Below are 72,089 nucleotides of genomic sequence, written 5' to 3'. Positions count from 1 at the left end.
TATTATATTAGCGGCGCGGTCCGGTCGGCAGATTAGGGGTTAATAAGTGTAGGTAGGTAGCGGCGACGTTGGGGACGGCATATTAGGGGTTAATAAATATAATATAGGGGTCGGCGGTGTTAGGGGCAGCAGATTAGGGGTTCATAGGGATAACGTAGGTGGCAGCGGCGTGCGGTTGGCAGATTAGGGGTTAAAAAAAATTAATAGAGTGGCGGCGATGTGGGGGGACCTCGGTTTAGGGGTACATAGGTAGTTTATGGGTGTTAGTGTACTTTAGAGCACAGTAGTTAAGAGCTTTATGAACCGGCGTTAGCCCAGAAAGCTCTTAACTACTGACTTTTTTCTGCAGCTGGAGTCTTGTCGTTAGATTTCTAACGCTCACTTCAGCCACAACTCTAAATACCGGCGTTAGAAAGATCCCATTGAAAAGATAGGATACGCAATTGACGTAAGGGGATCTGCGGTATGGAAAAGTCGCGGCTGGAAAGTGAGCGTTAGACCCTTTAATGACTGACTCTAAATACCGGCGGTAGCCCAAAACCAGCGTTAGGAGCCTCTAACGCTGGTTTTCACGGCTACCGCCCAACTCTAAATCTAGCCGTATATAAATCTATTAACCCCTAAATTACCATTCCCAAACGTCGCCAACACTAACTAAACCTATTAACCACCAAACAGCTGGCCCCCACATCACAGCAACCTAAATTAAAATATATTAAACCCTAAACCTAACACCCCCTAACTTTAACATAATTAAAATAGACCTAAATTAAAGTTACAATTATTAACTACCTATTTAAAAATAAATACAAACTTACCTGTGAAATAAAAATAAAACCTATGCTAGCTACAGTATAACTATTTACTAACTACCTAGTTAAAATAAATACAAACTTACCTGTGAAATAAAAATTAAACCTAAGCTTACACTAATAAAACCTAACATTATTAAAAAAATAAAAAACCTAACATTACTAAAAATTAAAACTACAATTAAAAATATATATATATACACCAAAATTACAAAAAATAAAAATCCACCATTACCAAAAATAACAAAATAACGAAATTATCCAAAAAAATTAAAAATTATTCCTATTCTAATACCCCGTTTAAAAAAAAAAAAAAAAAACCCAAAATAAAAAAAAAACTAATCTGTAATAAACTACCAAGGGCCCTTAAAAGGGCCTTGTGTAGGGCATTGCCCTAAAGTAAACAGCTCTTTTGTAAAAAATTAAAACAAACACCCCCTAACATTACAAACCCCCACCCCCGAAACCCACAAAAAAACCTAACTAAAAAAAACCTAGTCTACCCATTGCCCTAAGAAGGGCATTTGTATGGGCATTGCCTTTAAAAGGGCATTCAGCTCTTTTTCAGCCCATTAAAATAAAAAAGCCCTAATCTGAAGAAAAAAAAGCATGAAAAAAAACCTAACACCAACCCCAAAATCGGTACTCACAGTTGCTGAAGTCCGGTGAATGATCTTCATCCCAGCGGCGAAGCATCTTCATCCAGGTGGCTCCATGTTCATCCATCTCGGAAACCGGCATCTTCTTCATCCCTGCGGAGGCAGAGTGGTCGATGCGCGGAGGCTGAGGTCCAGGCAGATTTAAGCAGCTCTCCTTCCACACAGCCCATAGGATTTAAGCAGCTCTCATTCTTATTGGCTGATTCAAATCAGCCAATAGGAATGAGAGCAGCTTAAATCATATTGGCTGTTTAAATCAGCCAATAGGATTTAAGCAGCTCTCATTTCAATTGACTGATTTACATTTTTTAGCCAATAGGAATGCAAAGGTACCCCAATATAAAAGGGGTACCTTGCATTGAATCCTCAGTGTGCTCCGGACGATTGCATGAAGAGGACCTCCACTTTGGACCGATGGACCTCTGCCTGGACCTCCGACTGGTCCTCCGCCTCAGCCTAAATTTCTGCATATACAGTGTTGTGGACTTGTACTCTTTGCTAAATTATCCAGGGGCTTAAGCCGTGGCTCCAGTCCAGCATGCACTACCCAGAGGGAAGCTTCAGATGCTGAGCTATGTTTGTTATACACCTTTCTGATTACAGTACTGTACTATCTTTCTGAGGGTACTATGTATCAAAAAGTAATAAAATTATATAAAACTATCTTTATCTTACATGTATAAGCTGTATTATGACATGTAAATATTGTCTAAATGACATAAAATGTTGTTTACACTTGGTTCCATTCCCTCTCCAAAATGCCCCATTTTACAGATGCAAATATTCCAAAACCTAAACTATTCTGAAATCCAAAGCTTTTCCGCTCCCAAGCAGTTTGTATAAAGGGTTTTCTACCTGTAATGATGACAGATTTCTGAGTTCATTTTAAAGTAGATGTATGTATATTAATGTTTCTATTTTACTGGGAATATAAAAGTGCTCATACAAATAACATTATTTTATGAATATCTAATCAGCTTGTTACAGTACAATCAGAGAAACAAAGTGCTTGGGAAAGCATTTGGTATATTACACTTAATTAATTGCATTAATTAAGGTGCATTACAAAATACATTCTTAATAAGTTATTTATACAAGGATCAGCCATGCTCATATATTTTACATAATATATATAGCAGATATAATTAAATCAGGGCTCTTAGTGTATGCATTGTCTAATTAGTGTTAAAAATGTTTCCACAAAATATTTTAATGAATTTTTCTACAATATACACACTACGCCAGTCATATTTTCCTAATAATGATTATTACAAAAAAATCATGATAGAAATATTAGCTAGCCTTGTGCTTTTTAAGCAGAATACAGAAAACCTTGAGGGGGAAAAAAAGCATAACATTTATTGTAAACAATAGAGTTTTGCTGCTTTAATACAGTTTCTTAAATTCAATAATGCTGTAAAACCCTTCCCTATCTCTCTATTATCTGCAAAAAAAAAATTTGGAGGCTAGATATGAAATTATGTAGGAATTTAGTGAATAAGTAACCTAGAATAACATAGAAATAGGAAAGGCATTTACACTTTAATTAGTGAATCTCAAAAAGTGAAATTTTCGGGTATAATTATTTTGAATCAGAGATATATTAAATTCTGGGCCCTCCATCCTTGACACTTTTGGTCAAAATATATGATAACTCATGTATCCATTCTTTATTATAAAAAAATGCAGGGAAAATGAGAGCCAAACTATGCATTGTTGTTTAATATGTAATACATTTTAAGGGAAAGTTGATTCATAGCGCAGTCCCAAGGCAGAGGTGATGCCATTAAAAATAGTTAAGAAAGATGCAAGGTTATGCTAAATAATAGAAAAGTAGCTTATACATTATTTATGTAGGTAAGCAGAAGGCATACTAAATGGCGCTGATGACTTTGACTTCAGCAACATCTTACATTTCTTTGTTCAGTTGTTGCTTCTAAAAAAAACTTTTGACCTAAAGCTGCTGCTTGTAAACTGCCTTCACATAATCTCCGGCCCTGTTTTTCTTTTTTCACTACACTCACCTTCCTTGTCCCTGTTCAGTTGTGCTTATTGCATAAGCTGCCATTTCACAGTTATATCCCCTCTAGTTCTCAGTAACCCTTCTGTCTCAGTAACCCTTCTGTTTTGTTTTGTCCTTGTTATATAATCTGTCACACCTGAATTACTAGACAGTGTGTTCCCTCTCCTCGGCAGTTCTGATATGTCTGCCCCTCCCTGCTGTGCATTACATAAGCTGTCACATACAGGTGTTTCATGGGGCCCCTCCCTGCAATAGCCTCTCCACTCAGGTAAGCATCAAACCATCCCTTAGGAGAGACGCTGTGCCCTTGGGAATTCTTGAGCACTGGGGCCATCTGGAGCTGAGACAGTATGATCACAAATAGTTTTGCAGCTAATCATGCCATCAGTATTTCTTTTATAACTCATGATGACACCAATCGACTGCTTTACAAAGTCAGCACCACGGACAGCTACCACTATGAAATCAGTACTGTATGACTTATTTTGGATTAGAAGACGTTGTCATGCCTCTCTTTTATTTATAAGACCACATATGCACTCTACAAAATAACTCAGATATCTGACAGATAAAGCAGAAGCCTAAACCGTCATAAAAAAGGACTTCCAATCTACTGAATTAGTAAATGCTTTTTAAATTACTTTCCTTTGTATGGATTATGGCAGTAATCATTTTCCTATTCATTTTCTAGTGTAGTTTTAATTTCTACTGATTGTTCAGAGATTTTCAGATGATATGCCTGTACTTATATGGAGCAAATATTAATACCTAGGAAAGGTGCAATATAAACCTTGAGCATAATCTAAGGGAGATGGCTTTTTACGTGTCCCCCAAAGTATACCTCATTTAGAGTTTGTGTTTTGTATAAAAGTTTCACAGACAGTCTCTCAGAATTCAATAAATTAACAATGAGGGGATACTGCTGTACTTAGATTATCTTAATTGCTTCTGAAATAACATGAATGTTACAAATATTATAGCTGCCTTAGTTTATTCAACTGAAATGTGACACTGAATACTGGGACTCACAATGTTCAAACTAAAGTCACAATTCATTGCTCAAAACGCATGACTTTTCATTAGGGGTCATGGGTAAGGTTAAAGGAACATTACACTCAAAACTGAATGCCTCATAGCATGTTAAATTCACATAATAAACATATTGCAATGTACTTTCATGATTTATTTTGTTGCTTGTGTTGTAATATTTAAGAGGCTTTTCAAAGGTATGTCCCACAACAACAAAACCATGCACCGTTTTCTAATAGAATGACAGATTTAAGTGCTTTAAAAATGATGGGCCAGATTACAAGTGGCATGCTATTTAGTGCTATTGCTTGTGCACAAACAACGGGTTAGCACACGTATTACAAGTTGAAAGTAAAATGTTTGTGCACGAGCGAAAGCCAGCACACACTAACTTGAAGACTTTGGATATCGCGAGCACGTTAACTTCTTCACCCCATAGACTTTAACAGAGTGCACAAACTGGGAAAAAAAATAACACTTATTGCTTATGCATTAGACCAATTGTGCTAACCCAAAGGTAGTTATTCATAATTTGACATTCCAATGTTCTTCACATAGAACCAAATGCTCTATTTATATATATTTATATATATATATATATATATATATATATATATATATATATATATATACAGTGAATATATATATATATATATATGATGTATCTAAAATCTCTCTCTCTCTCTCTCTCTCTCTCTCTCTATATATATATATATATATATATATATATATGTGTGTGTGTGTGTGTGTGTGTGTGTGTGAGTGTGAGTGTGAATCCATAGAGGTATATATTATTATTATTAACAGGTATTTGTAGAGCGCCAACAGGTTCCGCATCACTATGAACATGGGTAGTATATAAAAAAAAACTATTACAGGAATCAAATGGGGAGAGAGGGTCCAACTGAGAGTTGCACTGTTGTAGTCAGCTCTTATGAAGGTAAACTACAAACAGTTGGGCTCATAGGCTTACATGCTATGGAGTTTTAGGGGATAGCATTGGAGATAGGAAGGTTAGTGTAGGTTGTAAGCGTCCCTGAATAATAGAGACTTCAGGGAGCACTTGAAGCTTTTAAAACTAGGGGAGATTCTTGTGGAGCGAGGCAGAGAGTTCCATAAGATGTGAGCCAGTCTTGAGAAATCTTGTAGAGGGGAATGTGAGTAGGTAACAAGAGAGGAGGAGAGGAGGAGATCATGACAGGAGCGTAGGGGACGGGAGGGAGAGTATCTGCAGTCAAGGTCTGATATGTAGGAGGGAGCAATGCAATTGAGGGCTTTGTGTGTCAGAGTGAGAATTTTGTGTTTAATCCTCGAGGCAAGAGGAAGCCAATGAAGGGATTGGCAGAGAGGAGCGGCAGATGAAGAGTGACGTGCAAGGAAGATAAGCCTGGCAGAGGCATTCATTATAGATTGTAAAGGAGCTAGGCGGCAGCTAGGGAGACCAGAGAGGATAGAGTTGCAGTAGTTGAGGTGGGAAAGGATGAGAGAGTGAATTAAAATATTTGTTGTGTCTTGTGTAAGGAAATGTCTAATTTTAGCGATTTTTTTAAGGTGGAAGTGGCAGGCTTTAGCAAAGATATGAGTCTAGTGTGACCCCAAGACATCGGGTATGTGAGGTTGGGGTAATGATGGAGTTGTCAACAGTTAGAGAGACAAGGGGTGTGGAGATTTTGGAAGAAGGGGGGAAAATAAGGAGCTCAGTTTTGGAGAGATTTAGCTTGAGGTAGTGAGAGGACATCCTAGATGAGATATGGGAGAGACAGTTAGTAACATGGGTTAGCAAGTAAGGATATAGTTCTGGTGCACAGATGTAGATTTGGGTATCATCGGCATACAAGCGATAATGAAACCTGTGGGACTTTATTTAGGAACCTAGTGAGGCCGTCTAGATTGAGAAGAGAAGGGGACCGAGGACAGAGCCTTGCGGTAACCCAACAGAAAGAGGTAATGGGGTAGAGGATACCCCAGAGAAGGCTAAGCTAAAGGTACGGTTAGACAGCTAGGAAGAGAACCAACAGAGAGCTGTGTCACAGATGCCGAAGGATTGGAGGGTATGGAGCAAAAGAAGGTGGTCGACAGTATCAAAGGCTGCAGACAGATCAAGGAGGATAAATAGAGAGAAGTGGCTATTTGAATTTGCTGTAAGTAGGTCAATGGTAACCTTAACAATTGCTGTCTCTGTTGAGTGAAAGGGGCGAAATCCAGATTGCAGTGGGTCAAGGAGGGAGTTTAATATAAGGAAATGGGATAGACATGCATATACTAGCTTTTCAAGAAGCTTTGAGGCAAGAGGTAGTAGGGAAATAGGGCAGTATTTGGATGGGGAGGTTGGATCGAGAGAAGGTTTTTTGATTATAGGTGTGACTAATGCATATTTAAGAGATGTGGGAACTATACCAGTGCTGAGGGAGAGGTTAAAGATGTGTGTGAGTATAGGGGTAAGGGTAGAAGAGAGGGAGGGGAGTAGTTGTGAGAGGATGGGGTCGAGGGGACAGCTAGTGAGGTGAGAGGATAGTATAAGGGCAGAAACGTCATCCTCTGTAACAGGGGCAAAATAGCTAAATTTATGGCTATGTGGTTTTGGATGATTGTGAGCTTTTGAGGGGGTGGGAGATCAGTAGTATGTTGAGAGCTGATTTCATTTCTGATGGAGTCAATTTTGTTGTTGAAGTAGCTGGCAAAATCTTGGGCTGGGAGAAAAGTTGTTGTGGGAGGTGGGGGTGGGCGAAGAAGAGTATTGAATGTGGAGAACAGACGTTTTGGGTTTGAAGAAAGAGTAGAGATAAGAGTAGAGAAGTAATGTTGCTTATATAGATTAAGGGCAGAATAGTAAGAGTTCAAGATGAACTTATAGTGAAGAAAGTCAGCAGAACTCCGAGATTTCCTCCAGTGTTGCTCAGCAGTACGGGAACATCTGAGTAGGTACCATGTCAGAGGAGTATGCCAGTGCTGAGGATAAGAGTTCCATAGTGCACAAGTAAACGGGGTGGTGGCTTTAGATGCAAGAGGAATAAGATTAAGATTACCAGAGTTTTGTTTTTGAAGTCTATTGAAGGGCACTCAAAGGTGTGCAGGGCAGGGACGTTGTGGGGAAAGAGGATTAGGGGAGATGTCGCCAGCAGCTAGTATGAGGGAGAGTGACATGAGATGAGATGCGGATTTGCAGTAATGAGACTGTTTTTGTGGTGAGTTGCAAAGGGGGGAGTGAGACTTTAGGAATGTGTGAAGTTCATAAATACAAAAGTAAGGTGAGGTTAAGAGAGATGGGCAAATGAGCAGTGCAGGTGGTGAGGGGTAAGGAGTAATTGAGTAAAGTAGTTTGAGTAAAATATCTTGGATATTAAGATATTGTGCATTTTTTACAGTTTGAGTAAAATATCTTGGATATTAAGATATTGTGCATTTTTTACAAAATGAACAGTGTATAAAACTCAGTATAAAAACAGAACTTGCCTTAGCCCTTGTCCAATCCTTGTTCAATTCTTGTATAATTTGTTGTGCCTCACTTATAAATTCACTTAAGAGATGTGAACAGATGATCTTACACTATTGCTATCAACCTACATTGCTAGCCCCTGCATTGCTTTCCCCATAGCAGTGTTAAATGTATAGGCCAGAGAATTCAGCTGAATGCAATAAATTAGGTAATGACCTGATCAAAGACAGTAACAAATTTTTTTATATATATATATATATATATATATATATATATATATATATATATATATATATAAATATCTATTTTTATTAATATTTAAATTTATAAAAAATGATTTTACTTTTTTCAGGTACTTGAGTGGAAAGGGCTCCATAGTATATGAATATGTATATACACATGTACATATGTGTTTATAAGTGTATATATATATATATATATATATATATATATATATATATATACACATATATAAAAACATAAATTCACATGTATACACATATATACATATGTATATATACATACAAACACATATTTAGATATGTATGTATATATCCATAATAGCACTTTCTATTCAAATACCTTGCCATATACCATACAGTATACATTTAACCCTTATAGAGCTGAAAATCACTGTGTAGCAATCATCCAAAGAGTTAACAAGTGTTTACCACATCTAAAATGCTAAACCTATGCTGGACATCTCAGTCCTTAACATTTTAATTGAGACATTCGCAGTGCTGTGACATTCTGATCACAGGGTTTTCAGCTGTGACTTTTTGAGTAGAGCATTTCGATAATAAATCATTGTTACTACTGATTACCTTTTAATGAGCTTTATTTGTTTGTGGCACCTCTATAACCTCTTAGATTCATAATTATTATTATTTTGTTAAATCTAATATGTTACTGTTTATCTGAGAAGTCAGAACTCTTTTAAAAATGTAAATACAGTGGAAAATCACATCTTCACCATTCAGACAAAACTAAGGTTTCCTAGTGTATTGTTCTCAGTGGAATATACTTATAGTAGTCCCAGTTTGCACCATGAACCAAATTTTTTAAAAATATATTTTTTTTTCCTTTCCTTTTCACTATTTTTAAGAAACTCACTATAGCAAATGCATGAAACAAGAAAAATTGAATATGTTTGTTATATTCAAAACAGATAAAATGTATAAACTGTTCGTTACTTTTTGAAAATGGTTTGAATCAATGAAAACTATACTGTAATTGAAATGATATTTACTTTGACATTATATTTTGCTGTAACAAAAGAAAATAGTACAGAACAGCTTGTAACTTGACAATTATGTGAATTTCTTAGTTAATAATTTTAGTTGATGGTTTCAATTTATTGACCAAAAACAATGTAAAAATGGGGAAATCTTTATTTTATCATACAGCATTGTATTACCATCTGCAATGTTTACATTGTGCTTGTTGTGATATTTTTTTTGTAATTATGAATTAATTGATTCCCTGAATAAATAAATATATAAATTAAATTTTTTTTAAAAAATGAACCAAATTAAAGGTATAGAAAGGTCAAAATTTAAATGTGCATGGGTGCATTTCAATGTAAAATAGAATAATTATTTCCATTAGCAAAAATGCTTCTAGTAAAAGCTATTACAGTTTTTTTCAGCATATGCACATATCCTGTAACACCATGCCTGCTCATAGAGTCAGCAGTGACTTTTAAGAAACAAATAAAGACTTACAGGCACAATATACAACACCGCCAGCTCTCTGAGCTAGAATACTGGTGCACAGGCCTTCACAGCATATGTGCGTATATCACTGGCTTAACAGTAATAAGATTCACTAGACGTATTTTTGCTAATGTAAGAATACTGCAAAAATGCTTCTATTTAAGATTGAAATGCACCCATGCACATTTCAATTTTGAGCTTTCTATCCCTTTAAAGGGACATGAAACACAAATTTTTTATTTCATGATTCAGATAGCGCATGCTGTTTTAATCAACTTTCTAATTTACTCTTATTATCAAGTTTTCTTTGATCTTTTGGCATCTTTTTTTGCAATGCAGAGACGTAAGCTCAGGATCATGTCCGTAGCAATCATGTCCGCCAGACATCGATAAATGCCGACAGCATACGCTGTCGGCATTTATCATTGCACAAGCAGTTCTGGTGAACTACTTGTGCAATGTTGCCCCCTTCAGATTCACGGCCAATCGGCCTCTAGTAGGGGGTGTTAATCAACCCGATCGTATGAAATCGGGCGGATTGATGTCCGCCGCCTCAAAGGCGGCAGACGAGTTAAGGAGCAGCGGTCTGAGGACCGCTGCTTCTTAACTCCTGTTTCCGGCGTGCCTGAAGGCTTGTGTGGAAACAGATATATTTGGCCCCAATGTGTTAATTTTAATGCAGATCCACTGATGTTTAACAATAGTCTATCTACCATTATAATAGACACTTATGATGTCAATGGCATTGGTTATAAATTAAACCTACATATTTTTATAACAGACATTCCATGATGCAATGTCTGTTTAAAAAGATGTTAAATTGTAGTGACGGCATAGAAACGTTGCGCCCATTGGAGCCTATTGAAGAGCGGTCTTGTGAGCCCAAGGCTTCCAGGTAATGAGGACGCAAGGTCGCACTCGCATTGCATCTCACTTGTAATACCAGCCCACATTTATGTGCACTGGTATTATTGAGTGAGGCAGCAACAACGCGCTCGCGTAAACGCAATATTGCACTCCACTCGTAATCTAGGCCAGAGCAGGGCAGAAACTCCAGTAAAATTTTCTAAATTTTGAAAACATTTTATTAAATAGTGACATAAATTTAAGTTCAAGCAGCCAGGTTTGAGCAAATTGAGCCAACTCTTTTCAGCCAACTTGTATAATCGTGTAGAAATTTGGCTTTTAATTGATAGACCCTATATTTTTAATTTTTTTGCGTGTGGTTCAATGGAGTATATTTCTAATGGAATACATATAGCCTGCCTTATTCTGGTATTCTATAAAGAACTGAAAAGTAAAAAGAATGTCCTTTCTATAACCCTCAGCAACTCCACCCCAACAGATGTGAGTCATTCATCACTGAACCCCATACTATAAGACTTTCAAGCACCACTACAGATCTAATTTGGGGCCATAGATTTCCATTAGCTCTAACTCCCCATTATGCTTCAACCATATAGAAATCAAATGATGAGCCCTATTCTTATAGATAATTCTCTATTGTTAGCTATTAGCAGCCCTTGAAGAAAGATTAATCTTTTTTACCAGGTTAGCTACGTGACAATGATCCAGTTCTTTTTTCTCCACTTATATGGCGTTTAACTCCTTATCTGCAAAATAGGGCTGTTTCACATTGATACGCAATACTCATGAGATCTTTTTTTGGTAGCTAAGGTGTTAAAACCCATACAATCAGGTAAATTGTGTAAAACTGCTATAATGGAGCATTGCTACTCGCTTGAGCTTAAAATAATTTGCAAGTTACAGGAAATTGGCAAGATGCCCTGTTGAAGGTCTCCACTTAGATGACAGACAGATAGATAGATAAACAGATATATAGATAGAGCTATACATATATATATATATATATATATATATATATATATACTTTTAAAAGGCATGTTCCCACCAAAAAAGTACAAGATTTATAGTACTATTATCTCTATAATTGACAAGAACAGCTATTTTCCATTATTTAAATTATTTTGTATCTAAACAAAACTAAATGATTTCAGCATTTATTTTTTAAATGATCATCTTCTACAGACTGCAATAAAACTGCTTCTCTAAACAAAGAGCAATTAATTATGAAATGTTGAGAAAAATAGTATAGTTATATCTCACATTGATGCACAATTCTTCATTCTAATAATTCACAGAAATTACATCAACAATAATTCACAGCTTTACATAAGTTCTAATAATAACATGACTTTCTTCAAAATGTCTGCAGCTTATTAGAATGCTGGTTTATTGATCACTTTATACCACAGAATGCAGACTAAGCTGTTCCAAAAAAAGACTGAAAGTTCAAATGCCAAATGATATTGTTATTTATTATATATACCTATATATACCTATTATATATATATATATATATATATATATATATATATATATATATATATATATATATAATTATATCTACCCAAGATGTAAAAAAAAATCAAAGAATTACTGAGGGCGATTAGCTAAAGGATGCTCATCAGTTCTTCTATTTGCCTGGTGGAATTATATAAAGCCACTTTTTACCCTGAAAGCAGGTTGTCTCGCTAAGGAGTGTATACTGCATTTTTGTATGGGTAGGAGATACATACATTACAAAAGTGCAAAAAGAAAATCAAAAATTAAAAATCAGACAAAATGAAATAATTGAACCATTCACATATAAAAAAATACCCAGGGAAAAATGGTATTGTTAAGGTGCATCAAAAATTGTAACAAAAGTGTTTACCAAAGATCATATTTTAGCAAAAACGTAAAATGTGTATTTCAATTACACAGGAAAATCATAATTTAAGTACACTGGATGTGCAAAAAAAAAAATATATATATAGAAATTCGTATTTATAAGTACAAAACGCAAAGGGCAAGATTAAAATTTGCGCGGCAAATCTCTTTTTCGTATTTGCGAAAACACTGCATGCGTTATGGCTTTTTCGCATTTGGGGTTGCGCAGGTATTACAAGTTGCAAAATAACTTATTTTGCGCTCGCGTTAAGACGTATAATCCAAAAAGCCAAATTACGTGCGCGTTCACGTATTCCCCCATATAAGTCAATGAAGAAGACAAAATAGAAAATAAAACACTAAAACCTAAATCTGTTGCACAAAGCCCATGACGTATTCTCCTCGAAAACTGTATATGAAAATGTGAATATTTCATAATGCGAGAATGTTTTCTTAACAGAAAATGTTCTATTTATTTATAAATAAATATTTCTCTATATATGTGATGATTTGTGGACAGATATATCTATTTATAGCCAGATATGTATATGTATATATATATATATATATATATATATATATATATATATGTCTAGATATCTCGAGATCTGTATGTGAATATCTCTTTGAAAATCACTGAGATGTTGTTTAATGTGCATAAGATTGTAATGTTAAATATTCTTATTATCTGTATAGTTAAACGTATCTCTATACATATAAATCCATGTTTCTCTATGTATCTGTTTGTATCTCTATGTAAAATCCCTTTTTTTCGGGGGGGGTTTGAACACCCGAGGTCTCCTATATTTTAGCCTTTATAACTTTTGTGTGCGATATTTTTTTAACATTTTTATTAGACAGTGTTAATATAAGTGTAACTGTACCTTGTAATGTATTTTTGAAGTGTTTAGTGAAACTGTTATGTTGCAGAAAACTTCTAACTACAGCTCTTGCATAAAAGGCGATTGCGCAAGACTTGTTATATCTGTGCAATGGAAATTGATTGCGAAAAGACCATATCGCGTGATTTGTAATCTTGCCCAAAGTGTAATTGTTGTTTTACTGTAAAATCGGCTGAACATGGGAGCTCCATGGGCACGTATAAAATTTTATCTCAAATCCAAGCGTAATTATCTAAACATTTCCGCCATACAGACCTTTCTGGTTTTTCTCGCAAACTAAAAGGTGGCGATGTTGTGACAAAATACCCAGGAAAAAATTGTATTGTTAAGGTGCATCAAACATTGTAACAAAATTTGTTTGTATTTGATAAAAAAAATTTAAATTTGTATGTAAATTAAACAGGAATAAATCATATCAAATAGGCTCAATGTAAATAAATTTAAGTACATTGGATGTGCAAAAAACAAATCGAAATCTTTACTTATAAGTACAACAAAATACAAAGCATAATTGTTGTTTTATTGTAAATTGGGCTGAAGATGGGTGTTCCATGGGGGCGTATGAAATTTTCTCTCAAATCCCAGCATAATTATCCAAACATTTTGGCCCTAGAGATCTCAGTTTTTTCTCGCAAACTAAAAAGTGGTGAGGTTGTGACAAAATACATAAAAAATCCTTAATACCCTAATAGAAAAACACATGCGTACAAAAATAGAAGTGATTGAAAGATGAAATATGCAGATTTGATTTATGCAGGATTTAATTTTTAAAGTGTGCCCCTGATTACTGCTAAATTTGCCCTTTAGGAGACATCTTGTCACTCACAGGAACTGCCCCCTTTTAAAGATAAATTCTCCAGGGCAGCCCCTGCGAGGTCCACGGGAAAAACCACGTCAGAACCAGCAAAGTTAAGATAATCGGTATCTACGTGTGAAAATAACTCCAATCTACCTAATGAGAATCAGCTGCATAGGGTAACATAGGAAATGTAGATGCTTTCTAGCTGGAACATTCTTAAAAATGAATCCAGGAGATTGTACTTTGAATGAAAACAAATATTTAAAAAGACATTCTAATGCTAAAATTACCAATTTATTGCAACATGCAGTATTTACATTACTGAGCACAGATAGATTTTATGGGCTAGATTACAAGTGAAGCAATACATTTTTATCACTTATGAGCGCGGTAAAAAATTAGCTCTCCCAGGTTAGCGCTGGTATTATAAGTTGAATGTAAAAAGAACAAGTCCTATAAGACAAAAAGAAAGAGGCGCTCTTGGTGCAGACAACCCTAAAAATGCATATAGTAACACTAGTGTTTGTGATAGAAACGGTACTCACAAGTGTAATTGCGCATACAGTGCAATACCTGGCAAGCCGGAGCTTCAGAGCCAATCGGCTGACTCAATCCTGGCCGGTCTGCTGTATGGGACCGCTACAAATCCTCAAATCGTCCAATGTGCCGGTATATATACCTGGAATACAAAAAAGGGGGATGCGCCCTTGGTGCAGAGTGAACCGATGCTATGGGACACAACAACGTGAAGCAATGGAATGATACTCACAAGGGGGGTTGCACAGCCAGTGCAATATCAAGCAAGCCGAAACTTCAGAGCCGTTCGGCTGACTCTCCAAAGGCAGATCAGCTGTTCCACAAGTGAGCCGAAAGGGTTCTCAAACTGGCAGCTGCTGTTCCACAATAAAGTAACCGCTTATAAGGAAACCAAGTTTTCTAGGTCTGTACTATTGAGCAGCTCAAAAAGGCAAGCGATGGGTCCCCAAACGTGTAAGGATGGAATGATTTGTTCATAGGCAAGGTAGAGCTAATAAAATCACTTTTATTAAAAACATTAAGAGTTTGCTTTGCAAAGCGTTTCTCGGCTATAGTGCCGTTTCATCAGGCTACAGATGTGCTCTACTCTATATATATATTTGGATGAGTCAGGGTTAATGTCTAAGGATGTGTATGCATATATATTCTTAATATTTTTACGCCTAGATTTAGAGTTCTAACGCTGGTTTTGGCTGCCCGCTGGTATTTAGAGTCAGTCAGGAAAGGGTCTAACGCTCACTTTCCAGCCACGACTGAATCAGCCAATCAGATTCACATTCAATCCGATTGGCTGATTGGATCAGCCAATCCGATTGAGCTCGCATTCTATTGGCTGATCAGAACAGCCAATAGAATGCGAGCTCAATCTGATTGGCTGATTGGATCAGCCAATCCGATTGAACTTGAATCTGATTGGCTGATTCAATCAGCCAATCAGATTTTTCCTACCTTAATTCCGATTGGCTGATAGAATCCTATCAGCCAATCGGAATTCGAGGGACGCCATCTTGGATGACGTCCCTTAAAGGAACCTTCATTCGTCGTCTAGTCATCGGGAGAAGAGGATGTTCCGCGCCGGAGGTCTTGAAGATGGAGCCGCTCCTCGTCGGATGGATGAAGATAGAAGATGCCGCTTGGATGAAGATGTAGGGAGATCTTCAGGGGCTTAGTGTTAGATTTTTTAAGGGGGGTATGGTTTAGATTAGGGGTATGTGGGTGGTGGGTTGTAATGTTGGGGGGGTATTGTATGTTTTTTTTACAGGCAAAAGAGCTGTTTTCTTTGGGGCATGCCCCGCAAAAGGCCCTTTTAAGGGCTGGTAAGGTAAAAGAGCTGTAAACTTTTTATTTTAGAATAGGGTAGGGCATTTTTTTATTTTAAGAAAAAACAAAGGAAGAGGCGCCAATGGTGCAGATCAATGGTGTTTCTTAAAGGAGGCCGATATTAGATGAACACAGGGTACTCACATGTGTAAAAGGCAATCGATTATGCTAGTAGGAGCAGGCTGGATTTTATCAGCAGTCCAGCTAGCTGTTCGTAAGGGCAGCTCTCTAACGACATCCAATAGGAGACAATCTGTAGAAAAAAGCAGTAGATAGAGGCGCCAATGGTGCAGATCAATGGTGATTCAGTAGCACTTATAACCAATGATATGCAGGGTACTCACATGTGTAAAAGGCAATCACTTATGCCTATAGGGACAGGCTGGATTTTAACAGCAATCCAGCAGGCTGATCCAAGGTACAAAGGCAATGTATTGGTGTAAAGAATTCACACCCTAGAAGTAGCATAGCAATATACCATGCAAAGCACTCAGAGTGGATTTACATAAAAACATATTTATTAAAAGGTATATAAAAGTTTACCACTCATCTCAGTGCCAAAGTAAGTATGGCTAGTGGAGAAACAGTGCGACGCGTTTCTCAGATAGACTGTTTCCTCAGGCATGTTTCTCAACAGTTCTTTACATCCTTATATAGGGCTATGCTACTAAAAGAACACCCATAACCCACCCCTAACAGTAATCACAGTTGGGACCAATCACAACCCATCGTTTGGACAACACCCCCCCTGCTGCAATCATAATGATATATAATAGTATTAAAAAACTCTGTTATAAATAAAATATAAGAGCCAACTCAATGTTTCTTTCATTATGTTTATGTGTCTCGATATTCAATGTATATATTGTAATTCCTATTGTGAAATACACAGTAATTGTTCTTGGCCGAAAAATGCAATAATCTAATTGGATGCTGTCACCATCCATCAAAAGTTCTAGGGCAAAACATATATTCGGCTCTCTGATAAGCCTGAACAGCCATCAATCAAATGTTACACGCGGCAAAAACTATCCGGGCTTTCTATCCACTCAGCTTCCAGCTCCCTGTGAGCTGGCTGCCAATGGGATTGTCGTTGTTGAGCCGCACCTCTAGTTATGCTTGAGTCGGGCTATTCGTCCGTAATGACCTTATTGGTCCAAAATCCGGATGTCAACAAATACCCTTATTGGTCCAAAATCCGGATGGCATTGACACCGCATTCGCAAAAATATCTAACATAGCACCTGCCAGTAAGATCGTGCTCCCCATCTGCAATCTAACTGCTAACAGATCTCAAACTGCCGGTTAATTAGTATTCTATACTTCCCATGGCAATGTTTCAGTACACTAAAATCACTATGTCAATCAGCCAATCAGATTGAAGTTCAATCCTATTGGCTGATCCAATCAGCCAATCAGATTGAGCTCGCATTCTATTGGCTGTTCCGATCAGCCAATAGAATGCAAGCTCAATCTGATTGGCTGATTGAATCAGCCAATCAGATTTTTCCTACCTTAATTCCGATTGGCTGATAGAATCCTATCAGCCAATCGGAATTCGAGGGGCGCCATCTTGGATGACGTCCCTTAAAGGAACCTTCATTCATCGTTAGTCCATCGGGGAAGGAGGATGTTCCGCGTCGGCGGGATGAAGATGGATCCGGAAGACAGAAGATAAAAGATGCCATTTGGAAGAAGACATCGCCCGGATGGAAGACCTCTTCTTTGCCGCTTGGATCAAGACTTCTACCTGATGGAGGAACACATCGCCGGGATTGGATATAGACTTCGGCTCGGCTGAGTGAAGACGACTCAAGGTAGGGAGATCTTCACGGGGTTAGTGATAGTTTTTTTTAAGGGGAGTTTGGGTGGGTTAGAATAGGGGTATGTGGGGGGTGGGTTGTAATGTTGGGGGGTATTGTATTTTCTTTTACAGGTAAAAGAGCTGATTACTTTGGGGCAATGCCCTGTAAAAAGCCATTTTAAGGGTTGGTAATAGAGCTGATTACTTTTGTAATTAAGAATAGGGTAGGGAATTTTTTTATTTTGGGGGGCTTTTTTATTTTATTAGGGGCCTTAGATTAGGTGTAATTAGATTAAAATTTGTGTAATATTTTTTTATTTTATGTAATTTAGTATTTGTTTTTTTGTAATATAGTTTAGTTTATTTAATTGTATTTTAGTTTAGCTAATTGTAGGTAATTTATTTAATTAATTTAATGATAGTAGTGTTAGGTTTAATTGTAACTTAGGTTAGGATTTATTTTACAGGTAATTTTGTAATTATTTTAACTAGGTAGCTATTAAATAGTTAATAACTATTTAATAGCTATTGTACCTAGTTAAAATAAATACAAAGTTGCCTGTAAAATAAATATAAATCCTAAAATAGCTACAATGTAATTATTAGTTATATTGTAGCTATATTAGGGTTTATTTTCTAGGTAATTATTTAGTTTTAAATAGGATTAATTTATTTAATAATAGGAATATTATTTTGTTTAATTTAAATTATATTTATGTTAGGGGGTGTTAGAGTTAGGGTTAGACTTAGGTTTAGGGGTTAATAACTTTATTATAGTAGCGGCGACATTGTGGGCGGGAGATTAGGGGTTAATAATTGTAGGTAGGTGGCGGCGATGTTAGGGAGGGCAGATTAGGGGTTAATAATATTTATTATAGTGTTTGCGAGGCGGGAGTGTGGCGGTTTAGGGGTTAATACATTTATTATAGTGGCGGCGAGGTCCGGTCAGCAGATTAGGGGTTAATACTTGTAGTTAGGTTGCGGCGACGTTGGGGGGGGCAGATTAGGGGTTAATAAATATAATGTAGGGTTCGGCGATGTTAGGGACAGCAGATTAGGGGTTCATAGGGATAATGTAGGTGGCGGCGGTGTCCGGTCGGCAGATTAGGGGTTAATAATAAAATGCAGTTGTCAGCGATAGCGGGGGCGGCAGATTAGGGGTTAATAAGTGTAAGGTTAGGGGTGTTTAGACTCGGGGTTCATGTTAGGGTGTTAGGTGTAGACTTAGGCATAGATTTAGAGTTGGGCGGTAGCCGTGAAAACCAGCGTTAGAGGCTCCTAACGCTGGTTTTGGGCTACCGCCGGTATTTAGAGTCAGTCAGGAAAGGGTCTAACGCTCACTTTCCAGCCGCGACTTTTCCATACCGCAGATCCCCTTACGTCATTCGCGTATCCTATCTTTTCAATGGGATCTTTCTAACGCCGGTATTTAGAGTCGTGGCTGAAGTGAGCGTTAGAAATCTAACGACAAAACTCCAGCCGCAGAAAAAAGTCAGTAGTTAAGAGCTTTCTGGGCTAACGCCGGTTCATAAAGCTCTTAACTACTGTGCTCTAAAGTACACTAACACCCATAAACTACCTATGTACCCCTAAACCGAGGTCCCCCCACATCGCCGCCACTCGATTAAATTTTTTTAACCCCTAATCTGCCGACCGCCACCTACGTTATCCTTATGTACCCCTAATCTGCTGCCCCTAACACCGCCGACCCCTATATTATATTTATTAACCCCTAACCTGCCCCCCACAACGTCGCAGCCAGCTACCTACAATAATTAACCCCTAATCTGCCGACCGCAAAGCGCCGCCACCTACGTTATCCTTATGTACCCCTAATCTGCTGCCCCTAACACCGCCGACCCCTATATTATATTTATTAACCCCTAATCTGCCCCCCTCAACGTCGCCTCCACCTGCCTACACTTATTAACCCCTAATCTGCCGAGCGGACCGCACCGCTACTATAATAAAGTTATTAACCCCTAATCCGACTCACTCCCGCATCAATAACCCTATAATAAATAGTATTAACCCCTAATCTGCCCTCCCTAACATCGCCGACACCTAACTTCAATTATTAACCCCTAATCTGCCGACCGAATCTCGCTGCTACTGTAATAAAAGGATTAACCCCTAAAGCTAAGTCTAACCCTAACACTAACACCCCCTTAAGTTAAATATAATTTAAATCTAACAAAATAAATTAACTCTTATTAAATAAATTATTCCTATTTAAAGCTAAATACTTACCTGTAAAATAAACCCTAATATAGCTACAATATAAATTATAATTATATTATAGCTATTTTAGGATTTATATTTATTTTACAGGCAACTTTGTAATTATTTTAACCAGGTACAATAGCTATTAAATAGTTAAGAACTATTTAATAGCTAAAATAGTTAAAATAATTACAAAATTACCTGTAAAATAAATCCTAACCTAAGTTACAATTAAACCTAACACTACACTATCAATAAATTAATGACATAAAATACCTACAATTATCTACAATTAAACCTAACACTACACTATCAATAAATTAATTAAATGCAATATCTACAAATAAATACAATGAAATAAACTAACTAAAGTACAAAAAATAAAAAAGAACTAAGTTACAAAAAATAAAAAAATATTTACAAACATTAGAAAAATATTACAACAATTTTAAACTAATTACACCTACTCTAAGCCCCCTAATAAAATAACAAAGACCCCCAAAATAAAACAATGCCCTACCCTATTCTAAATTACAAAAGTTCAAAGCTCTTTTACCTTACCAGCCCTGAAAAGGGCCCTTTGCGGGGCATGCCCCAAAGAATTCAGCTCTTTTGCCTGTAAAAAAAAAACATACAATACCCCCCCAACATTACAACCCACCACCCACATACCCCTAATCTAACCCAAACCCCCCTTAAATAAACCTAACACTAAGCCCCTGAAGATCTTCCTACCTTGTCTTCACCTCACCGGGTTCACCGATCGGTCCAGAAGAGGGTCCGAAGACTTGATCCAAGCCCAAGCGGGGGGCTGAAGAGTGACGTCCATCCTCGGGCTGAAGTCTGGATCCAAGCGGCGGCTGAAGAAATCCATCATCGGGCTGAAGTCTTGATCCAAGCGGGCGCTGAAGAAGTCCATCATCGGGATGAAGTCTTCTATGAAGCAGCATCTTCAATCTTCTTTCTTCCGGAGCCATCATCTTCCAGCCGACGCGGAACATCCTCTTCTACCGACGCCTACTTGCCGAATGACGGTTCCTTTAAATGACGTCATCCAAGATGGCGTCCGTCGAATTCCGATTGGCTGATAGGATTCTATCAGCCAATCAGAATTTTCCTACCTTAATTCCGATTGGCTGATAGAATCCTATCAGCCAATCGGAATTCAGGTAGGAAAATTCTGATTGGCTGATGGAATCAGCCAATCAGATTCAAGTTCAATCCGATTGGCTGATCCAATCAGCCAATCAGATTGAGCTCGCATTCTATTGGCTGTTCCGATCAGCCAATAGAATGCGAGTTCAATCTGATTGGCTGATCGGATCAGCCAATCGGATTGAACTTGATTCTGATTGGCTGATTCCATCAGCCAATCAGAATTTTCCTACCTTAATTCCGATTGGCTGATAGAATCCTATCAGCCAATCGGAATTCGAGGGACGCCATCTTGGATGAAGTCCCTTAAAGGAACCTTCATTCTTCAGTTGGACGTCGAACGAAGAGGATGGATCCGCGCCGGAGGTCTTCAAGATCAGCCGCTCGTCATCCGATGGAACAACATAGAAGATGCGGCTTGGATGAAGATGTTTGCCGGTCCGGATGTCCTCTTCTGCCCGGATAGGATGAAGATTTCTTCCTGAAGATAGACTTCTTCATTTGCCGCTTGGATCCAGACTTCAGCCCGAGGATGGACGTCACTCTTCAGCCCCCCGCTTGGGCTTGGATCAAGACTTCGGACCCTCTTCTGGACAGATCGGTGAACCCGGTGAGGTGAAGACAAGGTAGGAAGATCTTCAGGGGCTTAGTGTTAGGTTTATTTAAGGGGGGTTTGGGTTAGATTAGGGGTATGTGGGTGGTGGGTTGTAATGTTGGGGGGGGGGTATTGTATGGTTTTTTTTACAGGCAAAAGAGCTGAATTCTTTGGGGCATGCCCTGCAAAGGGCCCTTTTAAGGGCTGGTAAGGTAAAAGAGCTTTGAACTTTTGTAATTTAGAATAGGGTAGGGCATTTTTTTATTTTGGGGGTCTTTGTTATTTTATTAGGGGGCTTAGAGTAGGTGTAATAAGTTTAAAATTGTTGTAATATTTTTCTAATGTTTTTAAATATTTTTTTTATTTTTTGTAACAGTTCTTTTTTATTTTTTGTACTTTAGTTAGTTTATTTAATTGTATTTATTTGTAGGAATTGTATTTAATTTATTTATTAATAGTGTAGTGTTAGGTTTAATTGTAGATAATTGTAGGTATTGTATTTAATTAATTTATTGATAGTGTAGTGTTAGGTTTAATTGTAACTTAGGTTAGGATTTATTTTACAGGTAATTTTGTAATTATTTCAACTAGCTAACTATTAAATAGTTCTTAACTATTTAATAGCTATTGTACCTGGATTAAAATAATTACAAAGTTGCCTGTAAAATAAATATTAATCCTAAAATAGCTACAATATAATTATAATTTATATTGTAGCTATATTAGGGTTTATTTTACAGGTAAGTATTTAATTAAGTATTTAATTTATTTAATAAGAGTTAATTTATTTTCGTTAGATTTAAATTATATTTAATTTAGGGGGTGTTAGGGTTAAAGTTAGACTTAGCTTTAGGGGTTAATACATTTATTAGAGTAGCGGTGAGCTCCTGTCGGCAGATTAGGGGTTAATACTTGAAGTTAGGTGTCGGCAATGTTAGGGAGGGCAGATTAGGGGTTATTACTATTTATTATAGGGTTATTGAGGCGGGAGTGAGGCGGATTAGGGGTTAATACATTTATTATAGTAGCGCTCAGGTCCGTTCGGCAGATTAGGGGTTAATAAGTGTAGTTAGGTGGAGGCGACGTTGGGGGGCGGCAGATTAGGGGTTAATAAATATAATATAGGGGTCAGCGATGTTAGGGCAGCAGATTAGGGGTACATAGGGATAATGTAGGTGGTGGGGGTGTACGGAGCGGCAGATTAGGGGTTAAAAATAATATGCAGGGGTAAGCGATAGTGGGGGCGGCAGATTAGGGGTTAATAAGTGTAAGGTTAGGGGTGTTTAGACTCGGGGTACATGTTAGAGTGTTAGGTGCAGACGTAGGAAGTGTTTCCCCATAGGAAACAATGGGGCTGCGTTAGGAGCTGAACGCGGCTTTTTTGCAGGTGTTAGGTTTTTTTTCAGCTCAAACAGCCCCATTGTTTTCTATGGGGGAATCGTGCACAAGCACGTTTTTGAAGCTGGCCGCGTCCGTAAGCACCGCTGGTATCGAGAGTTGAAGTTGCGGTAAACATGCTATACGCTCCTTTTTTGGAGCCTAACGCAGCCATTCTGTGAACTCTAAATACCAGCGGTATTTAAAAGGTGCGGCCAGAAAAAAGCATGCATAGCTAACGCACCCCTTTGGCCGCAAAACTCTAAATCTAGGCGTTAGAGAGTGTTTCCACATAGCAAACAATGGGGCTGCGTTAGGAGCTGAACGCTGCTTTTTTGCAGGTGTTAGGTTTTTTTTCAGCCCAAACTGCCCTATTGTTACCTATGGGGATATCGTGCATGAGCACGTTTTGCCAGCTTACCGCTACCGCAAGCAACGCTGGTATTGAGGGTTGAAGTGGAGCTAAATTATGCTCAACGCTCCCTTTTCTGAAGCTAACGCAGCCACTCAGACAACTCTAAATACCAGCGTTGTCTTAAGGGTGTGCTGGGAAAAAAAGCTGCGTTAGCTACGCGGGTCTTTACCGACAAAACTCTAAATCTAGCCGTATGTTTTATGGTCTGCATTGGCATTATCCCTGCTCACACCACACGCAGATTCCTGCTTGTAGATGCACTGAGTTAGGTAATCGGATGTTGTGTATCCCTATAGTGTTGTTAGCAGAGCTAGAGGTGGCGCTTAGCGAGGGGCTAATACCTTGTTATTGCATGTTAACCCTCTGATGTCTCAGAGAGGTGCTTCCTATGTATTGATTATTATTCTTATAAGTGCATCCTCTTAAGTCTCACCCGGTATAGTAGACTTTCCCCATCTGATCATCTACCTGACGTCTTATCGAATTGGCTATTTGGCATTGCTTTAATTACTTTCTTATTTTGCGCTTAACCTTCTTTGGTAAATCTGATTTTAACTCGGCCCAGCAATATTGCTTATCAAGTCCTGTGCTAGCATTATATGTAATCTGTCATCAAAAATGAGATTCTAAAGACAGATTAGCTGCAATCTGGACCTATTTGTTTAAACTCTGCAAAAAGGTTAAAAATATAGGTATAATCCTTATCTTGAGCCGCAGAACACTGCAGTTCAGCCAGTGAGAGGGGACATTTGCATGACCAGTCAATTACCAGCCATGATAGATAGATAGATAGATAGATAGATAGATAGATAGATATGAGAAAGTACCTCACACCTAAACCATAGTACAGACAGTACAATTTTTGAATAATGTGGGGACTACAGCAAGGAAAAAAACATCAATACAAAGACAATAAAATCACAACATCATTATTCTGTACATGGTAAAGTTTTAAGAGTCCTGCTGAGAAGAGCAATCTAAAAAAAAACCTGAAAATAAACCTGTCCACTGTCTTGTTATTTTTCTCTCTTTATTGTGTGTAAATAAGAAGTGACAGATCTGTGCAGGCAGGTAAAATGTTTGTGCAAAGAAACAAGAAACGGTATATACAGAGCATACAGGGACATAACTCTCCTCCCAAATACTATTTACATGGAATGCAGAGGTTTATTTTTTCTTACAGTGAGTGCAGACATTAAACATCTTGCGACTTTGAATCTATTGTTTATGAACAATACAGGTATTTCCCAGATTCTTTGTCAAAGACTGTATACGTTCACATTAAAAATAAAGGTCCTTGGCCTAAATTCATTAAACAAAATATTTTTTTTTTACAATCATTTACATTAAACTAAACTTCAAGCGTAATTCCAAAGCCATTGGGGTACATTTATCAAGCAGCGAATGCTGCTTATTCCGCGCGAGCCTTCTGGCTCCCTGGAAACAGGATTTAAGAAGCTGTCTTAAAGGGACATGAAACCCAAATTTTTTCTTTCATGATTTAGAAAGAGCATACAATTATAAACAACTTTCTAATTTACTTCTATTATCTATTTTGCTTCATTCTCTTGATATTCTTTGCTGAAAAGTATATCTAGATATGCTTAGTAGCTGCTGATTGGTAGCTGCACATAGATGCCGCCTGTGATTGGTTCACCGTGTGCATTGCTATTTCTTCATTAAAGTATATCTAAAGAATGAAGCAAATTAGGTAATAGAAATAAATTGGAATGTTGTTTAAAATTGTATTCTCTACCTTAATCATGAAAGAAATTTTTGGGGTATAGTGTCCCTTTAAGACCACTGCTCCTTAACTCATCTGCCATACAGTCGGGATGATTGGTGGCGAATGTGCAGGGGGCAGCATTGTACAAGCATTTCACCAGAAATGCTTGTGCAATATTAAATGCAGACAGCTTATGCTGTCGGCATTTAGCGATGTAGGGTGCACATGATTCGCTATAGTGAATCATGTCCATCCGGGGTATGATAAATCTACCCCAAAGTCTTTATTGTTGCAAGAGGTTCTAGTGTTGTGTACTGTGAACCTCTCACAAATAGGGACGCTTACTAATAAATCTATAAAAAACATAGGTGAAACAATGCTGGATGAATTTCAAACATCGTGACCTCCCCTTCCCAGCAGGGACATCAGCAATCTCTTGCCATTAAAAGTACCAAACGCAAAAAGTCCCTATCAAAAGATAAAATTGGAGAGTAAAAAATGACAGCACCATCTTACCAAGAAGCTTGTTGTTACTTAGCTGTTTCAAACCATTGTGCCAAAGCTGCTTTTAGATCTTTGCACTCATTTGGGCCTAATTATCAAGCTCCGAATGGAACTTGATGCTCCTGTTTCCGTGCGAGCCTTCAGGTTCGTGGGAAACAGCAGTTATGAAGCAGCGGTCTAAAGACATCTGCTCCATAACTTGTCCACCTGCTCTGAGACTGTGGATATCAATCAGCCCGATCCTATATGATCGGGCTGATTGACACCCCCTGCTAGAGGCCGATCGGCCGCAAATCTGCAGGGGGCGGCATTGCAAAAGCAGTTCACAAGAACTGCTTGTACAATGACAAATGCCAACAGCGTATCCTGTCAGCATTTATCGATGTGTGGCGAATATGATACACTACATTGTATCGTCCGTTTGCACTTTTTTTATAAATCGGCCCTATTGTATTTACATACTTATTCAGGGAGAAACCACTAAAAAAATATACCTTGTTTTTTTTTCAGCAGAACATAAGCTATTAAAATGTATTGTTTTCTTTGAAGAAATACCAAAATATGGGGGGGGGGAGACACAAAATAAGAAATGCAAAAAGAAATAAAATGCATGTGTGTAATTTTCTACAGCATACGAGAGCTTGGTTTTTCATTTAGCAGTAACGTATCTTTCCAAAACACCAACAACAAAAAATGTCTTAAGCTTTTAGTCTCCCCAAAATAGGATCAATGATTTAAGTTATTTGTTATTTTTATGACTATCCTCTGACACTGGAAAGACACAGATGACTCATTTGAAATAGGAGATATGTTGCTTTCAAAAATGAGATTCTAAATATACTACTGGGACAACATAACAAATGCAACACATTTTCAGAACAGATTAACATCTTGTTTGCTGCAATTTTTTTCCATGGTCACACTCACCCTACCTTACTTGCCTTATTTGGTGAAGCCAAATACAAATTTGTTACAGGAATAGACAAGGCTAGTCACATCCATTGTTTTGCAGTACAGGTATACCTCACTTTACAGCGCTTCACTTTACAGCGCTTCGCTAATACAGCGCTTTGTGGAGCTGAAGTTCAACCTCCAAAGATTTTAAAACAGTGCTGTAATCATTGTGAGATTGGGAGAAAAGGGACTGTCACCATTTTGTTATGCGCAGTTCACTCTGTTTACAGCATTACAGTGCAATCTGTGTCTCAGTGATATAGTCTGACAAATTTTACTACAGTCATTGTCACTATTTTACAGGTACAGTATTTATTGAATACTGTGCTGTGCTAGTGTTAAACTAAATGCAGCACTATTGCACTCCTAATATATGTTAGTTCAAACATGTTTTCAAGTTTTTAAACACACTGGCAATTGAAAAGAAAGCTAAAACTGCTTTGTTTCACTTTAAGGCGGTTTTCACTTTACAGCGGGGCTCCGGTCCCTAACCCGCTGTATGAGCGGAGTATACCTGTACCTTAAGTGATCACCTCTGCAGAGGCCAATTTGGGACAGATATGTGACAGTGTTAGTCTATAGTGTGCATTTCCATTTTTCAAAATTTGATCCAGAGTTAATTCACCAGAAAAAGAGGGGGGGCTAAATAATAAAAGTATACTTCAAGGTTTTATTACCCTTCACAATTAAACATTTATACTGCAACCTCACGGGACTCTATACCCCTTTAAACAATTGATGCACTACTGGCCACTCATGACATAGAATGTAAATGTTAAAACTTTCTCAGACAGATATTTTAAAGAGAATAATTACACATTAACTCCTTCACTGCCAGGTGATAATTATAAAGAGCTTGACTGAGGGAGGTTAACCTAAAACCATTCTTTACAGAACTAACCACACACAATGGTTTCTAGAGAAAGTGTATTATAATAAGCACCTAATGGATGACCTATAGTGGCCAATTATTCATATATGGAGACAAGGCAGAGTGTTGTATTTGTATTCATTGGCTGCAACATAATGTTTTGCCTCTCTCTGAAACAGCATCACAGATTAGACAGGATAATGCAGATGCGTGAATCCTCAATGGGCACTCGGCCTTCTTTAAGTCAAATGCTCTATGTTACGGGCTAAGTCTTCCTAATGCAGTTACCAGATCTGTTGGGAACACAGCACACAACCCGGAAGACCTGCTGTCTTCAAGACGCAATACAAATAACCATCTCACAGAATAATTTGATGCCATAATTAAGCCCCCACTTCTTCCCCATTTGTGTTAGCTCCTGTTCTGCAAGCTCTCTCTGCATGAAGTCGGTGGCAATACAAGCATGACAAGACTCATTTATGTTTTACAATACCCCACTCCTATAAAATATAATAAAATACTTTCACAATGTAACCAGCAAGGGTTTGAAAATGTCAGAATATAATGAAACATAATTGCAGAGAGAGTGCACTGTGGTAGCCAGTCCAAGAGGTAATTTTCTCTACAGGTTAACCCCTTTAGAGATTGATCAAACCACTTGTCTATATAGCAACCTCGCACGTGATGTGCTAAGTACCAATATATCCACTCTCACAAATATGATTCAATGAAATATTAATATGTCAAACTGCATTCCTTAAAGTTATTTTGCAGAATGTAAAAAAAATACCAAAGATGTGGCAAAAAATACAATTCTTCTACAAAATAATGTGATCTAGCAACTCTTATAATAACTTGATTAATATTTTCCTGTTTGTTTAGCTGGGTGCGTTTGATATTTTTCTCAACATAATACACAATAATATCTGGTTCATATTGCTCTGGTTAGACATTTAAAGCAGCTATAATATTATTCTAATTTGTTTTTATGAACAATTTTTGATACAACAAAAAGTTTCTGCTTTTTTTTGTTAACACAGATTTAGACAGTAAAAATATAAAAATAGATGAGTGCATATGTTGCAGATATATAAAGGGCCAGATTACAAGTTAAGCTTTTTACCGTAGTCAAGTTGCGTTCCAAAAAACGTATTTTGCGCAAGTGGTAAATCGAATAGCACACAAATCCTATATTAAGTTTTCACTATCCTAACTTAAGTTATATGAACTGCTTTTTTTTATGGATCCGTGTTAGCATGGGAAAAATATTTTTTAATTTTTAAGCAGAAATAAAAAGCTGCATTTTTGTAAAAAGTGAAATAAAACATAGGAACACAACAATTTATCATGTCAAACAGATATAAATTTTAGGGAAATGACAGCAAATATGGTAGATCAGAGCATGTACTTTTCTAGTTTTATAGCCCCTTCTTATGCAGGATTCTGTTTGTTGGTTTGAGCAATGAAATTTATAGTATAATGTGCCTAGGCGCATAAAATAAAATTCAGCAAAGAACTGAGCCAATATTTTTTAGGACATAATCTCTTGAAGCCCTCATACTAATATACACTAGTTATAGTACATAGGATCTAATTCTCTTTTGCCTCTAAGCTAAGAGATACAATTATAATTTGATACTATGCTCTGAATTTTGGTGACAATAATATATGTAGTCTTAGATAACTGAAAATGATACTACATGAGAAATATTTCCTGTTTCACACAAAATATGTTATAAATTCATGAAAATATTGTACATACAAAACTACTAAAATTGATTTTAATGTGTATTTTTTTTATCTCTAAAAATTTCCATAGACTTTAATGGTGTTTTTCTGTAGAAAATCATTCAACCCCTATGTGTTTAAGCCTCTAAAGGGGAAAATTGATTGGTGGTGTTGTACGACATTGATTGGCAGTTGCTGCTCACTGGCTGTTTCCTACTTGGCAGTTCTCTGCAGCTCCCAAGTGGTACTTTAGCTATGTGTTTAATCCATAGTTGAGTGGGATTAAACACAAAAGGGCATATTTATCAAAGTGCGAGCGAACATGATACAATGTAGCGTATCATGTCCGCTGCACATCGATAAATGCCAACAGCATACGCTGTCGGCATTTATCATTGCACAAGCAGTTCACCAGAACTACTTGTACAATACCGCCTCCCCTGCAGATTCTCTGCCAATCGGCCGCTAGCAGGGGGTGTCAATCAACCCGATTGTATTCGATCAGGTTGATTTCTGTCCGCCGCCTCAGAGCAGGTGGACAAGTTATGTAGCTGCGGTCTTTAGACCGCTGCTTCATAACTTCTTTTCTGGCGAGCCTACCGATTTATCAAGCCCTTCACCTCTCTGCAACTGCATTTTCTCACAAGAGAATCTGTATTCACAATTTATCAAGCAGTGGTCATCAGACCGCTGCTTCCTAGCCACTTCTCCCCCTCTTCACCTCTTGACAGCTCTTGCCTGTGTGTGATTGGCTGTTAAATTCCACCAGCGGAATTCTGTCTGCCAAAGCCGAGCTGCGCCGGACAGGAGCACATATGTATGCCGCTGTCCACCTTACTTGATAAATCGAACCCATAGAGTTCCAGTGCGAGTTGGAATAAAATCGCACACTGTAATGAATTAGAGCATGTCATTTTTAGACTGTGTTGTCCCCTTAAGGCAACTAATATTATTTTTATAAACACAGCTGCATAATAATCGCAGGCTCATCTTTGCTTTGAATACATAATTATATCTTGCTTTTATTTAGTGTTTAATGTCCCTTTAGGATGTGTCAGTATATTGCTTTTTTGTGAGCTGATAGAGGAGTCTCCAGATTTCCCAGACAACAAGGGTCAAAAATAGGTTAATTTCTTTGTCATTTGTTTTCTGTTAACTACGGCTATGATAAAAAAAAAAACTGTTTATTATCCTGTAATCTCATTAAACGTGTGAAATATATAAGCATGGTGTTTGCATTTCTTCATTATACGCCTAGAACTGGCGTGATGTTTAACTCAGCCAGAAGCCGTTAATAAATGCACATTTTTAAGTTTAACCCCTTGGATGCTAGCGAGTTCTGCAACATATTGCAATGCTAAGCATTTGGACTTTTTCTGGCAACTTTAAAAATAAACTAAAAACCTTTAGGAATCACAGGGTTAAATTGTTTTCCTCCTTTTTTTTGCAATAGTATGTAAGTCAACCAGCAAGTAGTCACTATATATTAGCAATGACGCCATAATGTGGGCATGAGAGTGTGACAGCCTATAAAAAGCAAAAAGGCTGCTAAATGTATTAACACCCATATAAATAGTGCATGTACTTTTAATAGTATATATTAAAAAAGAGAAAAGCTGGATTCATCCATAACTGTCAGAAAATACATGATTTAGGCTGTCTAATAACTGAGTTGTCATCAGATTCATTTTACAGGAAGTCTGACAGCAGAGACAGTAAAAAAGATAATAAAATGATATGTTCTTGGTACTTCAGGTGCCCTGCGGAGAGACATCCTCTATGACTGCCCTCTCACTCGCAAAATGCCAGCAGCCCAACCTCAGCACTTCTATCTTGCTGCTTACAGCACTCCCATCAGCTGATATGCTCCAGCTGTTGTGCCGGAGTGACAGCTGTTTTCTGTACCTGTCCCATCACACCCCAGAGCTGAGAGCAAACACAATAAATCATTGGATTCTTTGTTGCTGCACTGTACTGGAGAGGCTGGTATCTAATTAGCCAGTGTATTCCCAGCTTCTCATACTCAATCTGCCTGTGCTGCACACAGTGACCGTGTGTTCATTGCTCTACACATTTGGAAGTAACTACAAATCATTTTTTAATGTCACTATCTGAAAGAAATGATCATAAATAAAGTACTGTGCACATTTAGGTTTTCTGGAACTCTTACTAAATGTAGCTACTACTTATGTATCAAGGAGTCTCATACTTAAAGGGACAGTCTAGTCAAAACTAAACTTCCATAATTCCAACAGGGCATGCAATTTTAAACAACTTACTTTTATCATCAAATTTGCTTTGCTCTCTTGGTATTCTTTGTGGAAAGCTAAACCTAAGTTGGCTAATATGCTAATTTCTAAGCCGTTGAACTGCAGTTAGACACTGGTAGTTCATGTGTGTCATATAGATAGCATTGTGCTCCCTCCCGTGGAGTTATTTAAGAGTCAGCACTGATTGGCTTAAATGCATGTCAGTCATAAGAACTGAGATAAGGGGCAATCTGCAGAGGCTTATATACAAGGTTATCATAGAGGTAAAAAGTAGATTGCTATAACAGTATTGGTTATTCAAAACTGGGGGATGAGTAATAAAGGGATATCTATCTTTTTAAACAATAACAATTCTGGAGTAAACTCTCCATTTAAAAGGCACAATGTACATAGGTCACATGGTTAGTGCGACAAAATTATATACAAGCTTATCTTCCACAAAACATCTTACTACAGCCCCATTCCAAACTATCCGAATACTCATACAAACTGTGTTACATGACATTTTGTGGATTTTTCTGTTTCAAAGCCATTGTAATTCATTAGAAATTCCTGCAATAGCCAACTCATCATCAGCATTTCAAAAGTATTTGTAAAAATACTAACTAATAATACTAATATATATTTTTTTTCTTTTGAGAATGTAACATTCACATTTTAGTAAACATGATTGTTTTTATGGCATCAAAGATTTCTCCAATCACAATTTAACTATGAAACTTGCAGCCAAAATAAATAGAATCATCAGACTGTTCATTGATGATTGTAAAGAATTGTTTGGGGGTTTAAAGGGACAGTCTACTCCAGAATTTTTATTGTTTAAAAAGATAGATAATCCTTTTATTACCCATTGCCCAGTTTTGCATAACCAACACGGTTATATTAATACACTTTTTAACTCTGTGATTACCTTGCATTCATGCCACTGCAGACTGCTCCCTTCACTCAGTTCTTTTGACAGACTTGCATTTTAGCCAATCATTCATGACTCATAAATAACTCTATGGGAGTGAGCACAAAGTTATATATATGACCCACATGAACTAGCGCTGTCTAGCTGTGAAAACTGTACTGAGATAAGAGGCAGGCAACCTTCAAGGGCTTATAAATTAGCATATGAGCCACCTAAGTTTAACTTTCATCAAAGTATACCAAGAGAACAAAGTAAATTTGATATTAAAAGATAATTGGAAAGTTGTTTAACCCCTTAATGACCAGCGATGTGTCTTCTACGTCGCTGGTCTTTCTATGGGGGAGTGTTTTTCAATAGCGTGGTCTCACCTCCAGCAGTGAAACCTTGCTATTTTAGCAAGCCTGTAGGAGGGAGGGTTTAATAGCATGGTCTTGCTACTTGCAGCAAGACCCACGCTATTATACTCAGACAATACCTTAATAACCAGCGACGTACAAGTGAAATAAATTGAATATATATTAGGCAGTCATAACCAATACTTAGTTAATGAGCCATCCTATTTTTGCATCGAAGATCTCCTTTAACAATATGGATAACGCCAGGTTACCGGTATTATTATTATTATCGGTTATTTGTAGAGCGCCAACAGATTCCACAACGCTAATCAATATGTTAAAACAAATACAAAACAAAATAATTAAAATGCGTAAAAACAACATCCTCTATAAAGCAGCCCAATCTTAAATATGTTCTATCAAAAACTTGAAAAAAATCCAGAAAATTAAAATAAAGCAAAAAAAGACAACCTCATCAGCTTTACGATGGCGAGAAGCAACCGCGAGAGAGGAGATACTTTAAAAGAATAATGGCGTTTTTCTAAATCCCTTATTTTGAGATGAAAATGTAGGTGAAAAATCCCAGCCTTGATAGCGCTCTGAGACACCAAAGAATACCCATTATCAAGACCATCGATACGAATACCGTTCTACCTAAGCAGACTACTTTAGCATAACAGACATGCAAGTATATAACATTAACATGCAGATCCTGTATCACAAACATATTTGTTAAGTGTTGCAGTTGTGATTTTTATATCCCTGCTTTTTTAGGGGGGTTTTGTTTGCTGTACTAAATATTACGTTTTGGGCTACGTAATACAGTTATATATGTTATAGATGGAACCCCACTAGCATTGGCTAGAAATGATTGGTGACGTTAGCATCAATGCATTTTCAACATGATTTTGCCTTAACACTACACCCCTTGGCAGTATAATGATTACTGATTAATCTAAACCAACATTTCTCATGGCTTAGACTGGTTTAGAAAAAGAAGCAAAAATATAAATAAATTCCTAGCTGCTAAACAGTAGGTTTTCATAGGAAATCTGATGGATTTGAATAGGGCCATTGAATTTTATCTTTTCATCCTACATATTTGATTAATATGTGTGTATTAAGGAAGATATTAAGCACCTTTTGTTTAACAATGATGCTTGTCCCACATTCCCAGAAAGGCAAAAAAGCAAGTTATGTAACCTGCAAAAGCTGCAAATCTGCAGCATTTTGAAAATGCCTTTCTTGGGCGGCAGCTTGTCATTCACAGGGACAGCCCATTTTTTTTAATAGAATTCCCTGCAGGTGTTGGACAGGAAAACTACTTTAAAGGGACACAGTCAAGTCCAAAAAAAAACTTTCATGATTCAAATAGGGCATGTAATTTTAAACAACTTTCCAATTTACTTTTATCACCATTTTTGCTTTGTTCTCTTGGTATTCTTAGTTGAAAGCTAAACCTAGGAGGTTCATATGCCAATTTCTTAGACCTTGAAGGCCGCCTCTAATCTAAATTCATTTTGACAGTTTTTCACCACTAGAGGGCATTAGTTCATGTGTTTCATATAGATAACATTGAGCTCATGCACATGAATTTACCCAGGAGTGAGCACTGATTGGTTAAAATGCAAGTCTCTCAAAAAGTTTACAGAGGCTTAGATACAAGATAATTACAGAGGTAAAACATATATTATTATAACTGTGTTGGTTATGCAAAACAGGGGAATGGGTAATTAAGGGATTATCGATCTTTTAAAAAAACTTTAAGCCAGCAAACATTTTAGAATCGGGTCCTAGATGGTAAGATTGTTTCAATATGACCAAGAATCCCGTGGCGCTTGATCTTAATATTAATTTATTTTGCATGAAAAATGTTATATAAAAGCTGTTTTAATTAAAACTGAAGCAAATATGAATTGAACTGTTGTGTTCGACAGGTTCTTTTGTATTAAAGGGACATTAAAGTAAAAATTAAACAACTTTCTAATTTATTTCTATTATCTCATTTGCTTTTTTTCTTTCGGCAACCTTTGTTTAAAAGTATACCTCAAGAGCAGCAATGCACTTCTGGGAGCTAGCTGCTGATTAGTGGCTGCACATCTATACCTCTTGCCATTGGCTCACTTGATGTGTTCAGCTAGCTCCCAGTAGTACTCTGCTGCTACTTCAACAAAGGATACCTAGAGAACAGAGAGAAATTAATAACAGAAGTAAATTGGAAAGTTGTTTTAAAGTGTGTGCTCTATCTAAATCCTGAAAGCCTTATTGTGATTTTACTTCTCTTTTATTGATAATTGGCAAATGGAAACAACTATTTCTGCTTTTTGGTTGCCAGGGTAAACCTACATAGGGCTGAAAAGAAACAATTTGTTTATTAAGCAGTAAAACATCCATTAGAAATGCCTGTAATACATGCTGAAATGCTTTCTTTTAAATTGAACAAAGAAAAACATTGAATATAATTTCTCTTAAATGTTCAATTGCAAAATAATGTTGAGCTAAGGTTTATGTAATGGAATAAGCCCCAGCATGTAATAAAACCACATGCAGTCATTTTCATACAAAAAAAATCATGTCATTTTTGTTTCCTTTGATAAAGCTTAGGGCCTGTGAACATTTTAAAATCAAACCTTAAGAAGATTAGATTTGTCTAATATGCCTGACCAATTCTGCCAATAAAATGTTGTTGTGTCCTAATGGTAGTTCAAGAAATTACTGTATATAATACAAAGAAATGAGTGTATCTCTGAAAGTAACTTGTTTTAACAAATTTACATACATTTCTAGGGCTATCCAGTAAGCAAAAATGACTTCTAAATTGAAAAAGAACAGCAGACTGTAGAGTACATATTTATTGCACATTTTATTTCACACGCACAGACACATACACACACGCACATACACACACGCACATACACACACGCACATACACACACGCACATACACACACGCACATACACACACGCACATACACACACGCACAGACACATACACACACGCACATACACACACGCACATACACACACGCACAGACACATACACACACGCACAGACACATACACACACGCACATACACACACGCACATACACACACGCACAGACACATACACACACGCACAGACACATACACACACGCACATACACACACGCACATACACACACGCACATACACACACGCACATACACACACGCACATACACACACGCACATACACACACGCACATACACACACGCACATACACACACGCACATACACACACGCACATACACACACGCACAGACACATACACACACGCACATACACACACGCACATACACACACGCACAGACACATACACACACGCACAGACACATACACACACGCACATACACACACGCACATACACACACGCACAGACACATACACACACGCACAGACACATACACACACGCACATACACACACGCACAGACACATACACACACGCACATACACACACGCACAGACACATACACACACGCACAGACACATACACACGCACAGACACATACACACACGCACAGACACATACACACACGCACATACACACACGCACAGACACATACACACATGCACAGACACATACACACGCACAGACAGACACATACACACGCAAAGACACATACACACGCACAGACACATACACACACAGACACATACACACACGCACAGACACATACACACACGCACAGACACATACACACACGCACATACACACACGCACAGACACATACACACACGCACATACACACACGCACAGACACATACACACACGCACATACACAGACGCACAGACACATACACACACGCACAGACACATACACACGCACAGACACATACACACGCAAAGACACATACACACGCACAGTCACATACACACACAGACACATACACACGCACAGACACATACATACGCACAGACACATACATACACGCACAGACACATACACACGCACAGACACATACACACGCACAGACACATACACACGCACAGACGCACAGACACATACACACACGCACAGACACATACACACGCACAGACACATACAAACGCACAGACACATACATACACACACGCACATACACACACGCACAGATACATAAACAAACACACACATATACACACACACACACACACACATACACATATACACACACACACACATACACGCACTCACACACACACATACACATTAACACACGCACACACATACACACACACACACACGCACGCACATACACACGCACAGACACATACACATACACACACGCACATACATACACACATGCACATACACACACACACAGACACATGCACATACATATACACACGCACATTTGCACACATACACAAACATGCACACACACATACATACACACACACAAATATGCACTTGCAACTTCTAAATGTAAACTGGCACTTTATTTACTGCATGACATAGCAAGGTGCTCCTGTAGATTTGCACACAGTAATATGGATATTTACACATATATAGTCCTTTATAATGAATGGCTGCTGCACTCCTTATATTAGCAGTCCTGTACACTGTGTATGCAGCACTATAGTAATCCAGGGTAACTGATAACTGTATAACTGTTAACTGTATAACTGCAATATAACTTATAATGTGTAACTGACAGTTCTTACTCTTCCTGCCTGGCTGATGCTGTATCCTCTGCAGTGATCTGTAGCTGACATTACATTTATTAGTATCAGCAATTGTCAGAGCTCAGATTCAATCCTTGTACTTTATAACTGCATCATAAACTGTCACAAGATGGCTTCTCTGAACTGTTCTGATTCTAAGCACAGCCCACTTGATGACATCATCTTTGTATGGAAACCTCAATGTGCCTTTTGACCAAACAGGAAGTAAGCACAACACTACATCTCCTTTCCTACTTATTTTTTTTTTTTTTTTTAAACTTAATTGCACAACAACAACCGTAAGATAAATCAGTCTTCTCCAGCATCCTCTTGTATTGTGGACGTGAAAGCTGCTTCTTGTTTCTTACGTTGACGAAAGTTTCTCTGATATGTTGCATGCTGTCTCCGGCGAGTGTCTCTGAGATTAACTTCAGGAGACCAACGAACAACAGGTGTTCGTTGCCTGGGAGTACAAGCATGACTATTGTGGTCCTGGATAGAATTTCCTGACTCATCATTACAAGGTTCTTCTACTGAGGCTGGTATTTCTGAGTCATCTTCTGTAGTTGAGTCAGAGCCTGTGTTTGGATCATGCCAAACACCACCCCAGATATCAAAGTCATTGTCTGATTGCATTTTTAGGTGATGGTCCTCACCAGCCTGTTCTCTCCTCTCTAGCCGTGGTCGTAGTTGATTCACATGGCGGCGACACACACCTGATGTAGTGGTTATAACATACATCTTTGGGCCCTCAACCTGGGCAACAACCCCTGGTGCCCATTTTTCCTCTGTATGGTACACCATATACCAAACCAAGTCTCCTTCTGTATAGGACCGTGAAGGTTTTCCCACTCTCATTTTATCTTGCATGATGCGGACTGTTTCTGCTACATCTGGTGTGATTAAATCCAGCTTTGTACGGATCTTCCTGCCAAACAATAGTTGAGCTGGGGCAACTCCTGTGGTGGGGTGTTGAGTAACCCTATATTGTTGCAAAAATTGTAAAATGTTTTTAGTATTAACCTGCTTTTCTGCTTTTAGCGCTTTCAGTGCCCTTTTAAAGGTTTGGACAAATCTCTCTGCTTGCCCGTTGGTGGCTGGGTGATATGGTGCCGTCCGATGATGGTGAATTCCATTCGTATGTAAAAAATTCTGGAAGTCTTGTGACACAAACTGGGGACCATTGTCTGTGACCAGTTTTCTTGGCAACCCAAATACTGAAAACAGTCTTTCTAATGCTGATATGACTTCAGTAGTTGTAGTCCTTGTCATTGGAATTACTTCTGGCCACTTAGAGTGTGCATCAATTATGATTAAGTATGAGATTCCATCAATAGGACCGGCAAAGTCCAAATGTAGTCTCTCCCAAGGAGTAGTAGGCCAGTCCCATGGTTGTACAGCTCCTCGTGGAGGCTGTCCTTGAGCTTGAACACACCCTTTGCATGCCATAACATAGTTCTCAATGTCCTTATCAATGGCCGGCCACCAAACATGACCCCTAGCCTTCTGTTTCATTCTGACAATGCCTGGGTGTCCTTCATGAAGGAGTTTTAACGTAGCTTGTCGTAGCCCATTAGGAACCAGAACTCTCTCACCCCATAAAATACATCCATTTCTGAGTGTGAGTTCTTTCGCTCGTAGTATGTATGCTCGCTGCACATCACAGCCAGTTCTTGGCCAGCCATCTGTCAAATACTTTGCCAGAAGTTGTAATTCAGTATCACAAGCTGTCTCCTTTGCAATTTGTTTGGCATGTACTATACCCGTAAAACACACACTTGGAAGGCTTTCTTGAACAACTGGTAAGGAATTCATTAGTGGAAGCCTGGACATGGCATCAGCATTGCCATGGGAATCATGGGCCCGGTATTTGATGCAGTAATGATATGCTCCCAAAGTTAGAGCATACCTTTGCAATCTAGCCGCTGTAGTGGTTGAAATTCCTTTCCTTGGATTAAAGATGGTCAGCAGTGGCTTATGGTCAGTTAAAAGAGTAAATTGCCTACCATAAATATAGTTATGGAACTTCTTAACAGCCCATACAATGGCCAATGCTTCCTTGTCTAATTGGGAATAGTTCTTCTCTGTCGTCGTTAGAGAACGGGAAGCAAAGGCTACCGGTCAGTCTGTCCCATCTGGCATTGTGTGTGACAATACAGCCCCTAAACCATAAGGCGAAGCATCACATGCTATCATGAGTGGTTTCTGAAGATCATAGTGCATTAACATGCGGGAACACAGGAGTAGGTTCTTGGATTCCTGGAAGGCTTTATTGCATTCACTGCTCCACAACCAGGATCGATTTGTCTCAAGAAGCTGATGTAGTGGGTGTAACGTATGGGCTAGCTGGGGAAGAAAACGGTGGTAATAGTTAAGGAGACCAAGGTATGATCGTAGTTGTGATGCATTCTGTGGTATAGGAGCTTCTTGCAAGGCCTTGACTTTGTCATCAGCAGTGTGTAGACCATGACAATCTATAACATGGCCACAAAATTCTAATTTGTCACGCATGAAAGCACACTTCTCCAAGTTGACCTTCAACCCGTAGGTCATTAGCCGCTGCAGTACCCTCTCTACATTGTGTCGATGTTCTTCCTCCGTCCTGCCCGTGATTAACATGTCATCTAAAAGGCATTGGACATAGGGTAGTCCATTTAACAGTTCTTACATGGTGCGTTGCCAGATGGCTGGTGCAGGAGCAATGCCAAAGACCATACGATTATATTGAAATAACCCACGGTGAGTATTGATGGTGAGTAACCTGCGGGAATCTGGATGTACTTCAAGTTGAAGGTAAGCATTTTTTAAATCAATCTTTGTGAAATGTTGTCCCCCAGCTAAGTTAGCAAAAATCTCTTCTGTTCTGGGTAATGGATACTTATCCACTGCTAACTGTTCATTCAACACCATCCTAAAGTCTCCACATATTCGGATCTGTCCATCTTTCTTTCTTACCGGTACAATAGGAGAAGCCCACTCACTACAATGCACTGGGGTTATAATCTTTAACTCTTCTAACCTCCTCAGTTCAGCATCAACTCCTGCCCTTAAAGCGAATGGCACAGTTCGTGCTTTGAAAAACTTTGGCCTTGCTCCAGGTTTTAACTGTAACCGTACCCTTTTGTTCTTAACATTTCCCAGAACACTTTCAAACACCGGGGCATATAAATGTTCTGAATCCACTGGGCACGATCAACTCCAATATGATGAACTTCACTGTTTTTGAGGCTCTCAGGCATGCCAAGGGCCCGTATCCAGTCCCTTCCATAAAGAGGTGGGCCACCTGATTTTAGTATATATAGTGTAAGATTGGCAGTTTTACTGTTTGTACACACAGATACAGATGCACACCCCAGTGGCGTCAAGACTTCTCTGGAGTATGTTTGTAGCTTCAAGGTAGTGGGCTGCAGCAATACTGGAATTTTCAGCTGTTTCCAATCTTTAATTGTCATAACTGAAACTGCAGCCCCAGTATCTAAGTCCATGGTCAAATCTTTTCCTTCAATATTAACATGAACAGTCAAAGGCTCAGACCCTGCTGTCATGGTGTATACAGTCAAACTCTGAACAGTCATTTCCTCTTCTGAGTCTGATGTGGCTCCCTTATAAGCCATGTGGTAATTTCCCTTCTTATGAGTTTTGCTTGAGACACTCTGCTGAGATCCTCTGCAAGCCTTCTTTAAGTGTCCTATTTTACCACAGCCAACGAGCATTTTTAAATCTGCATTCAGAAGCTACATGATTCTGTGCTCCACATCTGTAACAGTTAATAGGCGATGCTGCTTTTGCTGAATATTTACTGGCTGATTTAGTCTGTTGCTTCACATTAGAGAAAAATACCTGTTCTTCCTTAGTGTGAGAATGCGTCTGCAGTAAACTAGTGTCTCGTGTGGCCTGTTCCAAAACAGAAGCAATCTCTAGTGCTTTATGGAAGGTCAGGCTCTCCTCTGTCAAAAGTCGCCTTTGAATAGATTCTGTACTGATACCCATAACAAACTGATCTCTAAGGGCAATATTTAGATACTCCCCAAAAGCACAGGTGCTGGCCAATTTCTTTAAACTGATTGCAAATGTAGATACAGTCTCTTGTACCCCTTGGCGCCTGCTATAAAACTTGAACCGCTCAGCAATCTCTAATGGCCGTGGTTGGAAATGTTGTGTTAAGATCTGTATTATTTCAGACAAAGACTTGGTGGCTGGCTTTTCTGGGTGTAGAAGATCTTTTAGAATCTCATATGTTTTAGCACCAATAGTTGTCAGACAGACAGCAACAGACTTAGTATCTCCAATGTCATTGGCAAGTAAATACTGCTGTAGTCTTTCAGTCCAGGAAACCCAGTTATCTGTGTCAGGGTCAAATTCTTTCAATGCTCCAAATACAGCCATGATAGCGTGAGTTTATGGTAGTATACTCGTCGCCAGATGTAATGTCCTTACATAGCAAACATTAACTCTTTATATGAATGATGCACTTGCAACTTCTAAATGTAAACTGGCACTTTATTTACTGCATGACATAGCAAGGTGCTCCTGTAGATTTGCACACAGTAATATGGATATTTACACATATATAGTCCTTTATAATGAATGGCTGCTGCACTCCTTATATTAGCAGTCATGTACACTGTGTATGCAGCACTATAGTAATCCAGGGTAACTGATAACTGTATAACTGTTAACTGTATAACTGCAATATAACTTATAATGTGTAACTGACAGTTCTTACTCTTCCTGCCTGGCTGATGCTGTATCCTCTGCAGTGATCTGTAGCTGACATTACATTTATTAGTATCAGCAATTGTCAGAGCTCAGATTCAATCCTTGTACTTTATAACTGCATCACAAACTGTCACAAGATGGCTTCTCTGAACTGTTCTGATTCTAAGCACAGCCCACTTGATGACATCATCTTTGTATGGAAACCTCAACGTGCCTTTTGACCAAACAGGAAGTAAGCACAACACTACACACACACACATACACACGCACATACATACACACATACACACAATCACATACACGTGCACACACATATACACTTGCACATACACACACACGCACACACACAAACATGCACATACATACACACATGTACATACACACACGCACACACACACACATACACATACACGCACATACACTCACCCATACACAGTCACACACATACACACGCACATACACACACAAACACACACGAATACACACATATATATATCTGAGTGGGTGTGTGTTTGCTTTCTATCAGGAGTATTAAATAGATAGATAGATAGATAGATAGATAGATAGACAGACAGATTTATAGATAGATAGATAGATAGATAGATAGATAGATAGACAGATACATAGATGATAGATAGATCATAGATAGATAGATAGATAGATAGATAGATAGATAGATAAATAGATAGATAGATGTAGAAGATAGATAGATAGATCATTTGAATAAACACAAACGCACATACATATTAACACACGCACACACATTCACACACACGCACACACATACATGCACAGACACATACACACACATACACACACGCACAGACACATAAACACACACACACATACACACATGCACATACACACATATTAACACACGCGCATACACACATATTAACACACGCACACACATACATGCACAGACACATACACACACATACACACATACACACACGCACAGACACATAAACACACACACACACATACACACATGCACATACACACATATTAACACACGCGCATACACACATATTAACACACGCACACACATACAAACACGCACAGACACATACACACACGCACATACACACACGCACACACACACACATAGACACATACACAACACACACTCACATACACACACTCACATACACACATGCACATACACACACGCACAGACACACACATGCACACACATATACACACACACGCACACACATACACAAACATGCACATACATACACAAATGCACACACACACATACACACAGACACATACACATTCACACACACACACGCACATACATGCACATACACTCACCCATACACAATCACACACATACACACACACGCACATACACACACAAATACACACATATATCTGAGTGAGTGTGTGTTTGCTTTCTATCAGGAGTACAAAATAGATAGATAGATAGATGGATTGATAGATAGATAGATAGATAGATAGATGATAGATAGATCATATATAGGTAGATAGGTAGATAGATAGATAGATAGATAGATAGATAGATAGATAGATAGAGGTAGAAGATAGATAGATAGATCATTTGAATAAACACGCACACAGATAAACACGCACACAGATAAACACGCACACACATACACATACATATTAACACACGCACACACATACACACAGACACATACACAAATGCACATACACACGCACACACATACACACGCACAGACATATACACACACACACATACAGACACGCACAGACACATACAAACACACATACACATACAAACATGCACATACATACACAAGCACATACACATACAAACACAGACACACAGACACATACACACACACTCACATACACACACGCAGACACATACACACACATACACACACACGCACATACAAACACACACTCACATACACACATGCACAGACACATACACACACGCACATACACATTCACACGCACATACACAGGCGCACACACATACATACACACACGCACACAAATACACACATGCACAGACACATAGACACACATGCACATACATTCACACATGCACATACACACACACGCACAGACACATACACACATACGCACATACAAACACACAGACACATACACACACGCACACACATACATATTAACACACGCATGCACACACATACACAAACGCACATACACACACGCATACACACACACGCACATGCACACACGCACACACATACACACACGCACATACACACATATTAACACACGCACACATATACACAAACATGCACATACATACATACACACATGCACATACACACATACATACACACGCGCACATACATACACGCACAAATATACCCACAAACACAAACACACACACGCACATTCACATACACGCACACACAAACACACACACATGCACACACAAATACACACACGCACATACACATAAATATCTGAGTAAGTGTGTGTTTGTTTTCTATCAGGAGTACAAAATAGATAGATAGAGAGATAGATAGATAGATAGATAGATAGATAGATAGATCATTGATAGATCATAGATAGATAGATAGATAGATAGATAGATAGATAGATAGATAGATAGATAGATAGATATTGATAGATAGACAGACAGACAGACAGATAGATAGATAGATAGATCATTTGAATAAAAATTCCCAATCTGATATTCTAATACATATACAGTGTAGATGTAATGCCCAATTAATTAGAATAAAAGCTATGGTATGTTTTGTTTAATTTTCCTCCACATTCTCTCTGTCACATATGCTCAATCCCACTTCTATAACATTTGTAAAATTGTCCTGTATTTCTCGGAGTGCAAATAATCTCCTGATTCCATTTCTTCATCACCTATACTGACCTCTGCAATGTTCCCCTTTTTGACATTGCTCAGTAATAAATTTATTTTGAATCAACAATTTCAGACTAGCTTTGTGTTTTAGTACCCTTCATATTCCTAGACCTTGTCTAGACTTTTCTACATCTGTAGGATATTACTCCAGCCCTTATAAACCACAAACAAACCAGGATTTATGTATTTCTCAGTTTCACAAGATTTACAGTGCCAAAACAGCTCCTATCAAAATAGTGCAATCAGAACACAGCTGTATTTATAAGGCTGGTTCCCAAGCAACTCTTATTAAAACACCCAACAGAATTATGGCTATGATAGGGTGAACAACTGCCAGAGAGAAATGCAATACATTTCCATTCTTTACTCTGTCGGTAATCCTGCACTATTGAAATTGGCACAAGTCTGGTAATGTGAGGATAAAGTCCGCAAGTCCAGGGATGGAACTGGTTGGTTGCTTTTGCGTGGACACTAGAAAACGTGGAATGGAAGTTTTAATCTCTACAGTGTTGACAATGGTAATTCTTTGTGAAATGCATTTTGGGTTTTTTGGCACTGTTATTTAGAGAACATTAAAAATATTTTTTCTCTTTGTTGTATCAAAAAATGGGAATTTAAATCCTGTTCCTGTCCTGCACACCCAATGTTTATTTTAATGAATGAGAACAGAGTAAGGGATAGGGCAGGAAATATCCTCACAATGTGTTCCCGTGCCTCTGCTATAGATGAAGTGTTAGTTGTTCATCAAAAATAGCAGTTCATTGTCACTCCAGATTTATCAGAGGCAGCGTCTCATTGACCTAACAACCGTACAAAGTAAAGCAAAATAAAAACAAAAAGCCTTTGTAGTTAGGCAACCTGAGGGGCTTCAAAACCAGTTACTATGGTGGTTTAAAAAAAACATCTTTTGACTTTTGGAAATGTCAGAGGTTCACTGGAAAAAGTCATCAAAAGACCATAACTAAGTAGTACAAACGAAACAAACACACAAATAAATAAAACTTTACTATACCTTTAATATGATTACAAGCACTAATGTGCAGTCATATTTTACTACCTGGGCCCTGAATTCCTAATGTATGAACTTGTTTAAAAAAATATCCATAAAACATTGTCAAACATCCTTACAACTATATGTATTCTATTTTGAAAAAAAATATCTATATAATTTTTTAGAAAATGCACCTTTTAATGCTGATTAGAAAAATATTACAGGGAAACAGTGGCGTCACTAGAGGGGTGCGGGGGGTGCAGTCCGCACCTGGGTGACACCCTCCAGGGGGTGACACACAAAAAAAATTTTTTTTTTTTATTTTATTGAAATTCAAAGAAATACAAAGTTGAGATGCATATATTTTTTATTAGAGGGGCTGGCATTTGTGAACATTAGTGGGACTGAGGAAGTTGTAGACACACAATTTTTTGCCCCTTGAGCCAGTGCTGCAATTTCAACAAATAGTTTTCCCAGCTGCTTTTGCTTATTTGTACTTTGCTCCTCCCCTGCCCAATTTCTCTATGAATGTTGTGGGCATGCCGTGGGGCTTGCAAAGTTGCACTGCTAGCCTAAACCTGCCTGCCTATCTGTGCTCACTGCTCAGTGACATGTGGAGCAGTGGAGTCACTCACTGCTGTGCTGTCTCTCTAAACAGGAACTGGGAAATAGTGAGGGGATGCCTGGCACCTGACCGCATGACTGTTTGACACTGTCTCTAAAGTGAAGGAGCCACGTATGATGCCCACCAGACCTTTACGGTTACGGTACACTAAGTGCACACTTAACAGGTAGGAGGGCGGGTGGGGGTCTGGGGGTGAGCAGAGTGCAGAGGTGATTGGCCATAAGAAGCGGTAGGCACGCGGCCCGGGCTGTGCACTGACAGACTTGGAACAGAGTCAGAGAGCAGAATTTTCATACTATGCGTGCCTAAACCTTTTCTTCAGTGATTTATTTTAGAGTGCTCTGTTTTTCTTTCATTTGATGCTCTGCTGAGCCAGGGAGCATCTCTAGGCATGAGCTTTATAATTAATGCAGTGCAGTTTACATATTTTGTATGTGTGTGTCTGAGTTTTTGTGTGTGTGTCAGTGTTTTTGTGTGTGTGTGTTTGTGTGTGTCTGAGTGTGTTTCCGAGTGTTTGTGTGTGCATTTGAGTATGTTTTAAGTGTGTCTGAGTGTTTGTATGTGTGTGTGCCTGTGTTTTTGTGTGTTTCTGCTTTCTGGGGAGGGGGGTGACACCATAACTTACCGCACCGGGTGACACCAACCCTAGTGACGCCACTGCAGGGAAAAAAGCCCCTCCATGATTTTAATGTTTAATGAAATTTCTTATTATGAGCCCTAGTGGAATCATACAATATTATATGTATAAGCTAAATCTTTTAAATATGTCTAATTGATAAAAGGCTTAAAGTAACTGTTTATAAAGAAGTTATTGCATATTATTAATGCAGCAGAGTTTTGCAGAGTTCTGTCAGCAAATGACAAAACAAAAGGTGTTTTTTTTTTTAAAGAAATGAGAAGGGAACGTTATCAAATGTATATCTTTATAGTTTACAATGACCCTTTCCAATTGCACATACAATCTGCTAGTATATAAACTTGCTTTTTCTGTAGGAGAGGAATTACTGTAAGTGCATTTATTATTAGACTGTAGATAAAGAAAATTGCTGTCTCGAGTGCGCTAATCTACCATGCTGTTGGAATGTCTTTCAATTTGAGGGTTTAGAATGACAAGTATCCAAATTCCGTTGTGCTGGCAAATATGTGAGTTTGTCTTCTACAGGGCTATAATCTGATTATGACTCCTTTGTTTAATATTGGTAACAAAAGAGATCAAGGAATAATATTGAAATAATAAGATTATCATTACTAATACTACCAATACCTTTTGTTTCTAAACTGCCTGTAGATTCAGTATTCAGTGTTGGCAAATGAAATAGATCCTAGGTCACAAACATATTACTCCTATTTTATATTGTACACTTTTAAACAAATAGTATATATTAGTGGGGTAATTGAGTGAGTAGATACAAAAGGGGTACCAACAGACCTGGACTGACCTTAGGGTATACAGGGCATTTCCTCCATGTTACAGCCCTGCCAACCTCTCATTGTCTTGCTGTGTCTGTGAGGCAAGGTGGACTGCCCCATTTCTGTGATCCAGCAGGATTATGTCCCCCAGCATCACATTAAAATGATCCTCCTCACAATGGCTGGCTTTGTAGGCTGGTAAATGATTCCTGCATAGCTTTCCTGTTCTGTGTCCTCTAGTTCTAGTATATACTTGCATATTGACCCCTTTGTGTTTTCACCCTTTGTGAAACATTTGGGCAGGGATATAACTACAGGGATCTTAGAGGGCTCAATTGAGATTTAGCCCACACATCTAGGGGGGCCCCTCTGGCCCTTCAATCAATAGAAGCATTCCTACAGGGGGCCTGTTTTTATACAGAAAAACCTGCCACCATCTTTGTCAGGGGAGGGGGGAAGTGGGCTGCACTGTCTTAAAATGGCCAGGCGTATTTTTGGTCCCAGTTCGGCCCTGGGTACCATTAAATAGGTTTAGAGGCAACTCTCACGTTAGGAAGGACTTAAAGGGACATTAAACACTAAATACATGCTAGATAGAATGATGCATTCAAAGAAAAGATTAGTCCATGACTAACATGTAGATGTATTTTATAAAGTTTCATTAGTTGTTTAAAAAGTGACAAAATAAGTGTAAAGTTTTAGTGTCTATAAAACACTGGGAGCTGCCATGTTGTATCTTGTGTTACCTTCTCTGCTGTAGCCAATTAGGGTCAGTTATAAATAGGTCACTAGAGTGTGCAGCCAATGGTTGTGCTGGATTTAACAGTGTTCTGCACTTCCACTTCTAACAGGAACTGAAAAGCTCACAATTTCAGAATGGAATTACAGGCAAAGAGGACAAAATAAATAATGCAAGCATATTGCAGAGTTGTTTTATTATATACAATTTATCATTTTATATTACCATCTCAAAGTGTTTAATGTCCCTTTAAGCAAAGCTGAAATACTAGGCCTCGACTGATGCACACACACTACCACCACATTCCATATCAGACCCTGGTCCTATAGCTACTTACCCTTAACAGACCTCTAATCAGACCCCTTGTTATGCTGCTACATACCCTCACTACATTTCAAATCAGATCCCTGTTTCTGTAGCGACATATACTCACCATTGGTCCTGCAGCCACATGAGGGTTACACAAATGCTGAATGCAGAACACCCTAAATGTAGATAAGGACTTTAGTGCAGACCATCCAATCATCCTGACAGAGCCTTCATAACAGGCCAGATTTTGAGTGTATCTGAAATTGATCACATGTGAGATAATCAGCTGAGCTGATTAGTAAACATGGTTATTTTACCTGCTTTCACTCAAGGTAATCCTGAAAATCTAGCCTGTTAGGGAGACCTGGGAACAGATTTGAAAACCAGTGCTCTACCTAATGATGACAATTACTGTAAAGTTAAATTACTGTCCCTTTAACTTTTCCTGCCTATAAACACATGAATGCTTTACAAAAGGCAATACATTCACAGAGACAGATTTTGAATGGCTTACTGGCAGCCAAAATTGCATTACACCAAAGGAAAGACAATAGGAAGTTTTATCACTTGACTGGCCAGGCAGACAGGTGCCCCATAGAGTTATATGCCAACTTTGAAATATGAGAAATTTGTGGACACAGAAAAATCCAAAATGTATGCTTAAATAAAAGCAGATAAATAAATATTGTCCCAAAATGTGAAATGAATATGAAGAGGTAGCAAGCAAAAAGATTTAAGGCATAGATATCTGTTTATTTTACTGACTCAAGAGACAAACATAGAAAAGTCATCAATACATAAGATAAACCTTCAAGACAAATTTGAAGTCAGCTGCATCATTGCACATCTGCAGTAAATCTTACTTATGCCTAAATCTACAGGTTCTCAGCTGAAAGAACCTATGATAAATTGTCTGAATGATGTTTAAATGACAAGCTATGGGGAGTCTGAATGAGACATTTGTGCATTTTTGTCCTAGTCTACAAAAACAAAGAAAAACAAAAACAAATTGCTGAGTAAAACTGGTGTTATTTTTCTTCCTGTTGATGTATAAGGTGTTTTTAGGTCTAGTTAGATATTTGCTTGAAGTGGTATGAGTGGTCTTGAAAGCTTTCATTTTTATAGATTTGCTGACCAATAAAAGCTATTATTTTAACCTTATCATTTTCTGTATGCCCCCCCCCCCCCCCCACACACTTCACAGTCTATTGGCGTCTATGTGGCGGTGCCTGTCTTTTTGTGTGCACCCATTTAAGGTACGTACAAAAATTGTGCCAAAAGCTGCAATTTAAACTCTGTATAAATTCCTTTGTGCGATAATGTAAAAATAAATAAATCAATACTTCTGTAAAAAAAAACAATGTCTTTGTAAAGCAGGTGGTGAGAGCTAGGGCAGGGACACAGAGGTTCCCAGGAGACACTAACATCGTTAGACAGGTGTTTTGCATTTGCTCCCAGGGCACTGCTGTAGGGAAGTCCATGAATACAAGAAACATGACAACATACTGTGTTAGGCCTACTGAAGTAATACAAATGCAATCATATGAAATAACTGCTGTGAAACACTCACGCTAACTCAGCTTCCAAATGCTGGAACCATGTGTGCCTGCAGAAATTTCTCCAGAAAGGAGGAGAAAAAAATAAATAATTATAATGTGTGTGTGTATGTCTATATATATATATATATATATATATATATATATATATATATATATATATACACACATACATCTTACAAATACACATATGGGTCGCATTTTATTCTTCGACCCCATATGCCCATAGTTGGACCTTAAATTTGAACTGTGAAAGGCATTCGCAGTTATTTGGAAATATTAAAGTGACACTAAAGTCGAAATTCAAGTTCATTGATTCAGATAGAGCATACAGTTTTAAGATACTTTCCATTTTATTTACATTATCAAATTGTGCACAGTCTTTTTATATACACACTTTCTGAGGCACTGGCTCCTACTGTCCTAAGCATGTACAAAAGGTCACAGTGTATGTATATATGAGTCTGTGATTGGCTGATGGTCAATCACATGATACAGGGGGGCTGGAAATGGAAGAATATTTAGAAATGTGTCAAAAAAAAATAACTAGTATTAATTTTATTTAAAACAATTTCTTGTGTTGTCTTTTTATTATGCACTTCTTCTGTATTTAATGGTCCTATAAACAAAATGGTATTTCTATTAGTATTGTATTTTTGTTCATTGCGGAATGAGGAAGTAGGCAGACTTTTGTGATGTTTGGATCTTTTCAGAGCCAAATATCTTCTTGTGAAAGTAAAGCACAGAAAGATCTGGAGTTGCACAGATCTTACTGTGCTTCACTTTCACAAAAAGAAATTCGGCTCCTAAAAGATCCAAACATCACAAAAGTCTGCCTACTTCCTTATTCCGCAATGAACAAAAATCCTGAATGCACAAGTCTAATTTGTATGTGATGTTTGCATCGTCTAAAGAAGTGTAATGTCCATTTATAGAGATCAATAGATAAAAGTTGATGGGTATCAATTGTGAAGTGATTTTATACTCTGATGAATAAATGACATCATCTTTAGTATAAATTCAAGTTTTATTTAATCATTGTAGTGAAAGCTCCTAATTATAGACCTTGAAACATCTCAGTACACCTTGTGCAGCAGTTTGTGTGGGTGGCCTCAGACAGAATAGGGCACAAACTTAGACATGAGTCTAATTGAGCAAGTTTGGTCTGTGAATAAGTTAATAATAATACTACTACTAATAATAATATGTATGTTACTGACACATCCAGCTTGCAATCTATTTTTAGATGAAATTTGAAAGGAATGACCAGATTCAGGTGCTGAATCAAATAAGATTTTGTACATATTTCCATTATCAGATAGTTCTACATCCCCCCTTTAGATAATGGAACATCCTGAACATTGGTATTCCCACTGAGTTTTGGGGGAAAAAAAGATTATAGTATTAACTTGCTGGCTCCTATAGAGGATGGTAAGCAGTGCATTGTTATATTCCTTTCTGCCAACCAAGGGCTAAAATCATGTTTTAGGAGCCATTTGCCTTCAATAAACTAATCAGTGTCCTTTCACTTAATTCTGTGATATTGTAATACAGGTACATTATAACCACATTATGGTCTATATGACGCTAACTGTACCTGCAGAAGATAACAGCTACATTCTAGCCAATGGACTTATTGGGCAAAATACAACTGCCTTCTAAACCCATTGTCAGATTGGGACTATTTTACCACATTAGCTGACATGCGTCTATGACATATCCCCTGATACTAATGTTAGGACACAATACAATTTCAGTCCATTTGTTCACACACACACACACACACACACATATATATATATATATATATATATATATATATATATATATATATATATATATATATATATACACACACATTTTATATTAGAAATGTATGTATTGTTTTGTTATATATTATTGTTACTGAAGAAAGTGCAGTATTGACAGCTTTTTCAAGGCCATTGGACAAAAGGAGGATTAATGCTCCTCCTCATACCACCAGGAAGGCAAATATGCTGAAAAGGTATATATAATAAAATAATCAAATAAATATATTAATATGAAGAGAGCCCAGAATTATACTGAGCCCCACCACAAAAATATGTTGCATCTTCCAATTCCATTATCTTTTAAGCACCGGTCAGGAATTACATGCTTATATATTGCCACATGGTGTTACCATTCATGTCCTGCCCTACCACTGCTAATCTTATACCCCATCAGACCAGATTGGAGAGGAAAAATGCAATAATCATGGTGGTTGTTCGTTGTTAGCAGGGGGTTGTTGTAGTGTGAGTGTAATCAAGGCAGTGGCTGATTACAGAGTGCAGGTTAAATGCTTTTTGTGCAGTTTTGCATTACTGGGGTCACTGTTTATAAGACATAAGCAAGTAATTGTATCCCCTACATCCTGATACTAGCATTATAGGATCAGTGTAAGCCTTAGCCCTGGTACATATGGTTCATTTTAATTAATGAGATGAGGGGTTAATTATTGAATATAATTTGTGTTAGAATAAAGTCCTGTGGAGTAACACTTACTCTGTGTGTTGTATTTTCTAAGAAGACTTTATCATAGGGATTTACACTCTACCGTATTTGATAATTACTCTTGCAGTGCTATAAAATAAAATATTATGTGCAGAGGACTTAACTACTTGTGCTTATTTCACTTTTTACTCATTTCAATAAACAAGCTGCTTTAACTAAAATAATTACTGTTACCATATAACAGTTTTATATGTCTTGTAAGCTATTAGAATTAATTGTGGTTTCCCTTTAAAATAATCTAAGTGCAGTCACTATTCAAAGAGAGGGAATCAGTCTTCTCTATACGTTAAGAGCTTGAGATGGTTTAAGAACAATGGAGCTATTTAATGCACTGAAAACACAATACTTTGATACATTTAGGCTGAGATGCATGATTAATACGCCACACTCAGACAATGCCTTTATGCATTAACCACAGAACTTTAGTAAGAGATCTTCTAGATGTGCCCTATAATGCAGCCCATCATCAGCCAAACAAGAACTCAGGACCCATAGCTCTGGAATTATGCCAAGATGAGCTGTGGATTCAGATACTGAGTTTATACAAAGCTTACACAAAACTGGCAAGTATAATTCTTCTAGATAGAGCCATAATGTTTGCAAATGGAAACCATTTATAGTGATTTTTCACTGAATAATGTGCATATTTAATTGCTTTAAACAAATGAATAAAATATTAATCTGTTGTGTGATGATTGATGGTTGTATCATACAAAGTATAAATGCATTCTCACTGTACTGTTAGGTATCATAGAATGCAGATGTTTGAAGTCACAGCTTTATGCCTGTAGATGTTCCATGATCACTGTAATAATGGTAATCACATTGGGGTAGATTTACCAAGCAGCGGATACTGCAATCTACCCCCAAAGTTTCCGTCTCACAGGAAACTTAAGTTAAGAAGCAGCGATCGGAATTATTGACATTCCCTGCTAGAGGTCGATTGGCCGCAAATTCTGCAGGGGGCGGTATTGCACAAGCATTTCACAAGAAATGCTTGTACATTAAGTGCCCACAGCGTATGCTGTCGGCATTTAGCGATGCCGGGCAGACATGATTTGCTGCAGCGAATCATGTCCGCCCGGGATTTGATAAATTGGCCCCATGGCCTGTAATTACTACTATGGTTTTTAAAGAAGTAAAAAAAAAGTCATCATGTAATAAGACTTATTTTTTAATAAAGTTTCTACACTATTAACTGACATCTCATAACTATATGGCAGTGGTATGTAATGCACACAGCCTTTCTTAATCACTGCAAATGTTATTTTATCCGTGGGGTCATGGCCCAGGTGGGGGCAAGGAAGCAGACTTTTATTCAAGTAAAGAAAAAAAACAGACTAGCAAATCCTGCAGCCAATCCAGAGCTGATAGATGAGAAATTAAAAGTATTTTTAATGTTTTTTCACAATCATCTCAGTATGCTAAAATGAATAGGATAATTTATAACAGGCAAATGTACTGGCTGTTTTTTTTTTACTAAATACCTGCATATCTGTAATGAAAGTACGGCCTACAAAGACCCTAATATCAGTAATCATAACAGTTTGTTGTTAATACCAGTTTGTTGTAAGTTTTTTTACCTACCAACAATCTCCAATACAATTAGACAAAAAACATTATACCCACTATCCCTTCAGAATTACTTTTGGATTATAGAGGCATCAGTCAGTTGTCTATATTCGGCAGTTATTATCAGTGGGATCCCCCCACTGGAGGATAATTGAATCACCAGGAAGGAGATTATGCCCTTAGCCGGTTGAGACTGGTGGAGTCTAGGGAACACCCAGACGGCAGTCTCCCAGTGAAACACATTGTGCTGGTAATTTCACTGTTAGCTCTGGTCTTTACTGGGAACTGAAAACTTCTGAGACTAGTTGGTTTGATTTCTATGCCGTATTAACTCCCACATTCTGTGGGTTATAAAATGAACCATCTTGACTGTGCATTTACTAGTTACAGATTGAATTTGCCAGCTATGTCTCAGTTACAGGCTTTTATGATTTTTTTATTATATTGTGATACTTTTGTATTGCTAACTATTTGGTGCTAAAAGCCATTTAATGTCTCCTTTATCTGTTATGCTTGATTGAGTGCAGTTTTTCTAGACTTTATGGGGGTACATATTCAGCAACCCCATCTTTCTTTTTGATAATTTGGCACAGTTGTCTATATTCACTTATACAGATACATTCTGTGTACTGTAGATAAAGAGCTATAAAACTCAAATTGAAGTAATGATATTTAAATTGGAGTAATAACATTTAAATTGGAGTAATGAAATTTAAGTCCCTTTAAACTGTAGATAAAAACATACAAGTTTCCATTATGACATCCTTCTGTGGGAACTAAGCATTCTTTTCTTATTATCCCTGAAAGCAACAACAAAAGCACAGCTGTGACTTCACCCTCTGATATCATACTGCTGAGGCCTATACATCTGTACAAATAGAGCCAATGGAATGTATATCTGTAGGTTATGATCTCATGGCAATATTACATTGATTTTGGGCAAAATGTAGACAATATCTTGCAGTATTTTACAAAGTATTCCATTTTAAATAAGAATGAAATAAACTATTATAAACTATTGTATATGCTGAGCAATAATGGCAGCAGATGCTAAAACAAGGGTCCCTAAACAATAAACTGAAGGAGAGATGGCCTTAAGACTTGCACCCCCATTCCAGTCCCCAGTCCCATCATGTCTCTGGGCTTCAGATGACCTCACACTTGTCTAATGTTTTTTTCACAGACAATCAATGGTAATAGAATTGTTGGCCATGAAACGTTACACTGTGATCAGATAAATGCAGAGCACAGAGCTGCGCTGCCCACAGAGAGCACTTACTAACAAACACTAACGCTGACAATGTGACAAGCCAGACATCTTTCTTTATAAACTCAGAAGGGATTCATCCTTGGTCACTGACACATATCTGACTCTTGGTAACCTATACACTTTACCTGTTTATTAACTAACTCTCTGATACTCAATACAGGATCACAGAACATAATTGTAAATGAGCAAATGTTTTACAAAATATTGAATGTTAACTATATTTGTTCTTTCAAATTGAAATTCAAGTATTTGCCCAATATTCTAACATTTGTCTGTTGACTGTTACATCTCAATGTTTTGGCTGCTATGCAATAAAGGGACAGGGCAGTAACAATTTAAGTTTGATGACTCAGTGTATATCATTTTATAAAAACTTTCCTATTTAAGCCTTAAGGGTAAAACTTTCTATACCTTACCTACTATATGATAACAGTACCCTTAACAACATAATAACCCAAATTACACGCAGACACCAGTTATGGGAGAAAAAAAACTCTCTCCCCATCCGGGGACAAGGGTTGTATTTATTTAAACAATAACTTAAAATCAACTTAAATAACTTAACAAATTAACGTTGGCCGGCAAGATCATCCCTGTCCTATAACTCCTAAGAAAGGGGTTCGACCACCCTAAAGGAATGGGGGCGCGCCCATTCCCTCAGCCTGGTGGGCTTTTTAGGAGGGATCGTGCAGGGAGCCCCCGAGCGTCAACCCTTGCGGCTGACGCTGAATGTGCTCACGTGTCTCCCTCCTCTTTCACCCCGCCAGGCTGAGTCTATCGCAGATATGTTGTACCCCACTGCCGCCGCATCAGGGTGCATGACACCATGCACCTACCACAAAATTGGAGTTGAGGGACCCCCAAATTACTAAGACAACAGTTCCTCAGCCAAAAGACTGTTAGTTCCAAAGGAGGGTCCCAAAGAGCACAACTACAGCACTTTGGTCTTACTAAGGTCCAAATGACTATTCAGCCCCCAGCCAAAGTGAAACTATTGCCTGCATCTCTGCAGTCCGCTGTTGACTGGAATGGTCCAACCTGCATCCATAACTGGAAACCGGAACACCTGTTACTTGGGAGGGAAGGGAGGGAAGACAAGAAACAGGTTAGTGACCCTACTTCCTGCATGCAGACACTAATATAGGTTCTGCAACATCTATCTCTAGCTGCAATACCAGCTAATACACTTAAACAAAACACCTAGCAGTTCAGACAAAAGTTAACCCTTAAGTTGCTGCGTACTTAGTCAGCCCTCCACTTTCCTTAGTGCTAATGACAACATATTGTCGTCATCCACACAATGTATTTAGTTCAACATTTCTTTGTTTTCTTGTTATCTTTCATTGAAAAGCAAGAAGGTATGCTCAGGAGTGTGCACGTGTCTGCAATACTATATGGCAGCAGTTTTGATACAATGTTTTACATTAGCAAGGGCACTAGATGGCAGCACTATTTCCTGTTGTGTAGTGCTCCAGGCACCTGCACATTACCTATCTAGATATCTCTTCAACAAAGAATAACAAGAGAATGAAGCAAATTTTGATAATAGAAGTAAATTGGAAACTTTTTTTCAAAATTAGAACCATGAAAGAAAAATGTTGAGTTTCATGTCTATTTAAATGTAGGTATTTTCCAAAAAAAAACATATCTAGGTAAGCCCACACGTGTGAATGAATCTAAATCTATATATGGCAACAGTGTTATCATCAATGTGTCAATATTATACATAGGAATAGTGCTCAAACCATGTGCACACTCCTGAGCCTACTTAGGTATGCTCATATGGAAAGGAGCTAAGATTTAACCTAGAACACCAAGAGAAAAAAGTAATTTATAAATAAAATATATTTGATAATAGAAGTATATTAGATTTTTTTCTTTTTTTAATTGTGCACTCTAAGAGTCTGAATCATTAAAGTTTAAGGGAAGATGCAATAAAGACCACTGGGTCAGCAATAATGAAGCTGAACTTAGTCCCACTGAAACAAGTCAACTTCCTTCACAATTTACTGACTTCCCACAAGCTTTATTGCATAGCAGTTGGCATAAGTTAAAAATAACTATATTATAAAAGTATTCACCTAAATGTATAACAGAACATATCTAGGTAGTCTAATTTGTCTCTTCAGTGACCTTGCTCACTTTCCTTGTAATTTAGCTATGAATACTGTGTTCTTTTCACTGCATTTCAGATGCTGGAGTACATCCTACAGACTTCAGCACCCTCCCTGGTGATGTATAATTTTATAAAGTAATTGCTTGATCAGTGAAGGAGCTCATTTATATGTTCTTAACTGGCCACAACAAAGCCAATAAGATAAGCTTTTTAAGATGTATACCCCTGGACTGCAAAACAATGCAAATTTTATGTTATGAAAAATATTATTCTGTATGTCGATATTTTGCAAGCGATCATTTAATTCCTGATATGTACTATGCATATATAAAAATTTACTTTTATATCTCTATAAATGTCAACTATAAAATGGGATAGTATTTGAAATGTTGCATTTAATATAACTCAGTATTCATAATCTTGAGTTACAATTATAAATGTCTCTGACCACCAACAGCTTAATAAAACAAAAGCCATATATTAAATTCTACACAATGTAAATGCAGCATTTAAAACAATAATGTTATGACTATGACATTTTAATAGTTAATGAAGGAGCTGCAGAGATGAAGCTTGGCGCATTAAATGCATTAATGGAGAAACAAGAGGGAGTGCTTGTAAGAGGAGGGCAGATTGAGAAATAAAGGATGACCAGGGCTGGGTTTTTTAGACAACTGCCTGTGGGACCCCTTTCTTGCCTGTCAAGTGATTACAGATTTCAATATACTCCCTGACATTGAACACTCTAGGTTTTGTATATTCATCTACTCAGTACAGCAGATAAGAAAGCAAAGAATATATAGGATATATTAAGCAAACATGTTTGTGGACAAGAAATAATGAGGGTGTATGTTAGCTTTAACATTTCTTGGCATATGCAAAGGTTTCCTGATGTCCTCCAACCAGTGACCAGGGGAAATCTGTAGCTTAGGTTGTTATCAGAACCTGTGGCCCTGCATCACCTCTCAATCCCACATCAGACCTCAGATCATAGCATACTATCCCTTTCAGATATATTAAAGTCCAGTAATCTTTATCAGCTGTTTGCCCACATTAACTCTCAAAACGGATCCATAGTCCTGTAGCCTCTGTTATCTAAGTGTCTATCTTTGTACGTACACTTTTCTATATAAAATCAATTGGGTTAATTCTGGACACCTGTCAGGTTTAAAATTCAGGAAGCACAGAATTAATTTGTGTTTTTCTGGATATAAGGATTTTATATATAGTCAAACCTTGGTGATCTGGGGAAAGTACTAAAATTATAGAATAAGTATAAATACTCAAACTCCAACTAGAAAATAGGACACCCTCTAAAGACCTATGATAGAAACCAACAGATAAATAAAAAATACTAGGGAGCGCTTAGAAAAAGCTAAAGAGTATAGTAAAATCGGAACAATAAAAAATTAATTTAAAATCAAAACTTATAAAAAACCTATATCTCACAAGCGCAGAAGATTAACCACAAAAGTGGACATAGGAATGATCCACAGTTATATATATATATATAGATAATATAAAAATATATATAAATAATATTGAGTGAATGTTACCAATGTAAAATCAAAAAATGATATGTAGTGTTAATAGCCAGAGTGAGATGTCGGTTACACAATAGCGGAAATATAAAAAATTGTAATTTATTACACAAAACAATATAGGTCGACCTATTATAAAATATCACAAATAATGCACAAATACAATTAACACAGAAACAAGAAATACAAGTGCAGCAAAGTCTATATGGCTCTGTAGGACACGGCTATTGCATTGCACCCAAATGAAATCTGTAGTATTCGTATGAAAGCCGTATGGTTTTTTCTAAGTTTTGATTTTAAATTAGTTTTTTATTGTTCCGATTTTACTATACTCTTTAGCTTTTTCTAAGCGCTCCCTAGTATTTTTTATTTATCTGTTGATCTGGGGAAAGTGCAGATTAAAAGGAGATTATGAGGCAATGGAGCTGATTCGTATACATACATGTTTTTTACATTTCAAGTAATAATACAGTCTATATATATATATATATATATATATATATATATATATATATATATATATATATATGTTGTTTATTATTGAAAGCTATTTTATCAGGCTGTTTTATTGAGGGATGGATTATTTCTGTAATTTATTTGAAATCCTTTGTCTGCATTTCAGTACTGAAATATTCACCTGTCTGGGATTTTGCCTTTTTAAATAATACATCTGTTTCTGTTTTATTGAATTTAAGGCACATGTGCCTATTGATTGTAGAATGCATTGATTATATATTCATATGTAATTATTGGTTATATTACAATCAGCCTTCACTAGTGAGCCTTGAGCCTGCAGATGTGACAAGAGATGTGTGCCTAATGCTTAGTATTATTAACAACGGTCTCTACTAAATCATATCTGAACATTCTTGTAATATCTGTGCTTTTGCTATAGTCAGTCATTTTGCTTTTAGGCAGTGCAGAAAGAATACAGCAGGAAGGTAGCTCCTTGCATTTCTCTATCTCATAGCTATTCTTAGAAGGCCAGGAAGTCAAACTGAAAATATATAGTGCTCAGGACAAATGCACACGTCTGAGCCTCTTTAGGTATGCTCTTCAAAAAAGTTTACCAAGAGAATGAAGTAAATCTTATAACACAAGTAAATTGGATTTTTCTAATTACATGCTATATCTGAATTATGAAAATTTAAAGGAATAGTCAAACCTAAACCTTCATAATTCAGATAGAGCATGCAATTTTATCGTGATTAAATGTGCTTTGTTCTCTTGATATTCTTTGTAAAAGACTATACCTAGGAAGGCGGCTATGATTATGGCTTGACAGCCGAAACGCGTAAGCCTTGGTGCTGCATCTTACCACTAATATATGCTGCTAACTTCTGTCAATATTTTTAAGATTTTTCAATAAATGTGAACTTTTAAATTATTCTATACGGAGTTTACCACATTGTTCTTCTTACTTTATACCTAGGGAGGCTCAGAAACAGCAGAGCACTACTGGGAGCTAGCTGGTGATTGGTGGCTTTCATTGGCTCACCAAATGTGTTCAGCTAGCTCCCAGTAGTGCATTGGTGCTCCTGAGCCTACACTTCTAGAAAGGATAACAAAAGTACGAAGCAAGTTTGGTAATAAAAGTAAATTGGAAAGTTGTTTAAAATGGTATGCTCTCTCTTGTAATCATTACAATTTTCTATTGACTTTACTATCCCTAGACTTTTATGTCCCTTTAAACATTAAGCATGATGTCTTATTATGAATCTCTACAAAAGGTTAAAACATCATCTAGGAAATCTGTATACAATGTTTTGGATGTGTTTTTTGTATTGTTTTTAAATTGTAAGTCATCAGAAAACCCAACTTTAGCACAATTATTTAATGATCTCTTTTTATTTTACTTCCCTCTGTGAAAAACCTTCAGATTTTTAACAATGAAAACTCCCTATTCAAAATTATAAGAAACATTCCCTTTTTTCACAGATTTCTACCTGATTATGCATTTATCTTAATTTAAACAGCAATCTTGGTCTCTTTTACACAGACGTAGGTTTTACATATGATTTTCTTTTCAATCGTTTAACACGTTAATAAACACAATTGTTTCCTGGTTTAATATAAAAGTTAATAATATAGATGTATACAAGTGGAATTTGGAAAAGTATACAAAAACTGTATTTAAACATCGTAAGCGATAGTCATCATTACTCATGAATTAATTTACCATCATGTTTGAGCGTCAGATGTTTACACAGTACATAAGTAAGAAAACCAGATGTTTTGTTATACTATATATGTAATGTATGTAGCTTACAGCTGCACATTTAGTAGATAGGAGTGCCATAAAAACGCTAGCCAATAACAGGTCATTTGGATTCTGGATCCACCAATGGGACTTGTTCTAGGTTTAGGATTTCATTGATCTATGGTATATACATTTGCCATTCCTAAAGTAACCTTTTATTGGCTTTTGAATGTAATATTTTGAGATTTATTTCTCTCTCACACAGTTTACACAATATTTCAGACTTTTAAAAGGGACTTTCAATGCACTAAATTCTTCGTTTTATACTTCTTTTTTATATCTAGTTTGCGCTTCTGACTTGTAAATCAGTTTCTAAGTTAAAGGGACAGAAAAGTCATAATTAGACATTCATGATTTAGACAGACTTTTAAACACCTTTCCAATTTACTACTGTTGTTTCATTTGCTTCCTTCTCTTGTTATCCTTTGCTGAAAGTTTTATCTAGGTAAGCTCAGGAGCAACCAAGAATCTAGGCTCTAGCTGTGCATATATATACTGATTGTCATTGGCTTAGCCATGTGTTCAGTTAGAAACCAGTAGTGCACTGCTGTTCCATCAACAAATGATACAAAGAGAATTAAACAAATTTGATAATAGAAGTAAACTGGAAAGTTGTTTAAAATTGTATGTTCTACCTAAATCATGACATATTTTGGGGGGGTTTCATGTCCCTTTAACTGTTGATGTTATGCATAGATGATTCATGAACTTTACTGTCCCTTTAACCTAATTCACCAGTATCATGTTTGCACGTCCTACTAATGCTTTTTGTCTTATATGTACTCCCTACTAATGCTCAATTATCAGAGCACCTCTAATCCAATGAAAGTTAACAGGAGCTACCTATCATCCAATGAAAGTTAACAGGAGCTACTTATCATCCAATGAAAGTTAAAAGGTGTTACCTATCATCCAATGAAAGTTAACAGGAGTTACCTATTATCCAATGAGCATTTCTACAAAGACTTTAACCATCAGTCAATAAGGATTAGTAGGAAGTACACAACTGACACAGTAGTATTAATTGCAATTTAAGTTGGGTGAAAAAGTTTTTACTTTGCAAATTTGTAATGCAAAAGAGCAAAATAAGTTTAGATGCTCTTCTGTCATATGTCCCTTTAATTACAGTCACTATAAAATTGTTTAACAGGAAATTTTCTTTCATGCATATAAGAACAATTATGTATATTAAATCTTTAATTTGGCAGAAAAACGGTTAAAGAGACTATGTACCCAGGCAATTAGCTTAAAAAAATAATTATATTACATGCAGTTACAGGAACACTCTTTAAATAGGCTTGGCTCTCTCTCCCACCGCCACTGGGAGGTTGATTTCTGCTCATTACTCTTGTTTTCACAGCTTTTCTATAGAGAATATTGCATTATTCATGTTTTAGTATGAGTGGTGGTTTCAACAGCCAAACATAGCTATTTCAAATGACAAAATGAAGGTAGAATGAAGGTAGCTATTTATAAACAATTTGATACACTCCAAAAATGGCAAAAAGTCACACACAAAAAAGAGAACATTAGTGTCTTTAAGAATATACTAAAAATAAAATAAAAAAAAAAGTTTGCTAGTGTAAGGTAATGTAAAGTTTTTGCAAAGTTTATAAGAAAATAATGAAATCCCAGAATTAACATTCCCACCTTATGTCCTTCAGGAATCCTGCACTAAACTATATATTTTACCCAGGTAATGCGAATATTTTCTACTCCTAGTGTACTCCCCTGATAGTAGTCCATGTCCCGCCTGCCCCCATAGCTGCCAGTCCTTTATACATCCCCTGCAGCACAAATAACTGCATATCTCTCGTTTAGCACTCTCTGGACACTGCTAACAAGCACCTCTCTTATACAGCTCACTGTATATTCAGCAAAGCACCTCTCATTATGGGCTTACTGCTCATGCACAGACATCGCACACACAGAGCTTGTTTGTATCTACAGCTTTAACTTATAGATTGCACACAATGCACATTGCAGATTGTTCTCTTCAGCATCTCTAATTGAAAGCACAACAAAGACAAACCATGCATCCCCCTCCCCATCCCAGCTCATCACTGTTTTAGTCACCTTTCTGAGCTCCCTCATTCATTACCTGTTCTTTTCCCTCTAAATCTCTCAGCTTCTCAGCAGGGCTGAGTCTGTGACCTTCTCTGTGCTATAGGGGAATTCTGTAGTATCAGCATTTTAGGTATCTGGGGCAGTGTGGTTTTCAGCAACAGACAGCAGTGATATATGTCTTTAACCCCTTGACTATCAGAAATGCAGCAAACTGGTACAAAATGCATTACAGCCATGTAAGGCAGCACAGGGGTTAATTCAATCCTACATGAAAATTAGATTTGCTAATTTATAAGTCTGTTGGATTTTGTATTTTATGTGATTACAAATGTGACTAAACTCAGTAGATTGTAATGCAAAGTTAGGAGACCAAGCAATGAATGTATTTCAACCTGATTTTATGTCTCTTACATACAGATTGAGAACCATGGGGAGCCTCCGTTATTCTGTTCATTACCTTGATGAAGTTTAGCTAGATATCAGAGCCAATGGTGCAGAAATAAACACAGATTGTATGTATTGTAAAAATGTGCATTGTTATATATATATATATATATATATATATATATATATATATATATATATATATATATATATATATATATATATATATATACCCTTGGTAAATACAGGGACTGTAAAATAATTCAAAAATGCCTGGGACATGCATAAGGCTATTCCAAGAAAACAGTGACATGTAATATGGGTAGACTTGATGGGACTTTTGGTTATTATCTACCATCAAAATCTATGTTTCTATGTTTCTATCTGGAAACAATGTTAGATATCATTACATTTTGTAATCAATAGAAAAAGACATAAAATGACATGAAACTCAATATTTTTCTTTCATATTTTAGACAGATCACACCATTTTAAACAACTATTTTGCTTCTATTATCTAATTTGCTTTGCTTCTTGGTATCCTTTGTTGAAAAGTATATCTAGGTAGGCTCAAAAACAGGAATGTGCTTAAAGGAGCTAGCTGCTGATTGCTGGCTGCAAATCTATGCCTCTTGTTATTGGTTCACTAAAATTGTTACGTTAGTTCCCAGTAGTGCATTGCTGCTACTTCAACAAAGGATACCAAGCAAACCAAATTTAAAAGTTGTTCAAAATTGTATGTTCTATCTGAATCATGAAAGAAAAATGTTGGGATTCATATCCCTTTAACACAGGGATGTATTCTAATGCATAGATTAAAGAAGAGCATGGAGCCATTTTAAATTATGATCCATTTTATTTTTTTTAGAAATAAGATTTCCCTATAGGTTTGAAATTGCTTTGCACCACATTAAATGGACATGGAAGTGCAAAAAGAAAATACTCTAATATGTTAGAGCATATTATTATTACCCTATTGCTTGAGTATAACTATCTGTTCAACCACTGTAAACAGGAAATACATTTTGAGTTTAAAGGGACAGTCAACACCAGAATTGTTGTTGTTTAAAAAGAAAGATAATCCCTTTATTACCCATTCCCCAGCTTTGCTTAACCAACACTGTTATAGAAATACACTTTTTAGCTCTGTAATTACCTTGTATCTAAGCCTCTGCAGACTGCCCCCTTATTTCAGTTCTTTTGACAGACTTGCATTTTAGCCAATCAGTGCTCACTCCAGGGTAATTTCACGTCCATGAGCTCAATGTTATCTATATAAAACACATGAACTAATGCCCTCTAGTGGTCTAAATGCATTCAGATTAGAGGCAGTCTTCAAGGTCTAAGAAATTAGCATATGAACCTCCTAGGTTTAGCTTTTAACTAAGAATACCAAGAGAACAAAGCAACATTGGTGATAAAAGTAAATTGGAAGTGTTTAAAATTAAATTTCCTATTTAAATCATGAAAGGTTTTTTTGGACGTGATTGTCCCTTTAATAACCATTTAATAATTGGCTGCTCAAAGGTGATATCTAATGTAAGATTTGCAGAGGACAGGTGCAACGGGGGCAGCAGATTTGTTTGTGCCTATGGCAGAACAAAACCTATGTATATTGCTGACTGTTACTCATGGGTACTAGTGCACAGGGATTTGTATAGAAGGTATCTGCTGCTGTTTGAGTTAAGTTGAGCAAGCTTCCTACCTTACCTGGGTGTGCATGGAGGATAAAATCAGATTGGGGAGAGGCCAGGGCTGGCAGGGCAGCAGGCAAACTCAATGTAAAAATGTACGCATTCCCTTTATTGGTCAATGCTGGTTGTTAGCAGTGATTTGATTGGCAGATAAGGACTGGGGGACAAGACAGCCTCCAGGATGGGGTTGGATCGATTAATGTTGAGATATAAAAAAGAGAAAAAATTGTGTGCCCAAGCACACAAAGAATCCCATAGGTGCGCTTCCTACTTACTCCAGAGTTTGAAATTAAACAATACAAACAAATTGAAAATAAAGTCCATATAATTCAGAACAAGCAGCTCTCTGTCAAAGGATGGTCGAATATTGGTACTTGAAATCTGCAGAAAGATAAACAGAGGCGCCACAATGGCCTAGTACCACCCAAACAGATGATATGAATGGAGAAAGTTGGAAAAATACTCACAAGTGTAATACACCCAATGGTGCTAATGAGGCGGGCTGGAGCTTTGCAGTAGTCCAGCTCACTGTTACCAATTGACTGTCAGATCAGGTCTGGAACACTTGAGAAGGTAATCCCAATATCTTGGAATGCAGGGCATGAGGTTAATGGATCAATAGATTAGAAGGTCGCACTCAATTGAACGGAGGTTAGGACCATTCAGATGACCATTCTTCTAGACAATTACCTTGCTGTCCAACGTTGTTGTTTTTTACAGAGATATCAGTGAGCATATGGTGATTCAGAAAGTCCTCTCTATATCATCTCTATATGTTTTACACCCAACTAGAATGACACAATAACTGAACTGGGCCTACGGTCCTAACCTCCGTTCAATTGAGTGCAACCTTCTAATCTATTGCTCCATTAACCTCATGCCCTGCATTCCAAAATACTGGGATTACCTTCTCCAGGTGTTCCAGACCTGATCTGACAATCGATTGGTAACAGTGAGCTGGGCTGCTGCAAAGCTCCAGCCCGCCTAATGTTGAGATATGGGGGCCAAATTATTAAGCCCCGAATGGAGCTTGATGCCCCTGTTACCGCGCGAGCCTTCAGGCTCGCCGGAAACAGCAGTTATTCGCCAGTTTGGGCTTGCTTACTGGTTACCTTTCCACTGTGAACAGACTGGCCTAATAGTACAATTACATACAAAAAGAGAAGCATCCTTCTAGGAACAAAAACCGCTCAGTAGCTTGTTCTATGTACTTGTTAACATCTGGGAGTAGCTTCTTTTACTAATAGTACAAAGTATCATGGACCCTGTTGTAGGAAATGTTATTGTATTCGTTGATCATACACTAAGTAATATATCTGAATAATGAGTTTGTTAATTGTGCTCAAGTTATGAATTTATATTATTGATTAAGTAAAGAAAAAACTACTTTCAAACGTTTACATTAGGCAGTCATCATCAATACTGAATCAATTACTCATCATGTTTTGCTTTCATTTTGACTGCATATCTGTTATGTCCATGAAAACTAATTTGAATAGCCTGTGACACCAAGGGCATCTGGAGGGGGAGGGGAAACCATGAATTTTGTTCCTCAAATCTCTAAACACCTTGAATACATTTTTTGATGCCAATGAGCCACCATTTTGTAAAATGATGTTTAGCTCATGTGTACGACAAACAGCACTTTTTACCCTCCCTTCAACATATGTGACCTCTGTTTCTTTTATTTTTCTGTGTATTTAAAGGGACATAAAAGTGCAAAAGGAGAATATTTTATTATTGCCTGATTGCTTGTATTTAACTATACGTTTAACCCCTGCAAAAACACATAGTTAAATTCAGTTCCAAAGCAGTAACCCAGCTGATTACATGTGGTGAGCCAATGACAATAAGCATATGCATGTAGCTACGAGCACTAGCTAGCTCCCAGAAGTGCATTGCTGCTCTGGAGCTAACAACATTTTTAACCCCTTTACATGGGTTAATACATCATTTACACAAGCAACAGTGCATTAATATCATGTTCATACCCATTAGAGCATTTTCTTTTTCCACTTTTACCGGATTTCCGTGTCAAAGCTTAACTCATTTAAATGGTAGTTGTTCAAATGGATTGGAATTGCTTGGAAAATGAGTATGAGCTGCATATATTGTTTTTACAAACACAGAATCACATACATTGTAATGGAGGGCATGCCCTTGACTTTTAAGCTCTAATTGAGGGCTGAGAGGCCTTGTGTGAGAGCCAGATCATTAGGGGAAGTGAGAGTGCCCTTGTGTTTATACATAGAACTAAAAGATGAAAAGGGATCTTATGTAAAAAGGAGGCGGCAGCAAGAGAGATAAGAAGAGGAGAATGAGGGGCAAGGCTTGTTGTATAGGGAGACCAGAGAGGATGCTTTGCAGTAACAAACTGCAGGAGGCAGAATGTCCTGGTATATAAAGAGTATCCTGTGTGAGAGTGACCTTCAGAGTAAGATAAGCACAGTGTATACCAGCTCATGCAGCTGCTGTAGTAACCAAAATGCTTGTTAAGATTAACATCTACATGGACTATATAAACAGTATCACAAGACATTGTTCACACCCCCTGGGGGTAGGTTTTTGACAATGGATTTAGCAGTAATGATGTCAAGTTAAACCGTTACTGGGTCCATAGGGGAAAGGATGTGGTTCCTTTAATGGTATTACTTCCCCGGGAGCCATTAATCTGCCACGAGCTGGCAATCACCATGTCCACCCACCTCAGAAAGTGTCCCCAGTGGAGGTTCTCTAAAATACTAAAGCCAAATCAAGCTTTGAGACTGTAAGTAATGAGTCTCAGTGGCAGTGGACAAAAATGGTCAGTGAGCACTGAAAATAGCTTTAAAAACCTTAACCCACTGACTGCCAAAGAGAACTGAAACGTGTTATAAAAGTATTAAAGCTGTTTATTCATATAATAATTTATAGAAAAGTATTTAACTTGTCTATCTATGTACTTGTAAAAATAAAATCATATTTATCTGATGTTTCTTTACATTTTTAGTTTCTTATGTATAGTACAGGATCAGTTTACAATCAAGGGAAGGACCACTGTACAAAATTCTAAATAATCCATAGAATATATATATACTGTATCTCACAAAAGTGAGTACACCCCTCACATTTTTGTAAATATTTGATTATATCTTTTCATGTGACAACACTGAAGAAATGACACTTTTGCTACACGCTACAATGTAAAGTAGTGAGTGTACAGCCTGTATAACAGTATAAATTTGCTGTCCCCTAAAAATAACTCAAGACACAGCCAATAATGTCTAAACCGTTGGCAACAAAAGTGAGTACACCCCTAAGTGGAAATGTGCAAATTGGGCCCAATTGGGCCCAATTAGCCATTTTCCCTCCCCGGTGTCATGTGACTCATTAGTGTTACAAGGTCTCAGGTGTGAATGGGGAGCAGGTGTGTTAAATTTGGTGTTATCGCTCTCACACTCTCTCATATTGGTCACTGGAAGTTCAACATGGCATCTCATGGCAAAGAACTCTCTGAGGATCTGAAAAAAGAATTCTTGCTCTACATAAAGATGGCCTAGGCTATAAGAAGATTGCCAAGACCCTGAAACTGAGCTGCAGCACGGTGGGCAAGACCATACAGCGGTTTCACAGGACAGGTTCCACTCAGAACAGGCCTCGCCATGGTCGACCAAAGAAGTTGAGTGCACGTGCTCAGCATCATATCCAGAGGTTGACTTTGGGAAATAAACGTATCGGTGCTGCCAGCATTGCTGCAGAGGTTGAAGGGGTGGGGGGGTCAGCCTGTCAGTGCTCAGACCATACGCCACACACTGCATCAAATTGGTCTGCATGGCTGTTGTCCCAGAAGGAAGCCTCTTCTAAAGATGATGCACAAGAAAGCCCGTGAACAGTTTGCTGAAGACAAGCAGACTAAGGACATGGATTACTGGAACCATGTCCTGTGGTCCGATAAGACCAAGATAAACTTATTTGGTTCAGATGGTGTCAAGCGTGTGTGGCGGCAACCAGGTGAGGAATACAAAGACAAGTGTGTCTTGCCTACAGTCAACCATGGTGGTGGGAGTGTCATGGTCTGGGCCTGCATGAGTGCTGCCGGCACTGGGGAGCTACAGTTCATTGAGGAAACCATGAATGCCAACATGTACTGTGACATACTGAAGCAGAGCATGATTCCCTACCTTCGGAGACTGGGCCACAGGGCAGTATTCCAACATGATAACGACCCAAACACACCTCCAAGACAACCATTGCCTTGCTAAAGAAGCTGAGGGTAAAGGTGATGGACTGGCCAAGCATGTCTCCAGACCTAAACCCTATTGAGCATCTGTGGGGCATCCTTAAACGGAAGGACCTGTGAGGGCATTTGTTTTGCGGAGTATTTATTACATTAATGCACCTATTGGCACATCTCTTCATTGTGTTCCTGAGGGACTCTCTCATTGGATTGAGGTTAGGGAGTGTAAGTAGACGTCCAGAGGGATCCAGACTTTTGTGCTCATTTATGAACTTTTTATTTATTGTGTATTGTTGCTATATATTTGTTCATGTTTGTTCAATTTTATTAACTTTAACAACTAGTTTCACTCTATATTGTGCATTCTATTTTTATTTTATTTTATCTTGCCTTGTTTCATCATTGTCATACATTGGGTTTCATGTGGTATTGAAATATTCCACTTAGACTCTACAGTATTTATAATTTTTTCTCCTGTCCATTACTTATTTGCTCAATATTTGATTATCCCTTGATATGCATTGGATTATCAGAGAACTAGGATACGTTTTGATAGTCATTTGATTATTTGTACATTGTATGCTTTTATTTTCCGCAAATTGGTTTTTGAGTACAGATTGCACCTTTTGGTTTACTACCCCCCCCCCCTTTTTTATATATATATATATATATATATATATATATATATATATATATATATATATATATATATATATATACACACAGTATATATACTGTGTATATATATATATATATATATATATATATATATATATATAAAATATATAGACACTGTTGATTTCTAGACTTCAGAAAAATTCATTATTTATGCAAACGATCAAGCATTGTCATGTTTAAAGCTTTATCTATGAAAATGATTATAGAATACATTGAACTTTAATACTTCATATTGGCATAAGCATTGTTATTTATCAAATTACAATATTTCTTAGCAAAATTCCATAGCAATACTTTATCTACTTTTCTTGGCTTTGCTTCAAAGTGCAATGGTTTAACTACCACTGGCAGATTCCACTGTCCTCTAAGTTAGTGCCCCTGTGAATTATTAGCTCTGGATTGTCTGACATGTTTGGGGAATTCTATCTAACGAGGTCAGTTATCTCAGATATGATGGCTCAGTCTAGTCAATGCTAAAATACATTGAACATTATTGAACACTACAGTCTTTTCACTGTACCATGTTTTTATAGTTCAGTTGCCTATCTGAAACATCAAAATATTAGATTTGCTTAAGATAAATGGATTTGTAGCCTTGGAAATGCAGAGTCCTTGGTGTGGTTTTAGCTAGTCAGCCCAGAAATGCATTATATTTATTTAGAGCACCTATTCCAGTGTTTAATGCACATCACATTATAAATGTATTAAAAACAAATATATATAAGTGAATAGAATGTTTCTGTAATCCTATGCCCTGACATTCCCCCCCCCCTCCCCCGCACATTACCTTCAAAATGATATTACACTAAACGTATATATATTTTAATAATTTCCTCTTAACATAATTTTCTCTTGTAACATTTGCCCTGATTATATTAAAAGACACTAGAGCTGACATTGGATCTCACTTGACACTGTAATTTTTTTTATATCTTGAAATTAAATTGCCTAATAAGCATACATTATATTTAAGGAAACACTAATGCCAGGATAATAGATAAAGTAAAGACTTCTGCTAAATAAAGAAATTATAGCATGGTTATTTAGATATTGCA

The sequence above is a fragment of the Bombina bombina genome, chromosome 3, assembly GCF_027579735.1.
Source record: "Bombina bombina isolate aBomBom1 chromosome 3, aBomBom1.pri, whole genome shotgun sequence".
NCBI lineage: Eukaryota > Metazoa > Chordata > Amphibia > Anura > Bombinatoridae > Bombina > Bombina bombina.
This window is presented reverse-complemented; position numbering follows the sequence as displayed.